At 46.4% G+C, this 72,089-nt stretch overlaps 1 protein-coding gene and 1 long non-coding RNA gene across 18 annotated transcripts; both read right to left on the bottom strand.

Moving 5' to 3' along the window:
- Positions 1-22,851: 22,851 nt before the first annotated feature.
- On the bottom strand, positions 22,852-47,569 carry LOC109785613 (uncharacterized). Of its 17 annotated transcripts, XR_012188824.1 has the most exons (11): positions 47,047-47,479; positions 46,884-46,930; positions 46,691-46,793; positions 46,404-46,490; positions 35,982-36,065; positions 35,748-35,798; positions 34,968-35,048; positions 24,217-24,331; positions 23,238-23,283; positions 23,027-23,168; positions 22,852-22,947 (listed from the first exon to the last, which is right to left on the bottom strand). XR_012188824.1 is itself a non-coding variant. In XM_040397039.3 (10 exons), the coding sequence occupies exons 1-9, from the start codon at positions 47,272-47,274 to the stop codon at positions 23,249-23,251; spliced, it is 831 nt and encodes a 276-aa protein (XP_040252973.1). In that variant the 5' UTR covers positions 47,275-47,479; the 3' UTR covers positions 23,014-23,168; positions 23,238-23,248. The 17 variants fall into 17 exon arrangements, 12 of the variants coding, with proteins under 12 accessions (XP_040252973.1, XP_020199790.1, XP_020199789.1 ...); XR_012188826.1 differs by lacking the exon at positions 24,217-24,331 and having other exon boundaries at positions 47,047-47,569; XR_012188825.1 differs by lacking the exon at positions 24,217-24,331 and having other exon boundaries at positions 34,972-35,048.
- Positions 38,374-46,397, bottom strand: LOC120969776 (uncharacterized). Its single transcript, XR_005764142.2, has 2 exons — positions 46,195-46,397; positions 38,374-46,110 (listed from the first exon to the last, which is right to left on the bottom strand). It is a non-coding gene; the product is annotated as an uncharacterized lncRNA (long non-coding RNA).
- Positions 47,570-72,089: the final 24,520 nt, after the last annotated feature.

The raw sequence follows: 72,089 nt of genomic DNA, 5'->3' as shown, positions 1-72,089 counted from the left end.
CGAGTTGGGAAGCTTGCGGTCATGTGTGACGCCAATAAATTCCTTCTGTTTCCACTAAATCCAGTTTTATTGTTCTTTTGTTCATTTACATTAAAATACGATTCCAATGATTATTACCTTGTTATCCTCTGAATTCAGTTTATTTGTTGACCCATACCATTGTACCATTCCTCTCTTTGAATAGTGAAGTATATGCTTCCTGAGTATGACTTCTCATATTCAGCCTTGCTTCCTCTGTTTTTAGATGCAGTTGTCGATTAACATAAGCACGTCGAGAAGACGACGCCATTTAAAGTAGGCTGGACCAGTGGGTGGGAAGCGACTAGAGAATATGTACTTCGGCTATTTGTAAATGTAGGAATTTGTATAGTCAATATATGAGCTTTTGTGATCCACGACTGGTTAATGTCTTCTCGTTATTTTGATTTAAACATTTGAGTTCCTTATGATTCAGATTTCTCTTTATGTTGCTTGAGGATGATCAAGTTTAACCTTGGGGGAGTTGATGAGTGATATTTTTACACCCACCCACCTTTGTTTAAACCGAGATATTTCATTTAAAAGAGATATTTGCTCTGATATTGCTATTAATGACTAATGAATGCAAAGGATACCACAAATCCTCGCTTTGATGTGTTTCCACGAGAAATGGGCTAAAAGGGAAGAAATCACGTGTGGGAATGTAAAGGAAGGAGAATGGAAGAAGAAGTAGAAGGAATCAATAGGAAACGTCTGCGGGAAATCAGAGCAAAAGAGGGTGTTCCATATAGGCACACACGCTCGTATGAGTGCCCGTTTGGCGTGGATTTCGAGGTAGGCCGTCCACCTGTACAACTTTTCTAAAGGGGACCCCATTGAAATGTCAAGAGAACAACGAGCACGGGAGCAGCCAGAACCTCTTCATCATCTTCTTCATCCACAAACCCTAGCCGCCGTCATTTCCATCTCCATATCCATCACCACCACCATAGTGCTCCATCATCTATTTCATACTTGTAATTGTGCATCGCACAAGGAATCCATTGTAAGACATATTTGCAATCAATCCCCAAGGTGTGTTCTTCAATGTTTTCTTCTCGCGATCTAATCTCCATGTGTGAGTAGTTCGGTAAGGTATGGGTTGAGGCATGAGCCTTGCGACCCGAGGTATTTGTTGAGGGAATCAATGGAAGGGTTTACATAACGTCTCGTATATGTGAAATTAAATTGTCCCATGAAGACGTCTCTTGTCTTTTCCGCGATGTTCATCCCTGCAGGTACCCAGGATCATGAAGTCGAGCACCAGTGAGGCTGGGAGCAAGGAGACTGTGAAGTGTTATACCAAACACCGGTGACAGTAAGGTTCAGTAGGGTAACATGGATCATATCCTTGGGTATAAATGAGGTGTAGTCACTAAATGCCCAAAGCTCTTGTCTGATTTCATTATCTTAATTATCAAGGCAATCTCGCGCGACGGATAGGGCTTGCGGTAGGACATTCTTGATGTAGGACTCATGCCGGTAAAGATGTTATTTAGACACACCCCCACTTTGATTTGTAACAAGCACATCTCAATGGGTGACTTCCAGCGCAAAATTAATATCCTATTTGACCCTAGTGCAAATACAAGGTTGTAAGCATTAAGGCATCATACACGTACCTCTTTTTATTATAATTATTTGAATCACTATTTGCTTGCTTGATCTGGTCAAAAGCTGGATTTGACACTTTGACAAAACCTTGATAAGGAATCTTCCTCTCGTGGGTTCGATAACCCAGGGTCACCTCTGGGAAAATAGGTGCAGGATACACTTTTCTGTTCCATACCAACTCAAGAAAATGAGGTATTATGCGTACATACGGGCGGGATCTCCAAGGCGTACTCATGCATACGTACGGCCATGGCTTGTGTACATGGAGAAGCAATGGACGGTAGCAACGGCCTCCTGTTCATCGGCAGCCAACCGGCTGGGTCGGAATGGAGAAACAACAACATCTTCATCAGGAGTCAACCGACTCGGTCGGAATGCGTCTTGTTCATCAGGAGCCAACCAGCTTGAACGAAACAGCCGAAACGGGGTCATGTTCATCGACCCTCCATCCGCTCGGGTCTGGCGTACCACAAAATGGACGCAATAGAGTTCACGCCAATTGTGTATGGTCGAAACAGAGTGATATTGATCGGGAGGTGTCTAGCGTACCGCAAAACAGACTTCGCGCCAACCGTGTACGGTTGAAACGGGGTCCTATTGACCGGGAGGGGTCTGTTGTACCACAAAACGGAGGAAACAGACTTCTCTCCAACCTCCTACGGTCAATACGGAGTCCTATTCATCGGGAAGGGTGTGGCGTACCGCAAAAAGGGGCTCCATAGGCTACTGTTCATGCACTGTCGACTTCCTCCAGCCCCCACCAGCTACTGTTCATCCATCGTCAACTTCCTCCAACTTCCAAAGGGTCTTGTTCATCCACCCCCAACCGGCTGGGGTGTGGCGTACCGCGGCATGGCTTCCTCGGGGTCCTTTTCATCTAGCGCCAAGTGCGCACCTACACGGCCAGGGTCTTGTTCATCCAACCCCCACTGGCTAAGGTGGGGCGTATGAGTGGGCGGCAGCAACGGGAACTATTCATCCACAGCCAACCGACTGGCTCGATTGATGCATCTCGACTCGTGTCTACGTGTATCGTGCGCGCGGCAGCAACATGCATTGTTCATCGAGAGGCAACACAACCGGCTACGTCTCATGCGGGGCTCAATGCAACTCATCAATCGATCGGCTTTAGTAAGCAGTGGCAGCGGTCGATCGCTCGGGTTCAGTAAGCGGTGAAGGAATCGGTCAGGTTCAGTTAGGAGCGAAGGAATCGCTCGGGTTCAGTTGGCAGCGAAGGAACTGCTCGTGTTAAGTACGTAGCTAGTGCGAGGGATCGATCGATTGCTTGGGTTTAGTAAGAGAACGCCTCGCTCGGGTTCAGTTAGCGAACGCCTCGCACACACGCGTGTACGACAAAAACGCGCAAACCACACTACATCGCTAGGCCCAGACCACCCACCGTAACCGGGTACTCCCCGAAATTTTCCTCGCCCTCACTTCTACCACAATTTTTTAAGTCATGGACGGCCCAAAGAATGTCATGCATGTGCATCTCCAGCCTGCCCTGGATGAAAAGCCCATTTTCTGTCATAATTTTTTGTCATAGAAATAGGAGCACACCACATCTATGATGATACGTGTTTTTGTCACAATTATCGTCATAGAAGTGTCACATCCATGACAGAATGTTTTTGGTTCGGACCATAGTGTAACGGAAGTGTCTTTTTTTGTAGTGCATGTCATTGGAAAAGTGTTATTCATGAATTATTTAGTTGCTCGGGAGTCGTACCATTAATTGTGGGATCTATACTAGAGAGAAAAAGTAGCTATGTGGATGCTATAGTTATGCTGCTAAGAGATTTAGAAAGAAATTTCATTCACATACATCCCTCCTCGCAAAGAATGTTTCTTGAACTACCTAATATACATGATCCTAGAGCTAAGAAGTTGGTAATAATTATCTTAATGAATGAATTTGAATTTATAATGAAATGAGCTAGGGATATATTTGCTCATTATAAAATTTAAAAAAAAGCCCTCCTATAGAGAGGATACTTTATGATCAAGATGCTATGAGAAGGATGAAATCCATACATTATGGGGTTTGGTGAGAATGCTAGGAGAAGAGTTCCATCTTCGGTTTTGGTTAGAAATCTATTTGAGCACACTAATGATAAATTTGAATGGATCGTTGGGGGGGGGGGGTGGAAACTAGTTTCACATATTATAACTTATTCAAGCATATTGCTAGGAATCCCATAGGAGACGAAATAACTATACTTTATGAAGGGTTTCTTGATAATGAACCTCCCCTAGAAGAATTTGGGTTCATGGATGTTTGTCGTAAACGTAATGCTTTGAGATGCATGCTGGATAGCAGTCTTGTGGTGGAGTATTAGTTGTACATGGAGTTGGATAACAGTCTACATATCACGAACGTAATCCTATGCAATATTATGCCATGAATGATCATAGTCACAAATATAAATATTGTAATTTAATCTCTACCCGGCTATAATTTGCTCACCACATTTGCTGCTTGGAGAGATGCCTCTAGTGAACCTATGGCCTATGGGTCTATCTTCTTTTACTGAAAACACCATTAAAAACTTTGCTTTGTTGTCTCGTTTTATTTATTTTATCTATCTATCAAATCCTGCCATACCATAGAATTTACCCTTGTAAGTAGGAGGATAAGAAGTTTGACAACCTTATTGAAACGTTTGGGGCAAAAGTGTCTTGTGTTTTGTGTGCAGATACCAAGGACTTTGTTTATTGCAGAAAATCCTACTGGTTCGATAAACCTTGGTTCTTAATCGAGGAAAATTCTTATTGCTATGTTAGTTCACCCTTACACTTGGGGGTTACCCAACCACTCTTACTAGAGAGCAAGCAAACAGGCATGTGACTAGAAGGGGGAATGGCCCCGTGTGACTCAACGGAGATTTGAGTTGTGCTAGCATTTGAGAACTATGTCATGAACTTGTGGTGTGTGCGGTGAACTTGAGTCCTAATTAATGAACTTGTGGTGTGTGCTATAAATTTGAGGACCATGTCTGTGTGCTATGTATGATAAATTTGTGATGAAATATTGTCTATTGTGTATTTAATTTTCCATTGATAAATTGTCATGAATTTGAGCTTTTCCTCTGTTTTTTGCTTCTCCTATTTTGGAACCCTACCGTCAGGGACCACGACCGTAAACCATGAGACTCTACCGCTAAAGTCCCTAGTGGTAGGCTCCCAAATTTTAGTGAAAATGTGTGTGTATTTTTTAGGAAGAAGAACGTGTAACCCTACCGTCAATAATGTGTGTGTATTTTCTAGGAAGAAGAACGTGTAACCCTACCGCCGAGGTCCATTCTGGTAGGGTGGTAAATTTTAGTGAAAACCTATTGTGATGTGTGTGCATTTGTTTGGGAAGTAGGGCATGTAACCCTACCACCAAGGTCCATGGCAGTAGGGTCTTAAATTTTTTTCCCAAAACCTACACATGTGGTTCACTGGGAAATCCCTAGCAGTCTGATATGGCCACCAATTAACCAACAAACGAGTTGGCTAGGTGTTCCATCGCAATCGGGGAAGTGTCTATAAAATAATGCTACGAAAGACCATACCTAGGTGATATGTGAGATTGCCGATCTCGTTGGTGAAGCTCTTGTACAATACCTTTGACTTACCTCCAAAGGTATTGACTTTGTCCAAGAGTACGCCGCGGTGGGGTGTCGATAATCATCTTCTTCTTTGTTAAATCCTACCCAGGGATTCCTATCCATTTTTTAGGCGTCCCACCGGCAACTACTCCCACATCCACACCGAGAGGTCCCAAGTACCTCCACCCATACCCGGTTTCTTGTTGGTTTGCCTACATGCGTCGTCGAGCTACAAATCCCAATTCATGATTAGCTTCGCACAATTAATAAATAAATCCATACATCCGTAAACGACTATTGCAGTAACTTCTTACCTAACGGTATAAGTACACGAGATCAGCAGACCCCCAACTTTACTTAGTGTCCCAGTCGCTTAGGAAGTCAAGATACATCCATAGTGCAATGTCACCAGAGCAGTTTGAAAAATGTACATGTAATAGGAGATACCACAATTACACCCTCTTGTAGTGCTCCACGATCTCCTTGGCGGCATTTTCCGAGCATCCCTACCTATTCTCAATGAGCTACTTGAAAGGGACACTGGATGTCCTGCTCTTCATCTTTCCATCGACACTAAGAGAGGGGGACCAACCACCGATGAGAGCGGTAACCCTCTGACGCTACCGTTTCTTGTCTAGTCGTCCGGTGGGAGGCTCGCCGTGGATCAGAAGGTGAGTGGTCATTGTGAAGTGCTCTAGAGTGAAGGTCATCTCGCTACAAGGGAGGTGGAAAATGTGTCTCCGGCCGCCAACGATCCAGTAGGGTTGTCAAGTTGCATGGTTGACCGCCGGTGGTACACGCTTGAACTAGAGAACGAATGGTAGGAGCATCCGTCAAAATTGCACAAATTTATCACTACCTTCCTAGTTCAAAGAAAAATAATAACATGAATAGGATGATGCCTTTGCTTATTACATGTCCACTCTCAATAGCACGCCCATGATGCCCCTTGTCGAGAGCACCTTCAAGCTCAAGATACATCGCCCATTGTCCTCATCATTGGACATCCTAACACAATTGACATTTCTAATAAATTATTTGACAACATCCATACTTGACAACCTAATCCGTACATATGAATTGCAATCTTTATATCCATATACATTGCAAACATAGGAAAAATATGTTTACAACCTATATGTCAATTCACAACATATGCATAAATATCCATTCATCACATACCTATATATTCATACATATACAAACAATCATGTTCATCCATACGCATTGCATACACATTCCAATGTATATATATCCATACATATGCGTTCATCCACTAACAATCTATCCATACACATTGAAATTAAACCAACTCCAATATATCCATGCAACTTATCCATCCATGCGTCCATACACATTAGAAAAAAACTACTCCAACATATCCATATAATCTATCCATTCATTCATCCACACATTCTATACCTAATATCCATACTAAACAACTTTAACATGACAAACTTCCAAACAAGAGAAACTAGGGTTCACCTAGTGGTATAAAATGCGTCCAAAATACAAAGATTTGATACAAAATAATTGAAGGAAAGGATGAAGAATACCTTGCTCTACGTTGGGGAGGACAGATCAACCAAAATGATGCCTAAACGAGGGGGATCGAAGGGGGGATTGCAGAGGAGAGAGTCACCTCCTCTCTGTTCGGGGGAAACAGGGGAGAGCCTGCTCGAGAGAATGGGTGGGTGGCTGGGTAGACCCTACACCGCCCCGTCGACCACTTACCTCTCAGGGGCCTACTACCATCGAGCCTAGCAGTAAGGTATAACAGGCTACCGCCGCAATCCCTGGCGGTGGTCGCTTATCCACGTCAACGAGCGCCATGACGGCACCTACTGCCATTGACCATGGCCGTAGGTAGTGTTACCCATACCGCCATAGACAACAATGGTAGAAAAAAGGTCAAATCCAGAAGAAGAAAAATCAAAACAGGGCCAAATCGTTCTAAAGATTGTCACAAATGTCAGAACAGTGATTTTGGCCTCTCGGTGGCAAGTGTGGGATGTTAGAACAGGGGAGTAGGGGCCAAAGGGTTGCGAGAGGTGGAGGCCAGAGCAGGGTACATGAGAGCCGCAGTTGAGTGAGAGCACGTAGCTCTCCCAACTAATGTCAAATTACTGGGCTGATAAGGCTAAAATCCAAATTAAATGACAACGTCCACGGATTTTTCAACTTCTCCAAAAAGTTCCCAAAATAAAATATTGCAACTACTACTATGCCCAATGCTGGCCAATCAAGTCAATTTACATCTTTATTACAACAGCCTTTTTTGTATGCTTTGCATGAAGCATATGATGCTAGATTTGGAACTACATACAAAGCTCAAAAACAAAATTATATATATATATAGGACAACACTATTATGATCATGGTATTAGAATAGTTATTTGGATCACAACCAGACCTATAAGGGCCGGACAGCTCCCTCCCGAACCGCGATAAAACAGGAAGAAAAAAACACCATCTTCCCCTGCACTCCCAACCGCCGAGCCCCTCCTGTCGGTGTCAAAACCGGCGGATCTCGGGTAGGGGGTTCCGAACTGTGCGTCTAAGGTCGATGGTAACAGGAGACAGGGGACACAATGTTTACCCAGGTTCGGGCTCTCTCTATGGAGGTAATACCCTACTTCCTGCTTGATTGATCTTGATGAATATGAGAATTACAAGAGTTGATCTACCTCGAGATCGTAATGGCTAAACCCTAGAAATATAGCAAGTATGACTACGGTAATGAATATCTCCCCTCCGGACTAAGTCCTCCGGTTTATATAGACACCGGGAGGATCTAGGGTTACACAGGGTCGGTTACAAACAAAGGAATCTACATATTTGATCGCCAAGCATGCCTTCCATGCCAAGGAGAGTCCCATCCGGACATGGGTGCAATCTTCGTATCTTCACAGCCCATCAGTCTGGCCCATAGCTAACAGGCCGGACGCCCGAGGACCCCTTAGTCCAGGACTCCCTCAGTAGCCCCCGAACCAGTCTTCAATGACGAGGTGTTCGGCGCATAGATTGTCTTCGGCATTGCAAGGCGGGTTCCTCCACCGATGACTTCCAATTAGTGTGTCTGGCCCTCTATTTAATGTTGTACCCCTCGGCTTATGTGTATCAACAACTTCAGTTTCCACGTGTTGAGCAAATGCAAGCGGTCAGGGTATTTTTGCGCATAACACCCCAGCCACACGAGGGATAACGTCTATTTAACGAGATTGGATTCCAGATCCATTCAACATCTCACGGAGAAAATCCTCAAAGGTTACCAGGAAAGAACACTCCAACATGTCCAGCGTCCCCAGCCCCTCCTCCCGCCCCTGCGGCCCAGAGAGAGGCGAGTGGGAGAAGTGCTCCGTATCCCACAATCAGCTGGTGAAGCTGCAAACGCAGGGGTTTCTCCCGCCTGCGGATCTAGTCCCTGTTCGAGCAGGGTTGGCCTCCTTCAACGGCAAAACCCAGGCGGAGAATTTCCCCAATCCATCCGTGGGGGAACGAGTGTGTTTTGTCCCTTATCTGCTAAGGGGCTTGGGATTTCCAATTCATCCATTCCTCCGAGGGCTTCTGGAATATTATGGCCTCCAGCTACACAACTTTACTCCAACCTCCATCCTGCACATTGCGGGTTATGTCGCTTTAGGCGAACTATTCCTGGGTTGTGAGGCCCATTTTGAACTGTGGAGAAGGTTATTCTGCCTTGTCCCGCGTAACCACGAGGGATCAATATTTGAAGTGGGCAGAGCCGAAATATGGCGCATTGCCGAGACCGGATACCTATCCGGCACACCCAAGAAGGCGTCCGAAGAGTGGCCTTCCGAGTGGTTCTACATCGAGGATGTCATGCTTCCCGACCCAGTCCGGAGAGGTCTCCCTGAGTTCACAAGTGTTCCTTTGAAGAAACACCACAGCTGGCGCCCTCGAAGCCCCGAGGAGGAAGATAGTGCGGAAGTTCGCCAACTCTTGAGCAAGATTAAGATGCTTGCCCAGTCCGGATATAGTCGAAGTAATGGTGACCTCCATAGTGCGGGGGGTCCAGCCACTCCGATACAGAGGACTTCCCATGTGGAACTACAATGGGGAAGACGACGCCTCCCGCTGCGGCAGGAAAGGTCCGGACACCCCTGCCGCCCTGGCCAAAATATTGGCCGAACTGTTCAAGGGGGAGGAAGAGGAGTTCCTGTGCATCAAGCACAAAGAAGGATATTCTATGTACAGTCCTCCTAGCTGGGTAAGCCCCCAACTCTTCTGCTCTACTCATTCCACTCCCTGAGCTACATTAAATGAATATTAACCTGTCCATTTATAACAGCACTAGCGAAAGATTTCTGAGGGGCTTCACAGCCCCGCCCCGCCCCGCAGCCCGAGGGCCACAATCGGGACCTTGACCCTGGATTCAAAGAGGATCCGGATATATTTGTGGTGCTCGAGAATGGGTGTTTTACCAAACGAGCTATGACGGCACAAAGGTAGCCATCATCGCCGATTATCCCTGTCTTCTCCCCGCTTCACACCTAAGTAATCGGGAGATACCTTGTCCAAGAGAGTTTTCTCATTCTTCCTCACCCACCACACTATCCTGTGCTCAAAAGGGGAGGCGTTCAGTGCGTCGTGCTACCCCAGGGGCATCTCCAAAGAGAGCGGCCCCCATGCCGGGCAGGCCTTCGAAGAGGGCAAACAAAGATACGGCCGAGCCTTCATCGAAGAGGTATGGGTTCGCAACTATGTTCTTTAGCAGTCGCGTCCAACTGTGACTCCTATGTTCGTCTTGTATCAGGAAAAAGGTTCGACGGACTGTGTCCGGGGACCCGGCCAGTCGTATTCCCAATAGCCAGGATTCGGTCCCAGCCGAGGAGACGGGGCCCGATATGGGAGTGGTGCCGGACTGTCCTTCTACTGAGGACTCAGAAGATATGCCTGTCACCAACTCGGAAGTGGACAGCGCCATGAATCATCGGCACCGGAGGGCCGTTTTACGAAATCCTCGCTTGTCAAAAGAGGCGTTCGGTGCCTTCAGCTCGGCTGATGCATACATCCGGGCTGCTCGAGATGGGCTTAACAGAGCTACAGAGCAGCATTTAAAAGATGTGCAGGTAAGTTTACCCTGTCCGAATTTGATAACCATGTGCCAGTAGCCCCCGAGACTTGAAGCAGTTGGTACAAATGATTTAAGGACCGTTGTATAACTAGGTTCTTACGGAGAAGAACGACCTGCTAGCCCAAGAGCTGGAAAAGTGTCAGACACAGCTAACTGTTGTTACCGCCGAACTGGATAAGTCCAAGAAGGCGTCCTCTGGTAATATTTCCCTCCATCGAGAAACAATAATTATATACCAGCCGTGCTAATATTGTTGCTTGTCTCATAACAGGGTCGTCGGACCAACTGGAAGAGAAACTGAAAGCCGCTCAAACGGGCGAGAAAGAGGCGAAAAGACTACATGCTGCAGGCGAGCGCGTTTTGACCCGAGTCGGAGAGGAGAAAAACAAACTCCATGATTCCAACACCCGGCTGGGCGATGAACTGAAAGATGTGCGGGCCCAACTGGCCGACTCCGTGAAGAAGAATAAAAGGCTGTGAGGTGGCATATTTAGTATGTGGCCGAACTTACCTTATAATAGTTCGGAGATGAAAGGAACTGATAGAGTTATGTTTGCAGGTGTGTTGACGGGCCGTCCTGAAGAGGAGATGTCCGGATTATCGGGCGATCTGCTGCAAGGGTTGTTGCAAATGCACGAGCAAGCTCGGCAGGCAATGCGGAGTGTTGCCAAGGCCTTATGGCCATCCGCCTCCCCTCTAGGAAGTATGGAGGAGCTTGTAGAGCTATTCAAGGGAGCGTGGCGACGCATCCGATTATGGAAAATATCGGCCTGCCGGGAAGGGGCATGGGAAGCCTGGGCCATGGTGAAGACACGGTACACCAAGCTTGATCCGAATCATATGGCACAGGTCGGACCGCTAGGGTCAGACGGGAAGGAAATTCCCGTTAATTTGGTATATGACCAGGTAAAAGTAGCCGCCAAGTATTCCCAGCAGGATTGTAAGTTAGATAGCCTGCTGGATGGTATAGAGGAGGAAATTTTTGAGTCGAAATGACTGTGTATTTCCGTCTAGCTGAATTGTAAAACGATTATCATGGCAAACCTTTTCGCTTTGACCTCTGGACCCGAAGGTGCGGAGTGTTTCCGAATACCCGAGCGGTAAAATAGACCGGGGCATGCTTGGAAATCAGGCGTAGGGGTCATAATTGCTTGAACAGACAAGTTGTATCCGGCTAGTTATGTTATATTACATTAAGGTTGTAAGAAACATCTTCCAGAGAGAATAGTTCCGTTAAGGGTTCCTTTCCTTGGGTGCACGTGCGTTAGAGTGCATGTCCGAACTGTGACTGGAAAAAATCGCAGTATATATATATCTTCTGGGGGTTCGCAATGGAGAGAATGCAAAAAACATCTCTAATTCACCAACCAAATATTCCCTTAAGAACGCTAGCTTTCGGCTTCACCCAGTCTGAGGTACACATCCGAATGACCCGGCAGTAACAATCGCAGAGGTGCTCCCTTTATGCCCTAGCCGAACTAACGGGAACGTAGGGCATAAGCACAGGAGCCAGGCAGCCCAGCTTGGCCAAAACTTAAGTCATATCGATGCATATAATGGCGAAGAAAAGGTACATATGGGAAAAAACGCATATGTGATGAGCTTGATGCTCGGAAAATAATAATAGCAAGCTTCTATACAAGAAGCCCCCAGGTGGAATGGACGTACATATTTGAAGATGTATGCGTCACAGGTGCACGGTCTAACCGCACGAAAGCTTTAATGCGAAAGAGGAAAACGAAAAAGAAAGAAAAATGATGGAAACGACATGGGGAAGGAGACGAACAAAGAGTTCGACACTAGGCATAGAATCTTCGGAGTCTGACCGCGTTCCAGGGGTTCGGCTCTAGTCGATTGTCTGACGCATCGCGCAGGCGGTACGCTCCTCCGGTGAGAACTTTGTCAATGATGAAGGGACCCTCCCACTTGGGCTTGAGTTTGTCCTTTTTCTTCTCCGGTAGGCGTAGAACGAGTTCGCCAACGTTATAAGTCTTGACCCACACTTCTCTGCTTTGATACCTGCGAGCCTGTTGTTGATAAAATGGGGAACGGGCTTTTGCGACGTCGCGCTCCTCCTCCAGGGCATCTAAGCTGTCCTGCCGATCAAGCTCGGCCTCTCTCTCTTCGTACATGCGCACTCGAGGTGAGTCATGAATAATGTCGCAGGGTAACACTGCCTCTGCGCCGTACACCATGAAGAAAGGTGTGTATCCGGTAGTGCGACTGGGCGTGGTCCGCAGCCCCCAGAGTACGGAGTCGAGCTCCTCAACCCAGTGTTTGTCTGATTCTTTCAAAGACCGCACTAGTCTAGGCTTGATGCCGCTCATAATAAGACCATTGGCTCGTTCGACTTGACCGTTTGTCTACGGATGATAGACAGAGGCATAATCGAGCTTGATGCCCAGATTAGCGCACCAGGTTTTCACTTCGTCGGCTGTGAAGTTGGAGCCGTTATCAGTGATGATGCTGTGTGGAACACCATAACGGTGTACGACGCCGGATATGAATTCTATCACTGGCCCGGACTCGGCCGTTTTAACTGGTTTGGCCTCTATCCACTTAGTGAATTTATCCACCATGACCAGCAGGTATTTTTTCTTATGGCTTCCTCCTTTAAGGGGTCCAACCATATCCAGTCCCTAGACCGCAAAAGGCCAAGTGATGGGGATTGTTTGTAGGGCAGTGGGGGGCATATGACTTTGGTTGGCGAAGAGTTGGCATCCGACGCAACGTTGGACAAGGTCCTGTGCATCTGCTCGGGCCGTCGGCCAATAAAACCATGTACGGAAGGCCTTGCTAACAAGGGCCCGAGCTGCGGCGTGGTGCCCGCCGAGACCGGCATGAATCTCAGCCAGGAGCTGCCGCCCCTCCTCCTCGGAGATACATCTTTGAAGGACTCCGGTAGCGCTTTTCTTACAGAGCTCTCCGTTGTGAACCTTGTAGGCCTTCGAACGCCGGACAATGCGGCGGGCCACATCTGATCCTCAGGAAGTTCCTTCCTATTAAGGTAGGCCAAGAATGGTTCGGTCCATGGGTCAATGACTGCCATAATGAGATGGGTCGACGGTGTTATTTCGGTGGCTGAGCCTCCGATGATATCGTGTGTTCGGAATCTGGGGTTGTGTTCGGATCCGGACTAGTGTTGCCGCTTTCCCCCTGCCACGCCACGGATGGCTTAAAAAGCCTTTCCAGAAAGATGTTAGGTGGGACGGGGTCGCGCTTGGCGCCGATACGAGCAAGAACGTCCGCCACTTGATTACTTTCTCGGGCCACGTGATGGAACTCGAGCCCCTCGAACCGAGCCGACATTTTTAGGACGACATTACGATAAGCCGCCATCTTCGGATCTTTGGCATCGAAGTCTCCATTTATTTGAGATATTGCAAGGTTTGAGTCCCCGCGCACTTCCAGGCGTTGTATGACCATGGAGACAGCCATCCGGAGACCATGCAATAAGGCCTCGTATTCGGCTGCATTATTGGAATCTGTGTATAATATTTGAAGTACGTACTGAACGACGTCTCCGGTGGGGGACGTTAGAATGACGCCCGCTCCTAGCCCTGCCAGCATTTTGGAGCCATCAAAATACATAACCCAATTGGAATATGTGCCGTACTCTTTAGGGAGTTCGGCCTCTGTCCATTCGGCGACGAAGTCAGCCAGTACTTGGAATTTAATAGCTCGACGTGGCTTGTATATAAAAATATCAAATGGAAGGAGCTCAATGGCACATTTGGCAATCCGGCCCGTAGCATCGCGGTTGTTTATTATGTCGTTGAGTGGTACTTCGGAAGCCACCGTGATCGAACACTCCTGGAAGTAATGTCGTAGCTTTCGGGACGCCATGAAGACCGCGTATGCTATCTTTTGATAATGGGGGTACCGGCATTTGCATGGTGTAAGGACAGTGGATACGTAGTATACTGGCTTCTGAAGCGGGAATTTGTGTCCGTCCTGTTCTCGTTCAACGACGAGCACGGCGCTCACCACTTGATGTGTTGCCGATATGTATAATAACATGGGTTCGCCGACGTTCGGCGCGGTCAGGATTGGGTTGCTCGCTAGAAGAGTTGTTATTTCTTCCAGTCCGACTGTTGCTGCGTCCGTCCACTCGAAGTGATCGGTTCGCCGTAGAAGGCGATAGAGTGGCAGTGCCTTTTCTCTCAATCTTGAGATAAAGCAGCTTAGAGCTGCCACGCAACCCGCGAGTTTTTGGACTTGTTTAAGGTCTGTTGGTGTAGCCAATTGTGACAGAGGTCGGATTTTGGCTGGATTTGCTTCAATTCCTCTATTGGAAACGATGAAGCCCAGCAGCTTTCCTGCGGGGACGCCAAAAACACACTTTTCCGGATTGAGCTTAATGGCATATGCGCGGAGGTTGTCGAATGTGAGACGTAGGTCGTCTATTAGTGTTTCGACGTGCCTTGTCTTGATTACGTCGTCGTCCACATAGGCTTCAACTGTCTTTCGATCTGTTTCTCCAGGCATGTTTGGATCATGCGTTGGTAGGTGGCGCCGGCGTTCTTGAGCCCGAAAGGCATGGTGTTGAAGCAGAATCGCCCATATGGGGTGATGAATGCTGTTGCAGCTTGATCGGACTCCTTCATTTTGATTTGATGGTATCCGGAATACGCGTCGAGGAAACACAGTGAGTCGTGTCCTGCGGTAGCATCAGTGATTTGATCAATGCGGGGGAGGGGGAGGGATCCTTAGGGCAAGCCTTATTGAGGTCTTTAAAATCGGCGCACAGGCGCCAGGATTTATGCTTCTTTGGTACCATCACCAGGTTTGCCAGCCAGTCCGGATGTTTTATTTCTCTAATGAATCCGGCCTCGATTAGCTTGGCTAGCTCCTCTCCCATGGCTTCGCGTTTGGGTTCGGAAAAGCGCCGCAGTGTTTGTTTGACCTTGTATCCCTTTAATATGTTGAGGCTGTGTTCGGCCAGCTTGCGCGGGATTCCTGGCATGTCAGAAGGGTGCCAGGCGAATATATCCCAGTTTTCGCGAAGAAAATCCCGTAGCGCGGCGTCGACCGTTGGGTCTAGTTGTGCCCCAATAGATGCTGTCTTCTTGGGGTGCGTTGGATGGACCTGAAATTTGACTATTTCTTCCGCTGGCTTGAAGGAGGTGGATTTAGGGCGTTTGTCTAAGATCACATCGTCCCTGTCCATCGTGGAGCGCAGTGCGGTTAATTCTTCGGTCGCGAGGGCTTTAGATAATACCTCAAGGGCTAGGGATGCGGTTTTATTTTCGGCGCGGAGTGCTATGTCCGGATCACTGGCGAGAGTGATTATGCCGTTGGGCCCGGGCATCTTAAGCTTCATGTACCCGTAATGAGGTACGGCTTGGAAGCGTGTAAATGCCTCTCGCCCCAAGAGGGCATGATATCCGCTGTTGAAAGGGGCCACTTGGAAGGTTATTTCTTCAGACCGATAATTCTCCGGCGTGCCGAATACCACGTCAAGTGTTATTTTTCCCACACACACCGCGCCTCCCGACTGGGAATGATTCCTCGGAAGGTCGTGCTGCTTTGCTCGATGCGGCTCCTGTCTATTTCCATTTTGTGGAGTGTATCTTCATAGATGAGGTTTAGTCCACTGCCGCCGTCCATGAGAACCTTGGTGAGCCGAAAGCCGTCCACGATTGGATTGAGGACCAAGGCGGCTGGTGCTCGGACTGTCCTGTATCTTGGTTCGTCGCCGGCATTAAAAGTTATAGCCGTGTCGTTCCAAGGGTTTATTGCTGCTATTTGACAGACTTCGGTGAGTCTGCGGAGTGCCCTTTTGCGCCTATTGTTTGAGGCGAATGTCTCGAAGACCGTCAGTACTTTGGGGTCGTTGTCTTCTGGGGGGTGTTGTTCTGGGGTATTCTTGGTGAGGATATCCTCGCCGCTCTTGGCCACTTGCCGGAGTATCCAACATGCTCTAAGGCTATGTGTTGGTATGTTAACCGGTGTTGCGTGTATTTTGCATGCCCCATCGAGCCATCCTTCTAGAACGATTCCGCGCCTCATACTGGACTTATATTTCTTTACTATTGGACTGGGCGTGTTACAAGGGTGCGCCCTTTTCGCCTAAATGAGGGGTTGAGTGGGGATCGATGGTTCCCAACGGGCTGCCTGAGTTTTCCAGGTGCTTTCCATTGCGCTGTACTTCTGTACGATAGTTGCTAAGTCAGCGAGTGTAGTATGCGACGGCGGTTGATGGTGTTGAGGATTCCTTCGTCCATGCAATTGTTGCGGAACACTGAGATCACTTCCTCGTCGCGGCAATCTTTAATCTTGTCTTTGACAAGAAGGAATCTGGCCCAGAAGTGGTGGACCGTTTCCTGACACTGCTGTTGTATGCTCATGAGAGCGCTTATATTTGGGTGGGTGGGTGGTTTTAAATCTGAACCTTGACCCAATTTTGGATCCGGAGTCTGAAGGTCTTCCGAACAGATCGGGCTCCGGGATATCCACTGATTTCTTAGGCCCGTCGTCTGATTCTATGTTCGGAGGGCAGGATGCATCTCCTCGCAGGTGGGTGTCCGGCTCTTCGAAGCCGGAGATCCGGACATAGTCTGTCCTTAGTATGGATGAAGAGTTGTCGTCTCGCTCCTCGACTACCGCTATCTGGTGGGTGATTGGTGGAGATTTGATTTCTCTCTGACCGGGTTTAAGCCCAATTCGATCATAGTCTGTAGCGACCCCCAGGGCGGCGATGCGATCTAGGAGCTCGTTTAAAGACAAAAGCTCTGCTAGATCCATCTGCTTGGAGTGTTCGGAGTCGATACGAAGGGGATTTTCGATGACTCGAGAGGTCATCGTCGGCTCAACGACCGAACGGGCAGTCATGGTAAAGCCGCCCAGCCGTAGGGTTTGGCCTGGGGCCAGTGCTCCTCCGGCGGCGATATTGTCCTTGAGAACAAGGCGAGCCATCGATCCTGTCGTCGACGTCATAGTGGAACTCTCAATGAAAGCACCAATGTCGGTGTCAAAACCGGCGGATCTCGGGTAGGGGGTTCCGAACTGTGCGTCTAAGGTCGATGGTAACAGGAGACAGGGGACACAATGTTTACCCAGGTTCGGGCCCTCTCTATGGAGGTAATACCCTACTTCCTGCTTGATTGATCTTGATGAATATGAGTATTACAAGAGTTGATCTACCTCGAGATCGTAATGGCTAAACCCTAGAAGTCTAGCATGTATGACTATGGTAATGAATATCTCCCCTCCGGACTAAGTCCTCGGTTTATATAGACACCGGGAGGATCTAGGGTTACACAGGGTCAGTTACAAAGAAAGGAATCTACATATTTGATCGCCAAGGTTGCCTTCCACGCCAAGGAGAGTCCCATCCGGACACGGGTGCAGTCTTCGGTCTTCGTATCTTCACAACCCATCAGTCCGGCCCATAGCTAACAGGTCGGACGCCCGAGGACCCCTTAGTACAGGACTCCCTCACCTCCCCCGATCCCCTCGCTGCTTTCGCGCCCCCCTCCCCCCCGATCCCCACGCCGCTGCGCCCCTCCCCGGAGACCCCGCCGCCGCGCGCCCTCCCCGGAACCCCCGCGTCCGCCGCCACTGCTCTCCCCGTCCCTCCCCTCTGGTCAACCCCACACTTCTCCCCTCCGGTGAGCCTCCTCCCGCCCTCAACCTTCCTCTTATCCTTCCTCTTCTCATTCACCACGGCTACCCCCCGCGTTCTTCCTCGGAGCTCGCCTGCCCAGGTGCCTCTTCTCCATGCATGCCCTTCTTCCTCATCGGAGCTGATGTGGGCTACCGCATCACCCCGCTGGCCGGGATCCCCCTCTCCCGCCCCCGCGCCGTCCTAGCCAGCCACACTGACCTTCTCACGAGGGCCACCTCGACCTTCCCGGAGGAAGGTTCATCCATGGAGCGGCCGCTCCCGCCCATCCATCTCCGGCGAGGTGCGCCATCCCTCCTTCAGTGCCCCCTTCTGGTGAAGCTCCACGCCACCACCATCGTCACGCCCAGCCACTAGCACGCACATGTAGTTCTCCTCGCGACGGCCACCTTGAACTTCGTGAGGTAGTTTCTCCGCAATGGCAGCTCCCCACCGGAGCGACAAGGCCCACAGTTAACCTGTACAGAGATGTTAGGCATGCTTCATTTGTTCATGTCACTTTAATTTGGTAGCATGTACCATGTATCCTCCTAACTGAATCTGATCAGAAGGGTATTCATTTTTGTTTGCAATTTGAGTGAGTGCCTGGGTGTTCATATCTTGTGCATATATAACTCTTTATGAGATAGACCACTTAAGGATTGATAATCAAAGGCCCGTTGTGTTTTTGCTTTGAAATTCTCTTTGTACTTCATATGGTTTTTTAGTCAACGTTGTATGAATAACAAAATCTTCCTAGTCTCACTATCAGCTTATATTTTCTGAATGTCAGCCTAGAGGATCATATGTGCTTCTATGGGAAAATGTGTGCGTGCGTGCTGGCATTTGTGTGTGCGCTTGGTGTGCTACTTGCGTGCTGTGATGTATGATGTATAGAGTTGTTGAAGTTCATGTTGTGAACCCAACTAAGTTTGAAGACAAAAGTTCAGCTCACTGCTGCTTTGAATTTGCTCCTGTAGCAGAAATCTTGCTTCCCTGCGGTTGTACTATGTCAACTTATGTATTGTTTGTAAATGAATTTTTATCTGAAGTTCAGTAGTGTATATGTGGGTGCAAAAAAGTCGGTATTGTGATACTTTGGTTCAATTTCATGGGTCCTTCAAAAAAATTGGCAAAAAGGAGTTTTCTTCTCCAAAATGCGTCACCGCTGTGGAGTGCAAATTCTTTTTCTGTGCTTCTATCGAGGCTAGTGTTTCATGAGAGAGACGGAGACATTGAGGAAATCGTTCATGTTTCTTTTCTGTCTATTTACTTCATAGACATTTTGTGAGAGAAAAAGGTTACTGGCGCATTCTTTTAATAGATACAGAGTGGTTTGGGTTTCAATGCTTTTCTACACAAAATTATGCATTTGTGTCTCGCCAATGTGGCTCGCAACACATGCTTTGTACAAAAAGAACATGGGTATCAGGTGAGAAGTTCGAATATAAAATAAGGGCAAGTTCACATATCGTAAAATTAGTGCAATTTAAAAAAATGTAGTGAGTCATGTATTATTGGTATTTTTAAAAACCAAAATTAAAATTAAAATAACAGAGATGTTTGATGTTGTAACAAACATATATTTTTCCAAATTCTAAAAAGACCGAAGAAGATTAAAACGAAATAACGGAATAGTTCAAAAAATTTAATAAGAAATTTTTTCCTCGTTTCTAACAAAACCTAAAGTTAAATTTGAATACCAGATCGATTCAATGTTATTACAAAACTATAAGTTTCCCTGTTACTAATGAATAAACCAAGAATTTCAAATTTAAGAAATAGCACATTTAAAAAAAATGGAATTAATGGATTTTTCTCGTTTCTAAAAAACCTAGAGGTTCAAATTTAAATAATGGAGAAGTTCAAAAGTTATTAGAAAGTTCGGAAGGTGAAACTAAAAATATAGTGCAGTTTAAAATGTTTTTAAATATAAAAGTTTCCTGTTTCTAAAAACCTAGAAGTTCAAATTAAAATAACGAAGTGGTTCAGTGTTAGTAAAGAAACTTGGATTTCTTAAGTTCCTAAATAATAAAAACCAAGAAGTCAATGGTTACATACCATGAAGAAAAACGAAGCTTCAGATATAAAGTGTTAACTTGAGAAGTTCAGATTTGATAAAATAGAGAGTTCGAAGAAAATGTTATCGCTGTACTAAAAACATCCCATGGATTTTCCCATTATTGATTTTTTTTGTTTGTATAACTTGACTTTTCCCGTTACTAATGAATAACACCAAAAACTCCTAATTAAAAAATGAAGTTGCTTGATGTTTATAAAAATCTCACATTTTCCCCGATACTAAAGATTAAAATCAAGAAGTTCAATTTTAAAAAACAGAGTAATTCAATGTACATTAAAAACTCGGTTTTTCTCGTTACTGAAGAATAAAACCAAGAAGTTTAATTTAAAAACATGGAGAAGTTTGATATTTAATTAAAAACTCGAATTTTTTTGGTTACTAAAGAATAAAACCAATAAGTTCAATTCAAAATAACAAAGAAGTTTGATGTTTCTAACAAAACTACAATATTCATATTTCTAAAAATACATAAAAGAAATTCAAATAAAAAAGTTAGAGCGGTTCGATATATGTAAAAAAATAAAAAAAATCATAACTAAAGCGAAACAGAGAGAAGTTCAAATTGATAACCGCCGAAAGTTCACGTACTGCATGGTGTGCATTTCGTATGAGAAAAAAAGAATAAAAAGATGAAGTCTAAAAAAGTTGTTGCTAGAAGTCCAAGTGCTATGTCCGGGGAAGTTCAAATATTCTTGAGAGAGAGAGGTTCACAGCGCATTTCCATGTTCGAAGACACAAAAAAGAAATTGTTTTTTTGCGTTTTAAAATAATTCTCTCAGTCCACGAAGAAGTTCAGTTATTATCTGGGAGCAATTTGATTTCAAAAAAGAAAAATAAAAAATTCAAATTATAAAAAATGGAAAAAGTTCATGTACTACATGGTGTGTGTGTTTAATATGAGAAAAATGAATTAAAAGGCAAGGTCCAATTTTGTTGTTGTTATAAGTTCAAGTCCTCGATCGGAGAAAGTTAAAAAAAATTGTGAGAGAGGTTTGTACAAAAGGAATATCATTTGCGTAACACCGACGAATGGATGAGAATATTGCAAACGAAAATACATCACAGAAGTTCAACGTGAAAACAGCAGGAAGTTCAACTACTACACTAAATGAATTTCAGATGAAAAACTTTTAAAATCGTCGCGAGTATGAAAAAATGATCAACACGGGAGTTGCGTGTTTACAGCAGCTTTCCATCGGTATATCACTTCCTCAATTCCAGTGAGTTGATGGGGAGCTACAAGCAAAAAAACACACGTGAAAAACAGAGTGAAGTTCAAGTAGACATGCCGAGAAGTTCATGTTCTTCACGCGGTGCATTTTCGAAGAATCTGTTTCGCGATAAAGGCGGAACACATGATCTCGTCGTTTCCAAAATTACTTGAAAACAGCTAGGAATCAGAGAAAACCATCTACATGAAAAAGTTTTGCATTTTCCGTAGCTTTTCAACGGTATATTATTTGCCACATTCCGATAAAGTTTATAGAAATTACAGCCAGAAAACGTTTTTAGCCATTTTCAAAACTGACTTAAAACCGTAAGGAATTGGGAGAAACAAATATACCAAACAATTTCGCATTTCCTCAAGCTTTCCAACGCCATATCATTTGCTGCATTCAGACGCACGATTTAAAAACTAACTCAAAAATACGAACTCGACGGAACTTGTACCATTTTCTAAATTACTCTTAAACCGTTCAAAATTAGAAAAAAAAAACTTTCAACATGAAAAAGTAGCGCATTTTCATAAGCTTTTCAACGCCATATCATTTGTCTCAATTGGATTAGCCGTTTAGAAATGGCATCGAAAATACGAACTCGGTTGTTTGATTTGTGAAATTTTACGATTTTTCAAATTACTTTTTAACCATAGGGAATTAGAGAAAACTATCAACATGTGGAAGGACTGGTTTTGCAGCATCTATCCAACGCTATATTATTTGCCTCATTCTGATAAACAGTTTAGAAATGCAATCGAAAATACGATTCACCTTTTTTTGTATGAAGAAAAAACGGATTTCAAAACTACTCTTAAACGGCTTACATTTTGTCAAAAATTTAATTTGGATCATGACACTCGTGTCCATAGCTTTCAAACGGTATATCGCAAGCCCCATTTGGGCAATGTTGATGGAAGGTCAACCTAGCACAGAGGGAAGTTCAGGTCGAACAACTCAGGCAGTAAAATTGCAAAAAATGCAAGTTCATCACGACCCGAGAGCAAAATCCGCCAACGAGCAAGATTCCTATTTAAAACGAACATTTAGTTACTAAAAACCGCTTCTAGATTATACTTACATCATATAGAACACGACTAACCAGAATAATTCGCGCGGGGAGACACGGTTGCAAAGATAGCCCGAAGTTCCAGTTTCTACAAAGGGAAGTTCAGGCATATAACTCAGGAAGTTCATGTTGTGATCAGAATAATATTCTAATCCCGTAATCCGAATAGTGTTTATGTGCGTGTGTGTGTGTGTGTGTGTATATATATAACGTGGAGCTTCCGCCTCATACGGCTCCTCTAGGGATGGGGGTAGGCCCAGCCTAGATTGACTATTCGTCACCCTGGGTGAGGAATAGTTATTCTTCACCCCCCTCTATTCTACCATCAATGCATCGTAATTTTACGTTTCGTAAGTTTTATCTTATTTCTGACGTAAAAAAAGACCGTAAGAAAATATATAATCATCGTAAAAAATATTTTATGTTATGTAAAATAACAAACGTAAAAACATAGTGTAAAATACACATAAACTGCAAATTTTCTTGTCTTATACCCTATATTTTTATTTTTTTTATGCCAAATTTTACGTAGTGAATCAATAAGAATTAACTATTTGAATTCCAAACGTAATTTAATTATGAAATGATCGTAAGATTACCTCGGGTGAAGAATAATTTATTCTGCACCATGGGTGATGAATAGTAACACTATATATATATATATATATATATATATATATATATATATATATATATATATATATATATATATATATTACAATAATAACATTATATATGCAAATTGGTGGGGAAAAGAAATAAATATCATTTTGTTGTATATTAGCAGATAATAGGATTGCAAACGCTGTCACTCTTCCTCTGTGGTCTCCGAGATAAGACGCACTTCATATAGATCGTCACCACCTTTTCCTGGGTCATCAGAACAATGGTAAGATAGTGATTGATATAGGGTATTAGACAATAACGAGCACAACTCACCAATTTCAGCCTTAATTCCAGGACCGAAAAAGGAGGTGAATTTTGCCTGCGTAAGAAAAAAGTTTGCAAGGCTCAGTACTCATATAGGAGTATCTGCATATATACTACTACTTATAAAAGCACGAGTGATGAATCCAAATGATATGTGCCATCCAACCACCTATGTCCACTGTATCACATTGCTTCAATGATGTATACATCACATCATCAATAATTTGAAAACATGATAATTGCATTGATCATGATTTGAAACAAAATTAGTTGCATTAAACACAATAAATCTTGGAATTAATATTAATTGTGATCAATCTTGAAAATAATATTACTGTCAAGTTGTATGTGCATGCATGTATACACGGTTACTAATTTAATTTTGGACACAACTACAAAACGAACCGTCAGATTTTTTTACCATGGCAACAACTTAGGCTGTGTTTGATAGCGAAGTACCGCAGAAACTATAGTATTGGAAAACTGCAGTATTTTTGTCTATAGGTACTAGATATCACAGTTTTGACATATCAAAGTATTTCATAGTATTCCCAAGTATTGGGAATACTCCGATAGTGTTTGGCTGGTGCATGTTTACAACGATGTAAAGTGGCTAGCTAGCCGTTCATGGCAGTTGCAAACATGCACGAATTTAGCTGACCGCAAATTGAACAGCCTAATCAGACCCGGCGGCATGCTATGCATCAGCGGCGGTCGGAGCACAGCGGCGCGGCACGAAGCGCGCGGTGTCGCTCTGGCTCGGCTGCAGCTTGGCCGGCAGCGGCGAGCGCGGCGCACTTAGGCATGGGGCAGCGTTCGGGAGCAGCGCATGCATGGCAAGCCGCGGCGAGCAAGGACGCGACATGATAGAGCCGCACACGTACGGTATGGCTATGATCGCACACAACGGCATGAGTTGCCCGGGGGGCAACCTGATGCACAGCGCATACGAGGAGAGGAGGAGCGCAAGTGAGAGCAGGAAGGACACCATTTTTCTTTCCATTCCCTTCTGTTGGCTTGTCCAATGGCCAACGATCTTCCGGGCGGCGGTAGCTTGAGAGCGAGGAAGGCCATAACGAAGAGTCTTGTTTTCTTCGCGTGCTCTGTTTTAAAAAAAGAGGTCTGGGTCTTTTTTTTTAATGCAGAGAAAATACCACAGTTTTGACAATACTACAGTTTGAATACTACAGTTTTTTATCGGTGCCAAACAGCTCACGGTAATTAAAATCATGGTATTTTAAAAAACTGCAGTATTTTCATAATACTTAGAAAAAGTTGAGCTATCAAACGGGGCCTTAGAATGTTTTTCATGGCAACTATAGTTGTGGTGAGGATGGCATCAGTTTTTGCCATGATTTGTCATATTTGCTAAAGGAAATTGGCATCATCGCAACAATTAGAATTGCTAAAAAAATCTGATGTAAGATTTTTGTCAATTTTTTGGGTGTGTTTTTTTAGAGAAAATGCACGAAAGCCCGACTTCAAATTAATGAAGCCAACAACCGGCTAGGATACAATAGTGTTGAATTACAAAGGCATCGCCGAAGATCTCGTGTAGCCAGAACAGCAGAACCATAGTATCCAGACAACAGCAATTGCCGTGGACATGAAAAAACAGACTGCTTGAAGAACGACGACTCCGCCGCCCGCCGCCTCAGGCAACTGCCGTATCTCCCCTTCATCCAGACCGTGCCACACACGTGGGCGCCCACCACCGGTCGGCAACCCACAAGCAAACAAGGCAAGGAGCCGCTGAAAGATGCGGAAGGACAAACTTGCCACCACCAACGCCGGTAACCAGGAGAGCCGAGCACCGCCACCGCCACCAATCACCACGCACGAGGACCACATCCCCCGACCATCCCTTGAACGGCGCCTCCAAGGAGGACCAAGACACCAGGACGCCTCCGCCATCCGGCCAAAGGCCAAGACTTTCGTCGGGAAGAAGGGAGGAGGGGCGGACCTGGTAGTTTGACCCACTCTCAAGAGGAAGAACGGCACCGGAGCGCCGCCGGCATCGAGGTTGACGTGAAATCGACCAGGTGTTTCCCCCATTCCAAGACTTCCACGACCCCATCCTCGACAGCCCGATCTGACAAGCCGACGAGCAGATCGGCGAGAGGAGACCGCCACGAGGGGAAGGGGCCGGGAGGAAGAAGAAGCCACCTGCCGCTGCAACGAGACCTCACCGCCCAAGCAGGCGGAAGGGAAGGCCATCTCCACCCAAGGCCGTCACCCTGGCTTCCAAAGCCACTCACACCGGTGCGAGGCAGCAGATCCTTGCCGCCACCTTCACCGGAAGACGCGCAGTAGCCGGCAGACTCCTTGGGTGGCGGCGAGGAGGGGGGAGAAAGGAGAGGTGGTGGATGCTAGGGTTTGGGTCGCTCCTGTGTCGTCCGAGAAGGGCAACGCGTGAGCCACGACGTATTTTAGTACACCCCCTTTAGAAAAGTCGTCTGTAGATCCGCGGTGGAGACTGAAGGTAGTCTTTGAAGTTTTAAAGGGTGATTTAACTTATTGATGTTATGGATCGAGATACTCACCTTTAATCTCCTAGATTCACGACGTGATCTCGTAAATTTCGGTGTGCTTTTGTTAACCGTACGAGGGCCATTACCTTGTAAGAAAAATGGGCATTTACATTTATGCCCCTAATTTGCGCCCACTCAGATTTATCCCTAACTTTTCTATGTGCTCAAATTTGCCCCTAGAATGCATTTTAGGTTGCCAGAATGCCCTTCTATCTAGTCAAAGTTGTTTGATCGAAACTTTGAAAATTTAAAGCAAATTCATATGAACTCGGAAGAATGCAAATAAGATGTCAAAATGTTTATGAAAATATCATCTATACGCGCATGTCATTTATGTTTATCGCCTAGACGTGCATTTATTTGCATTCATCCTAAATAGTTTTATAATGTTATAAACCCTAAAAAGCTTTAAAGAGTGCTTTTGTCATGAACGTAAATGACATGCGCATATAGGTGATGTTTTTATAAACATTCTAATATCTTATTTTGCATTCATTTGAGTTCATATCAATTTGTTATGAATTTTCAAAGTTTCGGTCAAACAAATTTGACCAGATGGAATGGCATTCTAGCGACCTAAAATGCTTTTTAGGGGCAAATTTGAGCACATCAAAAAGTTAGGGGTAAATTTGAGTAGTGAGTTCGAGTTAGGGGCACAAATGTAAATGCCCCATGAAAATACACACATCCAAATGTAGGTACATACGAGAGTACAATCTAAAAGTATTTTTTTCTTACACCAGGGACGTATCATTTCATTCATAGGTAGGACAGAGCACAAAGAAGGGGATGGCAGCTCGTAGTCTTGCGCACACGGCAAGACAGAGATAAGCCAGAGCCTTGGTGGCGGGTTGCTCAGCCCGTGTACAAAGCAAAGCAACTACTCAAGCATCAATCTTAAACCATGGGCGCCCGCTCCAGCCCAGTACGCGGCCTCGTCTTGGGGAAGCAGATCGTCTGACGTAAGGTAGAAGTACTGCAGAGGGACGTCGATCGTTTCCTGCCGTCCCTCGCGCATCCTACGGTGGCAGGTGGAACTGACCAAGACAGCGCTCGACGTTCAAAGGCCTTGCAGCCCACGAGCGAAATCCTTCCATGAACAGCCAATTCACCTTAGGAGAAAAAACTGCGTATATACTCCACTGCCGCCGCCAACACGTTGACTAGGAAACTTTCGTATATATGATCAAAAGAAAAAAAAAGACTAGGAAACTTAGAGCAACCCTAACGTGGTGACCCAAATGAACCGTGCGTTTTTGTTCACTTTTTGTTCATTTGGATCAGCCAAGCAGAGGAGTGCGTCTATTTTTCGGTTTGGATCAGCTAGTGCGATAAACGGGTGGCAAATCAATTTTTCCGGCATCAAGAAAATATATTTAAAAAACACGCGGCCGAAATGAACATAATTAAACATTAAATGGTCAGTCCACCGCCAGCCAAAGTTCACTTAAATATTAATAAAACTTAAAAAAACTTGCGCGGTCAGCATGCCACCCTAGGCGGCAGTGGTGTCCTTCCCGTGGCCGGTGAGGTCGATGACCGCCGGCGCCGGCCCAGGCCAGGGAAAGCGCTCTTCCACGCCGCACGCGTCGCCTGCTTCGCCAATTGTCCCGCCGGCGGCTGCACTGCTGCTGCGCGGGCGCGCTCCTCCTCCTCCCGTGCCAAGCGGCGCTCCAGCTTCATCTGCTGCTCGCTGTCGGCGCGCTTCTCCGCCAGCCCGGGCACCATCCATTGTTGGGCTCCGTGGATGGCGGCTCGAACTTGGCCTCAAGAAGGAGCACCAACGGCGGGGGGCTGGACAGTTGGCGGAGGAGGCGGCGCGTGCGGCATGGAAGAGCACTTTCCCTTGGCCTGAGCTGGCGCCGGCGGTCGTCGACCTCACCGGCCTCGGCGAGAACGCCGTCGCCGCCTAGGTCAGAGTGCTGGCCGCGCAAGTTTTTTTCAAGTTTTATTAATATTTAAGTAGACTTTGGCCCATGGTTGACCGACCATTTAATGTTTAATTATGTTTATTTCAGCCGCGTGTTTTTTAAATATATTTTTTTCACGGGAAAAATTGGTCTGCGACCCGTTCGGCGCACTGGTCGACCTAAATCAAAAAACAGACGCACTCGTCCGCTCGGCTGATCCAAATGAACAAAAAGTGAATAAAACACGCGTGGCGTTGCTCTAAGTTCTCTAGTCTTTTTTCTTTTCTTTTGATATATATATACTAAAGTTCCCTAGTCAACGTGTTGGCAGCGGCAGCGGCAGTATATTTACGCTGTTGTTTTTTCCTGAGGTGAATGGGCTGTTCATGGGAGGATTTCGCTCGTGGGCTGCAAGGCCTTCGAACGTCGAGCGTTGTCTTGGTCAATTCCACCGGCCACCGTAGGATGCGTGAGGGACGGTAGGAAACGATCGACGTCCCTCTGCATTACTTCTAACTTACGACGATCTGGTTCCCGTCTTGGATGGATGCAATGAGCCGCGAGATGGAGGGGCTCTCATTGTCGAATACGCACCGGTTGCGCTGACGCCAAATGGATCAAGCGGTGAGGATTGCCAACGTGGCCAGCCCCATTCGATGGCCAGAGGGAAAAGCGGCAATGTCCGTCGCGCACCAAGGAAGGAACTCGCAAAGGGCGCAGCGGTCGTTGTGCAGCAAGCAATGACGGGCCAACCTCATAAAGGTTCAGCAGCGGTCAACATCGGCAGGCCAAATGAAGAACTTGACTCAAAGAGGAGCCCAGGAACGCCAAGTCAAACACCAAAAAGGGGTGGCAGTAGAGCCAGCGAAGAGAGCACGGTAGTATGACTTGGCAAAATAACAGACATCGGTGGACGACCGCCAAGAGAGGCGATCAGCGGCGGTAGAAAGGGATACGGGCCGAAGAAGCCTCCAAAGCTGCACATACTGGATCATAGCACCTGGCGTGAGCGCGCGCACGAATGTCGGCCACCCAGCTGCGGCCCTGAAGCCCATCGGTCACCGAACAAGACTTGCATCGACGCCGGGCAACAAGCGGTAGAACAGAGGGTGCCAAATCAGAGATGGCCTTGTCATCGATCCATGGATCCGTCCAGAAATGACAAGTGTGTCCGTTGCCAACAGTCCAGGTGATGGATGCTTGGAAAACGGATGAGGCGTCCGGGTCGCTTGGTAGGTGAAGATGAACCCAAGGTCTACAAGGGTCGATCCGCTGAGACCATAGCCAGCGCACGCGCAGGGCAACGCCGGAACGTTGGAGGTCCGGGATCCCTAAGGCCACCCAGCTCGAGAGGGTGACAAACACGTTGCCAGTGCACGGGACCGTGGCCATTGACGGAATGGTCTCTTTCCAACCGTGCCAAAGGAACTCACGGATACTTCGGTTGATCTGCTTAAGAATCGGCGAGCAAAGAGCCAGAACCACCAAGATGTGGGTGGGTATGGCACATAGCACGTGACGCACCAGGGCAAGACGCTCTCCGTGGGAGAGGAGCGTGGCGTGCCAAGTTGACAGCTGCTTGATGATGATGGGTTGCAGCGATGCTACAGAAGGCTTCCGGACCAAGAGGGGGAGCCTGAGGTAGGTAATGGGGAAGATGACAATTGCACATGAGCTCATTGCCAATGGTGAGCTGCTCGGGGTCAGCGCACTGAATAGGTGTAGCCGAGCATTTTGCAAAGTTAGTGCATAGACCAGAAGCCTCACCGAACACGCGAAGCAGCTCGCGGATGGCACGCGGATCTTGCGAGGATGGGTGACAGAAGATGACGACGTCGTCGGCATAAAGAGATATGCTGGAGGCGGCATGGCGTGTCGTGAGATGCTGCAGCATGCCGAAGCGGTGAGCATGCATGAGAAGGTAATTTAGAGCATCGATGGCAATAGTGAAGAGCATAGGGGATAAAGGATCAACCCGCCGAAGCCCACAGGCATGGGAGATCGAAGGCCTAGGCGATCCATTGATGAGAATGCGTGTGTTGGAGGTGCAAAGGAGCATGGAGATCCAATCGTGCTAATGGATGTGTGGCCACACGAGGAAGGACCGAGTCCGGAATGATGATATACGAGATACAGTTGGGGTAGCACCAATTGAAGAGAAGCTTGTCCAACATCGTTTGAGATGGTTTGGGCATATTCAGCGCAGGCCTCCAGAAGCTCCAATGCATAGCAGACGGCTAAAGCGTGTGGAGAATGTCAAGAGAGGTCGGGGTAGACCAAATTTGACATGGGAGGAATCTTTAAGAGAGACCTGAAGGATTAAAGTATCACCAAAGAATTAGCTATGGACAGGGGTGCGTGGAAGCTTGATATCCATGTGCGAGAGCCATGAGTTGGTCGCGAGATCTTATGGGTTTCACCTCTAGCCTACTTCAACTTATTTGGGACTAAAGGCTTTGTTGTTGTTGTTAATCATGTTCAAAAAGGGTAAAGAAATGTTGTTGCGGATGCTCTTTCTAACAAATGAATGTTGTCCACTAAACTTTAACTCAATGTTTTTGGTTTTTTTATATATAAAAGAATTGCAAGTGTATGATGCTTTCTTTGCGACTCCCTTTGCTAATTGTCAAGATGTCACTTGTTGGGAACAATACAACATTAATGATGGCTATCTCATGCGTGCTAACGAGTTTTTTGTGTTTGCTACTTTTGCAAGAATCACATGGAAGCAGACTCATGGGCCGTTTTGGACACGAAAAGACTTATGATATGCTCGCGAACAAGTTCTTTTGGCCAAGGATGTTCCGAGGCGTTGGACGCATTGTTTGCCGATGCACTACATGTGGCAAAATTAAGTTCAAAGCTCAATCACACGGTCTCGCATCTACATGGGGAGGTGCTCAATCGAGACACGGCTCCCTCGGTGCTCTACATCGAAAATCAAGTCAGCAATCTCGCCTTGCAAGAACCCAATTCTCCATGATCACAACAAGCATATAGATTTGTGTTGTCACCTTGTCAGGGATTGTGTTGACAACGGTATTGTGGTCGGGGAGTTCATCGGCACGATCAAGCAGAAGTTTGATATCCTGAGAAGAGTCACTTTGGGCATGTGCGCTTCCAAGAGCTTCGCCTCTTGATCGGCATCATCGACTTCACTCTCTCGCAGCAGGGTTGAAGGGGGAGACTGTTGCCTGTCGAACTACATCGCTCAGGAAAATAAGCATGCCATGGCGGCATTTTTGGCTGCCATGGCAATCCATTTTAGCTGCCACAGCAGCGCTTCTTAGGTAGCATTTCCGTTAGCGATTTCTTTGCTTGTTTGTTAGAATTTGTTATGAGTATTACTGGGAGGCCAAAGCCACCATATATACACATACATGAGGATGCCAAAAGGCAACAATAGGAATCCTCGCACTGCATGGGAGATATACTCACCAGCCAAATCTGCACGAAAAGCACGAAAAGGAGTGGAAAACTGGGTATGAACCATACTTTTTGTATGTTGATAAGACCTCACTATGAGAGACATGAAACAGATCCAAGTGTACCGGGAAAAATCATCTATAAAGATAATATAGTAGCGATGGCCCCCATTCGAAGTGAAGGGAGCCGGACCCCAAACATTAGAGTGAACGAGATCAAAATGGCGCTCGGACACTGACTCAAGGTAGCTGAATCTGCTTACCAAGCCTACAACCCAAACTATCCAACAAAGCATTACCGTAGACAGACCCCAGAACACCACGATGAACCAAAAATGAGAGATGAGAACCACATAATGGCCAAGACGATGATGCCACTGCCAAAAGGAGCTGGTAGATGCATCAATGGGGGTTGTGAGACTAAAGGCGCTAGCAGCGGAGGGAAGACGAAGCCAGTCATGCTCCCAGAGACCATCAGGGCGTCAAGGCCAGCACCAAGTAGAGCACCCGTGCGGCGACCCTGAACAGAACACGAATCAAAGTCGAGAATGCCCTACAACTAGAGTCAACAATTTGACCCCCAGATATGAGATGCATGGTAAGTCGAGGAACATGAGCGACGGAGGAGAGTGCCATCAGCCGTAAGAACATGAACAGGAGACTCGACAGGTCGAACAGAGGTCAAAGTGGAAGAATCATAAGTCATATGAAAAGACGCTCCAGTATCAAGAATCCATGGGGATGTACCTGAATGAGTAAAAGGTGGTTTCTCAATGTCAGAAGAGTCGGTCACGGAAACTGCAGAACCTGTCGGTGAAGAATCCCAAGCGGCAAGCAGGCATCGCAGTTGCGCAATCTCACGCGCACGGCGGAAGCGGTCCAGGTAGAAACACCTGCCGACAATGAGCAACCACCACCATCTGTGAAAGCCGCGTGTAGAGTCGACCGAGAGTAGCGAGTCAACGTGCAGCCGCATGTGGAAGCCACTAGAGGAGTCGACATAGAACGGTCATAGCCGTGCGCGGAAGCCGCGAGAGGAGTCGAAGTAAAGCAGTCACCGCCGCGCGCGGAAGCCGAGAGGAGTCGACATAGGGCGACGGTCATCGTCGCGCACGGAAGCCACGAGAGGAGTCGCAGAAGAACGACCAACACCGCAGAGAAGCAGCTAAGGGAGGCAGTGCAGCCGTTGAAGGAGTTGATGTAGAGCGGCCAACAACACCGGTGGAAGTCGGAAGGTGTCGAAGTAGAGTGACAACCACCACCTTCAAGCGGGCGAGCATCAAGCACCGAGGAAAGGCGCATGTGCAACATGGGATCAGTGAAGGGAACACCGTAGAAAAACACCGGGCAGCGAGGGAGTGACGTACCTGACGAAAGCATTGTGCCTCTTTTTTTTACACTCTTTTTTCTTTTTTTTTAACCACCGGAAGAGCCTAATACAGACAACAGAACACCCGATGAGCCTGGACATGAGCGGTCAGGAGCAGCGGCAGATCAATCGAGGAAAAAAAAGATCAAGAGAATCGATCGGGGACCAATCAATCGAGAAGCAATGAAACGCACGCTCTCATGCGTTTTCTCGAAAAATCAATCGAGAAGCGGACAACTCGATCCAGTGGAGCGCTGGACAACTTGATCCAGAGGGCGGCCAAAACGGGAGCACGTGAGGCGGCGGGGCGTCCCGGCCTGGGATGCAGCGGGGGCAAGGAGCAACGCGTGTGCAAAGGACCCGCGGGAGGGCGCCGGCGACAGGTGGGAATCGGAGCCGGCAGCCGCATGTCGGCTCGCAGTGATGTAGGCGGCGGCGTCGAATGAACGGGAGGAGCCAGCGGCAGAGCGGCGGCCAGAGAGCGACGGGCTCGGCGGCAACCTTGGAGGAAGACGTGCGGCACGATCCAGCAGGAGAATACGAACCGTACAGACGGCGACCTTGGAGGATACGAACTGTACAGATGGCGGACGGAGGCTTGATCTGGAGCAGCAGATCAGCAAGCGTCACACGCGTACAGCAGCAGATCCAAACCGATCGAAGACCGAAAACAGCAGTAGGGCAGCTGCGAGCGATCAGGAGAAACGACCAAGAAATCGATGTAGAGATCGAAGGAAGACCGGGAAAAAAAACTCAATTCGAGCAGGACGAGTTGCAACGTGCAGTGGAGACCCAAAAACCTGGGCTCTGTTACCATGTTATCAAAGCAACTTGTATTATTGGAATACCAAAACCAGCGTATGTACACATACATGAGGATGTCAAAAGGCAACAAAAGGATACCAAGATTAGCTCAAAAAAAAGGATGCCAAGAGACTAGAATGCAAAAGACCAAAAGACATCACTAATATAACTCTAACATAATTGAGCAGAAGGACATGGTCTGTGCGATCCTCGGCAAGATTGTAGGATGGCATGGTGCAAGCCCGGGTCATGGGATGGCATGACTGGTCGTTGGGTGAGCTACATGGCACGTTTACTGTTTCTTTCGGAATAAAAGGAGAAAGCTAGAAAAACTGCAAAGAATTATGCAGCAGAAAACTCGTGTGTCTTCGTCTTCCTCTCTCGCTCACTCTCGTATCTCAATTCATAGGTAACATGAGCAAGGGGCGCACTAGCGGTTACACGCCAGCTTCTAGCACTAGGACAGCGGCTCCAACAATATGGTGGATACTGCATTGTAACTCACGCCAGCGTGGAGTGGCAGTAGCCAATTCCTTGCTGAGACATGGGCGTCCACCTGACGGTCGGTGCAGTGTGAAGACATCGCACCAATTAGCTAGCGCCTTTTGGCCTTTGCGTGGAGTACCGGCGGAGGCGACTATCGAACGATCCATCATTTAGATGCTGACAGGAGCACTGTTCCTTGTCCAGTGTGAAAACTCTTGTCCTTGCCTTTATTGGTCAGTATCAGCAGCAACAAACTTGCGTCGTTACATTGTTGAAGTCGTTGTCTACTTGTTGTTGTGCTGGTCTCCATTGGCTGGTCTCGGTAACCATGACGAAAATCCTTGTCCGGGCCGTTTCTGGCCAGACCTGGCGAGACGATAGCATGAGGACGTTTATCCCTTCTTGAAGGTGTTGCTGCGGAAGAAGTCTGATCTAGTTATAGGTATTAAACTATTAATGTCATAGCTTGTAATGGTTCGGCCGTGGTTCCCTTTGTTATATACTAGGCTTAATAATTAAATAGAATGGTTGTGTGCATCGCAATGATGCAAAGGCCGGAGATTCTAATCTCCCTTTCAGAAAAAAATTGGCCTTGTACGCATGCTGAATAATTGTTTTCATCAGTGGATCATAACGTAGACTGGAAGCATTGCAAGAAATTCATCAGCTGATCTGGAGTTCTGAAATTTGCAATAGCTTGCATGGAGATGTCATGTGTGTAGCCTTCAGAGATTTGTTCACTGTTTAGTGCAGCACTGCTTATCAGCACCAGTCCATGCTTGTACCAACGATTGAAGTTGTTCACAGTTTGTATGGGTGGTTCGCTGGAGCTAACTGAACAGGTTCCACTGACAGGGATTAGAAGTGAAGGGAATTGTGGGGGTTAGGTGAGGGGGTGGAGATGACCCAACCCCTGGGTGGAATTAATCCCCTACAGGAAGAAGGCCGTAGTGTGTAGGTACATCTACTCCCCAACCAAGTGAGTTAGGCTCACTTCTTTAACTTGTCCTTTTCACATACTGAAACTAATACTATAAGATTAGTATAAAAATAGTTTTTGAGACTACTAAGGTAACTAGCTCACTCTGCATGCATTTATTTTTGACAACATTTATTTAACTCCACAGTGGTGATCTTTTTATATTTAGAAACCCAGAACAAATAAAGGAGGGGGTATATTTAGAAACCATGAACAAATAAAGGAGGGGGCTAACCTGCCTCTTCTCAAAATCTGATAGCTCCAACGATTTGGCTTCGAATTCCAGTACTAAACAGTATTTCCCATCATCAGTTACCTACATGGAAAATATACTATGAATCCCAGAACCGAGAATTACGCCAGTGAACTGAAATGTCCTTTTGTTAAATCATGTGATGATTTGATGGAGTAAAGAATTTTGGTGTAAATAAACCAAAGATAAAGACCAGTCAACTTTACTAAAAACATGAAAACAATCAATAAAGACAAGCCACTGAAATTTCCGTAAAGCATATGGGAAGTTGAAAGAGTGGCTAAACTTTATGCAATTTCTACATCGTGAATTTATTAACAAGCCATAACAATACTCATGAAGGGCCAAATTTCTTGCTAAAATTTCTACATCATGTAATCAGTAACAACCCATAACAATACTCCGTCATGAAGGCTAATTTTTTTTCTGAGATTTGTACATCATGTATTCGGATGAAATACCACTGTTCCTGAATACATCTCACTCTGCCTTTCAAACTAGTCCTACTTAAGCTATAGCTATAGTCCTCGCATTGTCCATCTTAGTCAACACCATCTAGTATGTTGCCTAGAGATCTGTGGTAATGCTGACCAATGACAAGGCGATAAAATACGGGGCCACTGATGAGACAAAAATAGGATCTAATGGCACTTGATGTAACTATCTAAATATAAATTGTCGAAATTAAACGTGTGCTTTGCAGTAAGTATAACCATCTGTAGAAAAGACTACTCCAAGGAACAAACTAAATGAAATTTTTACTTCTTGAATCTTTTGTAATATAGGTGCACTACGTCTTGGAATGCCGCCACCCTGCCAGTTCGATAGAAGGAAAGAAGATAAGTAGGATAAAGTAGCAGAATCCTTCCAATGTAAAGAAAGAGATTAGCTAGAAAATATTCAGGAGCTGAGGTGAACTTGAATATATATAGGTATAATACGAATAAAAGGAGAGATAATGTCAGATTATGGCAAAGCACCAAAACAAGGAATTACCAAACCATATTGAAAGATCCGCTTTAGCGCTTCATCGAGATGCTGCTCATCACCATATCTATAACGTGTAACATCACTCCTGACCTAGAGGTAGGAGCAAGATTAACATGTGGCATGGTAGATGTTTGCATTGACTTAAAGAAATTATTGAAAATTAAGCAATTAATCTGTGATACTTTGCAAAACAAGCAGTCTTTCCACAAACACCAGAACTAGAACCGACGCACTTGCATTGGTTAAATGCTTGGCATGTCTAGTCTGTAGGTAGAAAAGAACTGCAGAGATATTTGGTTTAAGAATAGTAATGCAGACACAATTGTAATGAGGTCACACCGGCACCATAAACGGAATGGGCAAAGTTTTAAACATGTTTGGTTAGCTCACGATAATCAATTACAGTGCATGGTCTCTGTCCAATTGTAGAGTCCGGCGTCATCACTGGCACATCCACCAACAGCGTCAAGGGATGGTTCCCACACCTCGTGTTCCGATTTGCTTCCGCGGTGGGTTGGACGACCCGGAGGCGATGGTGTGGTGGTGTACATGGCGGAGGACACACCGATCGGCCTGCCTCTGTTCGTTCTTGCTGCTGCTGGAGTTGCAGCAGCGGCTCGGGCCACCTCAATGAGAATGCGACACGGGAGTTTGTCTGCCGGTGGGTGGATGACAACCGGATCCTGTACATCGAGCGCATGGTCGACGTCCTGATGAATGGGGGCTGTGATTGAGCGTGGCATTAAACCTGTTGGTGATCGGCCAGCAAGCGGAGAGCTTAAGTCGCTGCTGATGGCCAGAAGAGAGTGACGGTGTCCCGTCTAAGGGACCTCTCACCACATCGACTCCCGGCCTGGTGAGCCGGACTGAGGACCCCTAGATCGGTTTCGTCTTGGGGCACTTCGCTTGGCCCATGGCGACCTACCAGGAGAATCAAGAAGCCTTGCAGTTCAAGACAAGGACTCCATATCCGTGGAGGATTCCTCTCCACCGACGTAGCCGACTAGGACTCCTGTAAACCTAGGGCTCCGGTGTCTTATATAAGCCGAGGCTGGGCTAGTCGATAGACAACATTACACATTACAATCTCTTGGTAGATACATGTACCCTGTGCTACACTCCAACGCAATAAACACAAATAGGATGTAGGTTATTATCTCCTCAGAGAGCCCGACCCTAGGTAAAATCATGTGTCCTTGCTACCATCGCTCCTAGAGGCCTAGCTTAGGATCCCTACCTCGAGATCTGTCGGTTTAGGTTCCGTCAGTGGTGGCCCATATAGGTCCTACTAGGGGATGGGCAAGTTCATCTACATCGGTTCTGGTAATCCAATCAGCCCGACGGTAGTTTGGATACATTCGTCCTTTGTGTCATTATTTAACAATATTTTTTTGTTAGCGACCAACCCGACTCTCGTCATGGACTTGACCATTGGGTGCGCCTATTGGGCCTGGGCTGTTGCAAAGCAACGGAAGGCAGCGACTACAAATACAAGTGAACGAGCTACGAACAACTTGGCTCGGAACAGGACGGCTTCGGCCTCCTCTGCTTCTGTCTTCCTCTTCCTCTAGTGTTCATCTTCTTCCCTGTATTGGTAGAGATTGAGGAATCCATGGCTGTAATCTCCATTGGTGAGGAATAGAGAGTGTGTAGCTAACATTTGGTAATCAGAGCCAATCGTTCCTCCATGCAAAATCCACACAAATTCTAGCCATTTTAGGCCGATCAGCTTGGGCTGCCCGCCGTGATCGAGCGTTCGCACCGGTGGAGGAGCCGCCGCACCGATGCCTCGCCGAGCAGACAGGCCAGGGTTTCAGGGCATGGCGTCGCGCCGAGTTACAGCCATCGCGGCGCAGGTGGCTTCGGAGGTGTCGGCTGTCGTTGCAGCATCGTTACAAGCTGCGCGCGGGGGGCACCATGAGTATCTCGACCTTGCACCGACAACCACATCAACCCCAACTTCGTCTGTGGCAGACGATGCCGCCTCCTCATACGTGCAGCCATCCACCACGGTTCACGCACGTGACTTGGATCGGCAGCCGGCTGCGTGCCTCATGCTCTCCTCCGACCTTGCTTCTGTTCTTGATGCATCCATGATGGTCGCCACTCAAAGATCAGCATCAGCCTTAGCGCAGCAGCAGCACGAGGAAGATGCGGCATGTCACGTCCCCACCAGTGTTGGTGTCGACGGACAACAGACAAGTGGCCCCGGGTCCCACTGTGCAGAGTCAAAGGGTGTAAGCGTGGTGGTGTGCCTGAACTATGGGTCCGGCTGGTAGCGTGTACTGTGGTGTGGTTATATATTGTAGCTACAGACTGTAGAGAGGGGATTATTGATTAATGAATAGTAATTGAACCTCCTCTCTTCCGTGCTTCTTCTCCTCCTCTGGTTTTCCCCTTTTTCTCATCCTGTTCTTCCCGATCCCCTCTCAAATCCTACCTGTTGATCCGTGAGACTAGCCAGGGCCTCACAACTGGTATCTAGAGCCTCGAATCCGCGTTCATCTGCGCCCAAATCCTCCTGATTCGGCGGTAAAATTCCTCCGCGAAGGGTGCGAAATTTGCTTCCGCAAAATTCGCTCGAAATCCCGAGCGGGGTTCGCTGGGTTCGGAGCGGGCCGCAACGGCGCCGTCGAAGCCGCCACTTCCGTCCGCCCAGACCAAGTTGGTCATCGCCGCCATGGGAGAGAATTCCGAGAGTATTCAGGCGTCGCTGGCCGCCCTTCTCACCAAGATTGAAGCCATGGATATGAGGATTTCCAATTTTGGCAAACAGCTCGAGGCAACACAGGAGAATGTGGACGCGATTCGTCACCGGCAGGCGGAGGCGGGGGCTACACCGGCAGGGTCGGGAGTCACGGAGCAGGGCCCGTTATCGGCCACCCGCCCCGCTCCACGGCTTGCGAATCTGCAGCCGCCCCTCCTCAAGGAGCCGGATGGACAGCCGGCGGGTCAGGTTTTCACCACGGCGCCCCCATCACCTGTGGAGCCTATGCTTGGGCGGGCACCACCACCGGAACCACGCCACGATCCCAGGCCGGCGCGTGAACACGTTCCAAACCACCGTCGTGTGTTGGCACAGGATAGAGACCGTGTCCAGTTCATCAAGCCACCCAAGCACCATTTTCCACGGTTCACAGGTGAGAATCCACGACTTTGGATTGACATGGCTCTCACCTACTTTGACATGTACCAAGTGCCTGTGCATCAATGGGTTTTCGGGCTCGTTTTCCGGCGGCTTCACTCTGGGAGGAGTCTGCATCTCAAGGGGGGGAAAGTGTCACGTCCCCACCAGTGTTGGTGTTGACGGACAACAGACAAGTGGCCCCGGGTCCCACTGTGCAGAGTCAAAGGGTGTAAGCGTGGTGGTGTGCCTGACTATGGGTTCGGCTGGTAGCGTGTACTGTGGTGTGGTTATATATTGTAGCTACAGACTGTAGAGAGGGGATTATTGATTAATGAATAGTAATTGAACCTCCTCTCTTCCGTGTTCTTCTTCTCCTCCTCTGGTTTTCCCCTTTTTCTCATCCTGTTCTTCCCGATCCCCTCTCAAATACTACCTGTTGATTCGTGAGACTAGCCAGGGCCTCACACGGCACCGCGCCAAGCCATTGAGAACACAGTCGACGGCGTCCTCGCTGCCTGGACGCCCACCACCTGTTCAATGCAATGCCAAAGCCACGATGTCACCATATCAGTGTCAGCACCCACTCCCGCCGCACCAACAACTTCGTCCAAGGTCACCGTCGATGTCGTCCCCGAGCGCTGCTGCTTCGACCTCAAGTCAGCGGCCGTGACCTTGACTCCGACCTCCGCACTGGACATCTCGGGCGACAGCTCAACCGCGGCGAACTTCCTCACGCACAACGCCGTTTCCACCACCGGTTCGGCCATGGCCTTTGTGCGCGCGTCGACACCCACAAACGGTCCCACTATTGTGCTGATGGACACTACACCGGCCAGTGTCCCAACGAAGGTTGCAGCGCACGAGACGTGTCTCGATTCCGTGACACTCGCCATCTGCACGAGGAAATGCCTGGGAGACGACACGTCTACGGCATCGACATCATCCTCCCAAACGGTGGTGCCTGCTTCATCATCGTCAACACCAGCATTACTAGCTACTTTCTGGGCTGCGTTCATGGGTCCAGCTGCGGGAGAACTGCTCGAAGGCAGCGACGATGTCACCTCGCCGTCGCCAACTTCTGTCGATGTGGTGGTCCCTGTAATTACCAACAAGGTTAAAATTGCAGCCCTCATCCCAGCTAAACCATTCACCGAGCACAAGCTAATTGGCGTGGTCCACCGTGGTGCGTAACATTCTGGAACAACAACAGGCACAAGGATATGTCACAGTCGTTTCTGGTGGATGACCTTGCTGTCCAGAGTACGCAGCTGATGTTCTGGGCTGCGAAGAATCCGTGGCTACCTTCTCTCTCAAACAGGAGCACAACTTCTGGAATTTTCAACATGCAAGTTCAAACAACACAGCTGAAGCCAACCGTATTCAAGTGGTCAGATCTTTTTTGTTTTGACACCAGTTTGACACACACTTTCTTGAGAGAATTCCTTATTTAACACTGTCCAAAAAAATTATTCCCTATTTGACACTGAAAAAAAAAATTCTTCCCTATCCAACACAACCTTTAAACTTTATTCCCAATATAACACTTCCGTCCATTTTTTGTGCAAACACTGTTAAATGGCATGTGAAATGACAATTCTGCCCTTGAACATCTATTCAATCATTTTCTTTATATTAGGCTTAGGTTTCCTAGTTCTAATCAAGTCTCTGGTCGTGCATAGACGTGTATATAAGCACCGTCAAGACTGCTTTGTACGATGAGTGTTGCTATACAAACGACGGAACATGCAGCCGATGCTTGAACTTTTCTTACGTGGCAGCGTGAACAGCGACCATGCAAGGAGGCTCACTGTTGGGGTGGAAGTGTCGTTCGCAGGTCGTGCATAAACCGTCGTCCGTGAAGCAATTTCGTTGTACGATAGAAAAAAGATTGAGAAGTATAACAAAAATGCAAGAGCGACATGACCAGCAAATTTCTCTGACATATTTGTTCTATTCACCAAACTAGCACAAGCAAGACTCAAGGCACAAGTACGTCCGTACATACGCGCCTAGAGATGAGCTTCTAGGAAAAAATTAATCAAGCTGCATGTGTTTTTGAGCTAGCATTGCACGATACGTGCTCTGCTTGGGTGAATTGATCTGGCATTCTAAAACCAACACTCCACCACGGGCTCGCGCAACACTCGTCCGCTCCCATCCACCTTTCGACGACGTTGACGAACGACAACTAAGCGAAGCAAAGTTGGTTGTTTTGGTTCCTTTCCCGAATCGGCTCAACCCGACAGAGATACTTTACGTCGAGACGCGCCTTACGAAGTCCAATGCACCGCAGTGCAAAGCTGGCCTCAGCTTGCTAATCTAGTGATCTCCAAGCCTAAACACGTACCGACATACGTACAACCCGCAAAAAGTAAAAAATAAACACGTATGTACACAACAAACTTTGGCTGGATACTCAAACGCACGCACGCATAGGAGACTTCGGCTGATTGCCACACGTACGTATCGTGTGTGGTGATTTTACTTTATTGCTTCAATCCACGGTTTTACAAAGTAGGAGTATATGTATATATAGCCGCAGCTAGGACACGAACCACCTACGTACAACTACAACTTGGTGATTGAACGTGTACAAACAGGACATGAACCAGAACCAGGGGTAAACTTGTCCTTTCACGTTTCATTTAACACCGTTAGGTCAAAAAATGGACGAAAGTGTTATATTGGGAACCAAATTTAAAATTGGTGTTAGATAGGGAAGAAACATTTTTCCAGTGTTAAATAAGGAAACGAAATTTAAAAGTGTTAAATAAGGAATTCTTTCCACTTTCTTAGTGGAAGCACTCTTGACTTATTACTGGCGAGGCGAGCTGCACATACTGTGGGGAATGGGTGCTGTCTAGATAATCTTCATTGTACTCTTGGAAATAATAATTTGGCTATCACACATTGGGGTATGCATATTCCTGCTCGAGAGATATGGGTGCTCATGTACTGTCATTATGCAAGGATGTATTTTTCATGGAAAATCACAGTGCCAAAGGATGCCAGCTCCGGTGGATTCCTCGCCATCCTCAATGGGAGAGCTGAAGTACAGTAGCATTATTCTCGCACAAGGATCCTAACTGATGTTGTTCGCAGATGTCAGATTTCACGTCACATTCTGCGAGGTAATACTGAAAATTCAGAGCTGATGCAAAGGTTGATCAACCACTCACTATTATTGTCTGAATTTGAGTTACACAATACTGGAAATAATATCTTTATTTGTTGTGAGTTGGTGCAATGGGAATTTCCCTGGACAATTATACTTGTGTCAAGGAAGTCTTGGTTCCAGTATTGCATTGCTAGATGTGAGTGCTTATATGGTTGTCAGAATTTTCAGTGGAAAGTTGAATGGTCTTGCAGTTCTCAAATCTCTCTATCAAGTCTTCAGACTCGACTGCATTGTGTGACTCTATGGGTGCAGCACAACTATCCTGCCGTATACAGTGGGGTCATCTGGTGCTGGATCAGCCTGTTTATGCAGTGGGATTGTTACCATCACGTTCTGGACACACTTCAAACTGGGCATGCTTCCGCCATTGCATTACAAGGATTTGAGCTTCTGGAGATATTTAAGTGTGGACAAGATGATGTTGAAAACTGGGCATGTTATTCAGTGTGGTCTCAAGCATATCCAATGGAAGATTGCATGGTCGCTTAACTTGAAAAACTTGGATGTCGTCAACCAGTCAGAGCAAAAAATTCTTGCCACAACATACCCTGAGTTGCATTTTCCGTGGAACCCAGGTGATGTCCTGGTACAATATATCCTCTTGGTGGAGTTCAGTTGCCTAAACTGCAAAAGGCTCATTGTGGAAGCTGCCACACAATATCATTCTGAATGTTTTGCTTGGGAATTTACATGGTCACTTCACTCAGCATGTTGTGCTGGCATGGCAAATACCGTACCATTTCAGTTCTTTGTTTCCATTGCCATGAGGAGCTTCCGGAGCCTCGAGTTTTATCAAGCTCCAACTTACTACTACCACCACTGCCTTGACCATGCTTTCTACTCTGACAATGTCTGTGTCAACCAACCCGACTACCTCGACGCTTTCTGTGACCAAGTGAACATCAGCGACGACTACTTCCTTGAGCAAGTCGGTGTCGTCTGCTCCCTCAACCTCGCCAAATTCCGCCTCAACTACGGCACTCACCACGACCTCAGTGAAGTCAGGAAGCATCAAGTACCATGGGATCCAGGAGGTTCGACATGGCATCGGCTTGAGGTCAAGCCGGATTTTAAGGAAGGGGGAATGTTAGCGACCAACCCGACTCTCGTCATGGACTGGACCATTGGGTGCACCTGTTTGGCCTGGGCTGCTGGAAAGCAACGGAAGGCGGCGACTACAAATCATACATTCTTAAGAAGTTGATCCCCACTACTAGCAATTCTCTCGACATGCACACTATCCACATCAGCATGATGTCACGTAAGCATTCAATTTGCAAGCACCAACCAATCAGTCTGAATCCCCGGCCTAACCTACAGGCTACAGCCACGCTGGAAAAAGGCTAAATTATTTCTTCCCGCACGGCCGCCCCGCTCCAAGTCGAAGCAATGCGGTCTGATCGTCTCCTCAATTACTACTTCCCCCACCGAAATCCATGCCTCTCTTCATCTTCTGCGCTAGAGTAACTGACAGAGATTTTCGCCCCTTTAACCTATGGATCTGCCCTTTCCGTAGCCTCCGCCACAAATACGACAGATGGAGACAGAGCGTCCCATTATCGCTTTGCTTCTTCGTTCTATCATCAATCCGCAGCAGTATCATCTTCTCCTAGCCCAGGCCATGGAACACCCAAACCACCTCTCCTTCTATGTTTCCATCCACATCTACCACTAGGGTACCAAATCGAAGAAGGAAAAGCAAGATTCAGGTTCTGATGCTACAAACAGGAACATGAAGCCTTTTTTTTAATGAGTCAATTCAGCTCACGGATTTGGAATATCTGGTTGTACAGACTTCAGATCTTGGGAGAACAAAAAACATGGCAGAAGTAGAGGTGTTGGCTTCCCGATCTGAGGCATCCGGACGGATCGCCGGTTGCCTAGGGCGTCGCCCTCATCTTCCTCTTACAATCTCCCTGCCTTCCCCGAGCTGTTGTGCCATTATGTTCCAAGCGCCTGCAGATACTGTTGCCTTAGCTGAAGGGGACGAATTTGAACACTCCTGTCGTGGACCGCATGTCGCCTACTGCCACCCAAGACATTCGTTGAACGGCCGGTGTAGTGGCATCATCTCCAGCATCTGCACTATAAAGAACCATACCTCTGTTGCCTGCTGCTGCGTCATGGTCCCATGGACAAGTCCCACAAGAAGGTAACTACTCCTAGCACATTGTGTTAATCCCCTATTAGTCTCCTAAATTAACCTCGCCCTGCCGTTAACTTTGCTTTATGGATATATATGTTAACGCTTCATGCATCTCTATCTCCGTCACTTGCTGCTCCTCCCTCACGGCATTTGTATCACGTTGGAGGTAGTTCCTGATTGCTCCATGGCTGGCCATTCCTAATCTTCCTCTACTATCTTGCTACCGCGGGGTGAGCCGTGAAGTAATCCCACATGATTTTCTTATTATTTATTGCCATGCCATGGACAAATGTTTGTATTATTTGTCATCCAAGGATGCATGTTTATTTGATCATTTGAGGCAGCGGTGCTCAGTTACATTTAGGCGGAAACCGAACTCTTTTCTTTTCTTTTCTTTGCACTTTACTTCATTTTAGGCACTGGGATGTTGGCTCTATTGTTCTATTATTTCTTGATAGTAGAATCATATCCTTTCCAGATCGTACGGACAATTAATGTTTATTGGTTCATTTTCTGAATTGTTGTTAAATCTTGCTATCTGATTTCCTATATAGAATAACAGAAAAGAGATTGTTACGGTACATGGAGGGTTGGAGTTTCATAATTTTAATTTTGACTGAAACTGTAGGAAATTTTCATTACAGAATTAACTGCAGATTGTGTTTCCTAACTCTGTGCGAAAATATCATATATATTTCATGTTTAAAAGTTCCCTTCAAATTGTCTAAGCACATGCCGCCTCACCATTAGGCCTCAGTTTGACCAGGAGATCTTGCGGCCTCCGCTCATCGATCCACGGATCTTCATGGAGTGGTTATGAACCATATACGAAGAGTCCATTCTCTAAGAAGTGTTTCAAGTTGTTTCAAAGTTTCAGTGTCTTTAAACACTGCCAAGGATAACCCGTGTAAGTAACAAATAGATGTACACTGTAACTAAGCCTGAAATATTAACGGCATGTTGTCATGAAATTATAAATTAACTAGCTCCAATAGTTCATGTAATTGTCAACATATGTATATATATCGCTTGCTGATATTTCTAATTGTTGTTTTGTTTGGAGTAGAAAGGATGTTCAGAACATAGGAGTACATATTAGCTGGCTGCTCAAAGGCTGCTTCATAACATGATGACTAGCTTTCAGGTGCACATTACATCTCTCAAATGCCCATATTTTCTTCTTATGCCCATCTTATATTCTGTCCACGTATATTTTGTTTTCCTGTGATTAACAATTGGTGAAACACCTTTTGGAAAAAAGACTTGGCTCAACAAATTTGAGCATTTTCATAGAGATGAATAAGGGAATATTTTGAAGTCACTACCAGTCAATTGAGTGTATTAATTATTTTGATGCTCATACAAGCCAAGTTGACTACTGAGGGAAAGAATGCCTGCATGTTTGAGCTAAATCTTTGTATGTTTGTAGAAAAGTGTATTTGTTCAATATTTAAAATGTAAATATTAATATTTCACTGGATATTTAATAGATGTCATACTTCATTTTCATTCATCCAAATGCGCTTTACTTTGAAGCCACATATAGAAGGTAGAAAGTCCCGCCGCAACGCGCGGGGTATTATCTAGTACAAGTGAACGGGCTACGAACAACTTGGCTCGGAACAGGACGGCTTCGGCCTCCTCTGCTGCTGTCTTCCTCTTCCTCTAGTGTTCATCTTCTTCCCTGTATTGGTAGAGATTGAGGAATCCATGGCTGTAATCTCCATTGGTGAGGAATAGAGAGTGTGTTGCTAACATTTTCACTTACTATTTTTCAACATTTAACGCGTTGCACTCCTATTTAGAACTCACTATCAGCGAACTTACCAACTACACGGCCTGGTTTTCATCCAAACAAGAAAACACGACATAGACAGTTTGATCACATATTCACATCATTGATAAATGGTGACATTTGATCGAGTGCAGCGGTGGAAGAAGAGATTGTGTGTCCAAGAGCTCATAAATAATTATTACCTGCTTGAGGATAGGGGTAGCACACTTCTCTCTTAGAGCGAAAGCATCAGAGTAGGTTATGCAGGGCACTGGTTTCAGTTCAGCATACTGCATATATAATTCAAGAATCAACACATACCTCGACAAATAAATCAATAAACAATCCAACCTAAACTCCCAAGGACCTTAAGCATGGCCAATCATCTCAAAACATATTTTCAACTATAAATCCACAAGACGCATAACTTTTGGTACTAAAAGACAAATAACTGACAGAAGCACTAATATTAATCGAAGAGAGTTCTTGCCTTTAAGGCCATGCCTATGATTGTGAGAGGAAATCCGTAGGTTAGCATCAGAGCAGACCACTCCGAACCAGGCAGAAGATTGAAATACGCCCCAAATCCATACCTGGGATGCAAAAAACGCATGAGCCACCGATAGAAAAGCATTCTCGATCTCTCTGATTTGCACAATAGGATCTGCAACATTTGAACTTACGACAAGAGGGAGCCACCTATCCCTAGTCCAATCACGCCAAAAGACACCTGCAGATGGAGGGGTATTCAGCACCAAACGCACGCCAAATTCTAAGAAAAACAGCGCTACCGCTTGCTTGTTGCTCCTGGCTCTCAAGAACCAAGAAAACGACCAAGCCACTCACCTTGGCGAGGGTGAACTCATCGTCGGGGATGACGGCCTTGTCATCGGCTGCTCCGGACGATGACGCGGGTGCGGCAGGAGGCGAAGAATCCGCAGCTCGGACCAACGCACCGGTGCGACTCGGGCGGCATGGCATAAGGCATTCATTTCTCGCCAGGCGGCGGGAGGGGGATGGCGCCGGGAGGGCAGCAAGAGCCCGGAGTGAGTTTGCGGTGCACTGCACAGACATGTCTCTCGCCGCACGTCGCGGCACAGCCACTAGCGTGTAAATCAACCTTGAGGATTTATCCTTGGGAAGTGAGTGTTTGTTCCCCGGGAATTTCAGTGGAACAGAGAGATGAGAACCAGATGGTGGCTGGGGTTTCGGCTCGTGGACAGGGGAAACTGGGAGAGTGGATCACGCACCCGTCTAGGTCAGGCCCAGCCTATCGCGGAAGATAAAGGGTCAGTTTGGATGGTGTCCTGACCATTGTGCGTGAAAAAGTTGATGCCTCATAGCCTGTCTGATACGTGAGTGTCTTCATGCCTGGTCAGGCTAGCCTGGACTAGAGGTGTTTTGAGCTAGGTTATGCAATCTCATACACTGCTTCTATTCATCCATCAGGGGTGCATTTATACAGGTTACATGAGAGAGAGCAGTGAGATCGTGGGAGAGTACAAGGCATTAGCCGGTTAGCGCTACCATGCATGAGAAGATAAGCACGAAGTGTATGCGTCTGTTGGAGACGCGGACGACGCGGGCTGCATGGCTAGCCACCTGACGAGCGGGACGTGGGCACGTTCCAACACCACCCCCCCCCCCCCCCCCCCCGCGCGCAGTCGACACGTGGGGTTCGTCGACGTTGAGGCTGGACCGGAAGTCGAGGAAGACGCCTGTCGGGAGCCCCTTGGTGAAGATGTCGGTGAACTGCAAGCTCGTAGGTACGTGTAGAACCCGGATCTCACCCAGTGCCACACGCTCGCGCACGAAGTGAAGGTCGATCTCGATGTGCTTCGTGCGCTGGTGTTGCACCGGGTTACTCGACATGTACACTGCACTGATGTTGTCGCAGTAGACGACCGTGGAGCGGGACGGCGGTTGGTGAAGCTCGCCAAGTAGCTGTCGGAGCCACACCGACTCGGCGACGGCGTTGGCAACCGCCCTGTACTCGGCCTCAGCGCTCGAACGAGAAACGGTGCTCTGCCGTTTAGAGGACCACGTGAGGAGATTGGAGCCGAGGAAGACACAATAGCCCGAGGTGGACTTGCGCGTGTCGGGGCAGCCGGCCCAGTCGGCGTCGAAGTAAGCCACAAGCTCAGTGCCGGCGTCGCGGTGGATCCGAAGACCGAGGTGAGTCGTGCCACGCAGATACCGAAGGATGCATTTCACGAGCTGGAAGTGGCAGTCGCAGGGGGCATGCATAAACATACAACACTGTTGAATGGCATAAGAAAGATCGGGTCGTGTCAACGTGATGTACTGCAGCGCCCCAGCCAGGCTGCGGTAGAGCGACGGGTGTGGAAGAGCGGACCAGTGTCGGTGGAGAGCTTGGCCAGCGTGTCGACCGGAGTGGAGATGGGCTTGCAGTTCAGCATGCCGGCACGGTCGAGGATCTCCAGGGCGTACTGTTCCTGGGAAAGGAACAAGCCACGCGCAGTGGTGGTGACGTTGATGGCGAGGAAGTGGTGGAGCGCCCCGAGGTCGGTCATAGAGAACTCGCGGTGAAGAGCCTGGATGACGGAGTCGAGCACCGCGCCTGTGCTGGCGGTGAGGATGATGTCGTCGACGTAGAGGAGCAGGTAGGCGAGGTGAGCACCCCGCCGAAGGACGAAGAGCGACGAGTCCGCTCATGACGCGACGAAGCCAAGGGTCCGCAGGTACGTCGTGAACCTGGTGAACCACGCCCGAGGCGCCTGCTTGAGACCGTAGAGAGAACGGTTCAGCCGGCACACATGCGAGGGCGAGGCGGTGTCGACGAAGCCGGAAGGTTGGTGACTGTAGACCGTCTCCGCAAGGTGGCCGTGGAGGAAGGCGTTCCTGACGTCCAGCTGATGTATGGGCCACGACTTGCCGGCGGCGAGGCTCAGGACAGTCCGAATGGTGGCCGGTTTGACCACGGGACTGAACGTCTCGGCGTAGTCGACGCCGACCTGTTGCGTGAAGCCGCGAAGCACCCACCGCGCCTTGTACCGGGCGAGCGTGCCGTCCGGATGAAATTTGTGCCGGAAAATCCACTTGCCTGTGACAACGTTGGCACCTGCAGAACGAGACACTAAACACCAAGTATTATTCCGCATCAGTGCGTTATATTCCTCAAGCATCGCAGTGTACTAGTTTGGGTCTCGAAGAGCAACACGATACGAGGAGGGAATGGGGCTGATGTTTGAAGTGCTGGCGTGAAGAACCTTCGGTTGGGCGAAACCAGATTTGCCTCGGGTGTGCATGCTGTGGTGATTTGTGGGAGGGGCGACGGGAACGGCTCGCGCCGGAAGGGCGGGAAGAGGTGGCGCGCATGTAGTGGGTGCATGGGAGGTGTCAACGGGCCCTGGCGCATGCAGTGGTGCATGCGGTGGAGAGACGGGCGGCGTGGGCGGGGTTGCATGGCTGTCAGCGACAGGCGGGGCTGACGCGGTGGTCGGCTGGGGAGGCGACCTAGGGGAGCGTGGCGCGGAGGGAGTGGGAGGCGCGGTGCATGTGGTGGTGGGGTCAGCCTGGCCAGGTGGGGAGCTGGGTGCCGATTGGTTGAGCGCGTCCGGAGAGGAGGGAGCAGGCGAGGATCCCGGAGGGGATTGGGGCAGCGATGGTTGCGAGATTTGTGGCGCGCGGAGACCGGGGTGGATCACGGCGCCAGGATTTTCTGCGGCGGAGGGAACGGGTGAGGATGGTGTGGCCTCGGCAGAAGAATAGGGAAAAGTCCATTCATCGAACGTGACGTGCCGTGAGATGATAACTTTGCGAGTAGTCAAGTCTAGGCAGCGATATCCTTTATGCTCCAGAGGATAGCCGAGGAACACACAGCGAGATGACCGTGGTGCGAGTTTGTGTGGACTTGTGGCGATGGTGTTAGGGAAACAAAGACAACCAAACGCGCGCATATGGTCGTACGTGGGGTGATGGCCGAGGAGAAGGAAGTAGGGCGTCACAAAGTTGATGGCCGAGGAGGGACGCCGGTTTAGGATGTAGGTGGCGGTATGGAGAGCTTCTACCCAAAATGGGGGTGGTAAGTTCGCATGGATTAGGAGAACGCGAAGAATGTCGTTGGTGGTACGGATTAGTCGCTCGGCTTTGCCATTTTGTGGTGATGTGTGAGGACATGATAGGCGGAAGGAGGAGCCATGGCGAGAGAAGAGGTCGCGCAAGGAGGAAGTGAGGAACTCGCCGCCGTTGTCACATTGCATGCACTGTATAGGGACGTGGAATTGTGTGAGAACGTACATAAAGAAACGTGAGACGGTAGCGGCGGTGTCAGACTTGTTGCGCAACGGAAAAGTCCACGAGTAGTGTGAGAAATCGTTCAGTATCACAAGATAATATTGAAAACCAGAAAAACTATAGACGGGTGACGTCCACAGGTCACAATGTATTAATTGAAATGGTGCACTGGTTTTGGAAACTGAATGAGGAAAAGGCAGTCTTGGCTGCTTGCCTAGTTTACATGAAGGGCATACAGTGTTGCTAGGCATGTCGTTATTACAACTTGGAAGGAAATTACGAGCTAGAAGGGAAACAGTTTTATTGCTAGCGTGGCCTAGTCGAAGATGCCATAGGTCGGTGGTGACGACGGAGAGAGCTTGCTACACGCCGGAGTTGGTGAAGAAGGGGTAGAGGTCCCCGTGGCTATTGGACCTCATGATGAGTTTCCCCATTGCTAGGTCCTCCACAGAAAAACCGAACGGGTCAAAGTGTATCGAGCAAAAATTATCTTGAGTGAAGCGGCGTACGGAAATTAAGTTCTTGATGATTGTAGGAGAAATAAGGACATCATGCAAGGAAAAATTAGAGATGGAGGTAGAGCCTACGGCTGTAACAGGAAGACGAGACCCGTCACCAACTAGGATGCCAAAGGAATGACGCAAAGAGGGGGAACCGTACGAAGTGAGTATGTCTGTCGTACCTGCGACGTGCGACGTAGCGCCCGTGTTGAGGAACCAGTCCGGCGCGCCGCCGGCCTGATGCTGCTGCACGGAGAGGCTATGGAGGGCCGCATAGAGCTGGTTATACTGCTCCCAAGTCGGCCCGCCGGAGGAGGGAGCGGCAGCAACTGGGTAGGCCTGGTGCGGCGGTGGCGGGCACGGGCTGAGGACACCCGCGGTGTTGGGGGTGGCCCAGGGCGCGCGAGGCTGGGGCAGGCCAGGAAGAAGGGCCCCGTAGGGAGCGAAGTAGCCGGTGGAGAGAGGCGCTAGCGCACCAGGTGCAGGCGGAGCAGCGCCGCGTCCAGTCGGGGCGCCACCAGGGGACTGGGCGCCGCGCCCGCGCCCGCGCCCACCGCGGTCACCAGGGGACGCGGCCGGGCCCTTGCCGCGGTCGTTGTGGGAGCCGCTGGAGCCACCGCAGTCGACAAAGGAGCCCCGGAGGAACCGCCGGAGCCACCGGAACCGCCACCCGAGCCCTGGCCGATGTGGAGCGCCGTGGCCGTTGCTTCGAGGCGCCCGTCCAGGCGATCCCGCTCGTTGGCCGAGATCTCCTCCATGAGTAGCCTTGAGCGGGCCTGCACAAATGAAGGAAACGACGACTGCATCGGCAAGAGGGTGGCCATGATGTGGTACTTACGGTTGAGGCCGCGGATGAGCTGGAGAGTGAGGGACCGGTCGGTGACGCGTTCGCCCACGTCCTCGAGGGCGTCAGCGAGGGACTTGAGTCGCCTGTTGTATTCGGCGATGGAGAGATCGCCCTGGACGAGGTTGCGGAACTCGACGCCGAGGATGACGGTGCGGCCCGGCTGGTTGTCCATGAAGAGGAGGTGGAGCTGCGACCAGATGTCGTAGGCGGTGCTGGCCGGAGTGGAGACGATGTCGAGGAGCTCTTCATCGACCACGCCGTGCATCCAGAGCACGACGGTCAGGTCGTCGTTGCGCCAAACGGCGCTCTGGCCGAGCGGCTCGGCGGCGAGGTCGAGGTGGTGCTGGACCTCGTACTTGCAGCAGATGGTGTAGAAGAGCTGGCGCCAACGGGAATAGTTCCCCGACTCAAGCTGGAGTTTGGCAGAGAAGAAGTGGGCGATGGAGGGCAGGAGACCCGCGGCCGCGGAAGATGGGCCGGCGTCGGAGCCGCAAAGGCCGCCGAGCGCAAGGTGAGGGACGATGGCGCGGCCTGGCCTGCCCGGCGCAGGGACAGGGGTGCTGCCAGCCGTGCAGAGGACACCGGCCGCAGGCGGGGAAGCGAGGCACACCGCTCGTGGTGCAGAGGAAGAAGAGGCGCCGTCGGGCGCTGCAGCGGGAGCGGGCATCGCGGGGACGTTGGCCTTGTCACGATCGGCGAGGGCCGCGCGGTGTGGCGCAGGCGCGGCGGCGGGCGTCGTCGGGAAGACAGCGGGAATCGGGGCGAAGGGGTTGGACGCCGGCTTGTCGAGGTCAGCCGAGCGGGTGCAACAGAGAAGGCGGTTCATGGCGGAAGCGAGGGAGGATCGAGGGTCGGAGAGGCTCGGCGTCTAATACCAAGCTAGGTTATGCAATCTCACACACTGCTTCTATTCATCCATCAGGGGTAAATTTATACATGTTACATGAGAGAGAGCAGTGAGATCGTGGGAGAGTACAACGGCATTAGCCGGTTAGCGCTACCATGCAGGAGAAGATAAGCACGAAGTGTATGCGTCTGTTGGAGACGCGGACGACGCGGGCTGCATGGCTAGCCACCTGACGAGCGAGACGTGGGCACTTTCCAACATTTTGATCATAGCCTGGCCTAGCATATTGTTAAATGGACCAAAAGTCAACAAATCTCCTATGCAACAGTAGATTGTTCTTGGAATGGGTGCCAGGCCGCTGCGCTTATGCGCTAGGCTACCCAACTCGGACGCCTGGCCGAGGCAGTAAGGTGCCAGGATTTACAACTCAGGCTAAGCAAGATCCACAGCAATCGATCCAGGCCAGCAGACATATTTTCAGGACAACCAAACACAGTCCGGACCAACATTTGAGATGCTGCCTCTCCTCCTGAGCGCTTCCCCCCTCTCCCCCTGAGCGTCGGCCGCCACCCCGGCCCCGTCGGCCACCACTCCGGCGCCGGCGTCCACCCTCCGCTCTGTCATCGTCGTCCCCGAGGTGCTTGGGACGGCGTTTGGCCCCATCGTTTAGGGTGAGGCTGGCGTGAGCTCTCTCCCCCCCTCCCCCGCGGCCAGATGGGCGAGCATGGCAGACCAAGACCAACCGGCGCCCCCGAAGCCCCACCACCACATGTTGTTCGGCGGTAGCTGTCACCAACCCTCCCCACCACACGCCCGCCGTGGACCCCCATCCCAACCACCCTCCACAGCTGATGCTACAACTGCAGAGACGACCGCCACATCTCAAGGGACTGCACCAACGAGACTCTATGTGTTCGATGCAATGGTTGGGGGCACATCGCCCGGGACTGCAAGGCGCGGCGGAGTTCCTCACCGGTGGATGGCCAGGGGCGTGAGCCGCCGGCGCCACGTGCTCACCCCCTGAGCCCATGTTGCAGACGTCCATCCCCCAGCCGCTCCTGATGTCTACTATGCAATCTTCTTCTGGTAGACTCGTGTTGGGCCTCCAAACGCAGAGTTTTGTAAGATAGTAGCAAATTTCCCTCAAGTGGATGACCTAAGGTTTATCAATCCGTGGGAGGCGTAGGATGAAGATGGTCTCTCTCAAACAACCCCGCAACCAAATAACAAAGGGTCTCTTGTATCCCCAACACACCCAATACAATGATAATTGTATAGGTGCACTAGTTCGGCGAAGAGATGGTGATACAAGTGTAATATGGATGGTAGATATAGGTTTTTGTAATCAAAAAATATAAAAACAGCAAGGTAACTAGTAACAAAAGTGAGCAAAAACGATATTGCAATGCTTGAAACAAGGCATAGGGTTCATACTTTCTTTAGTGCAAGTTCTCTCAACAATGATAACATAATTAGATCATATGGCAATCCCTCAACGTGCGACAAAAGTCACCCCAAAGTTCCTATCGCGAAGAACATAAGATGAAATTGCTTGTAGGGTACGAAACCACCTCAAAGTTATTCTTTCCGATCAATCTATTGAGCTATTCCTATAAGTGTCACGAACAGCCCTAGAGTTTGTAGTAAAATAACACCATATGACACACATCAATCAACCATAATGTCACCTAGATATTCCAATGTCACCACAAGTATCCGTGGGTCAATTATACGATATGCATCAAACAACTTCAGATTCATAATATTCAATCCAACATAAAGAACCTCAAAGAGTGCCCCAAGATTCCTACCGGAGAAACAAGGACAAAAACGTGCATCAACCCCTATGCATAGATTACTCCAATGTCACCTCAGGAATCTGCGAGTTGAGTGCCAAAACATACAACAAGTGAATCAATAGAACACCCCATTGTCACCACGGGTATCCCACGCAAGACATACATCAAGTGTTTTCAAATCCATAATAGTATTCAATCCGATAATAGTGAAACTTCAAAGGTAAAACTCAATTCAAGAAGGGAGAGGGGGAGAAACACCATATGATTCAACTATAGTAACAAAGCTCATGGTACATCAAGATCGTGCCAAATCATGAACACGAGAGAGAGAGATGTCAAACACATAGCTACTAGTACATACCCTCTGTCCCAAGGGTGAACTACTCCCTCCTCATCATGGAGACCGTCGGGATGATGAAGATGGTCACCGGTGATGGTTTCCCTCTCCGGCAGAGTGCCGGAACGGGCACCCGATTGGTTTTTCGTGGCTATAGAGGTTTGCGGCGGTGGAACTCCCGATCTAGGTTTCTTTCTGGAGGTTTCGGGATTTATAGGAATTTTTGGCGTCGGTTTCACGTCAGGGGGGTCCACGAGGCAGCGACAAGCCAAGGGGCGCGTCCTCCACCCTTGTAGTTGCCTCGGGGCTCCTCTGGCCCAACTCCGATGCTCCGTGGGCTTCTTCTGGTCCATAAAAAATCACCGTAATTTTTCAGCTCATTTGGATTCCGTTTGATATTCCTTTTCTGTAAAACTCAAAAACAAGGAAAAAATAGAAACTGGCACTAGGTTGTGGGTTAGTAAGTTAGTCCAAAAAATAATATAAAATAGCATATTAATGCATATAAAACATCCAAAACAGATAATATAATAGCATGGAACAATAAAAAATTATAGATGCGTCGGAGACGTATCAAGCATCCCCAAGCTTAATTCCTGCTCGTCTTCGAGTAGGTAAATGATAAAAACAAAATTTTCGATGTGGAATGCTACCTAACATATTTATCAATGCAATCTTCTTTATGGTGGCAAGAATATTCAGATCCATAAGATTCAAAACAAAAGTTTAATATTGACATAAAAATAATACTTCAAGCATACTAATAAGGCAATCATGTCTTCTCAAAATAACATGGCCAAAGAAAGTTATCCCTACAAAATCATATAGTCTGGCTATGCTCCATCTTCATCACACAAAGTATTAAATCATGCACAACCCCGATGACAAGCCAAGCAATTGTTTCATACTTTTGATGTTCTCAAACTTTTTTAACTTTCACGCAATACATGAGCGTGAGCCATGGATATAACACTATAGGTGGAATAGAATATGGTGGTTGTGGAGAAGACAAAAAGAAGGAGATAGTCTCACATCAACTAGGCGTATCGACGGGCTATGGAGATGCCCATCAATAGATATCAATGTGAGTGAGTAGGGATTGCCATGCAACGGGTGCACTAGATATGAAATCTCAAAAACAAACTAAGTAGGTGTGCATCCAACTCGCTTGCTCACGAAGACCTAGGGCAATTTGAGGAAGCCGATCATTGGAATATACAAGCCAAGTTCTACAATGAAAAGTTCCCACTAGTATATGAAAGTGATAAAATAGGAGACTCTCTATCATGAAGATCATGGTGCTACTTTGAAGCACAAGTGTGGAAAAAGGATAGTAGCATTGCCCCTTCTCTCTTTTCTCTCATTTTTTATTTTGGGCTCTTTGCCTCGTTTTTCTCTTTCTTTTCACTCCCCTTTTTTTTTCCTTTTTTTATTTTTGTCTGGAGTCTCATCCCGACTTGTGGGGGAATCATAGTCTCCATCATCCTTTCCTCACATGGGACAATGCTCTAATAATGATGACCATCACACTTTTATTTACTTTACAACTCAAGAATTATAACTCGATACTAGAACAAATATATGACTCTATATGAATGCCTCTGGCAGTGTACCGGGATGTGCAATGACTCAAGAGTGACATGTATAAAAATATGAATGGTGGCTTTGCCACAAATACGATGTCAACTACATGATCATGCAAAGCAATATGACAATAATGAAGTGATAGAGGCGAGGGTGTCCCGTCTTTCGATGAGATGGTGGCTGTCATTTTTGGTGGAGTAGACTTTGATGATCCGAGTACGAATGTGCGAAGACGTCGCGCATTAGCAATCGCTAAACCAACTCCGAGAGGTTATTGACCACGCCGGAGCACGATCAACCTGGCCATGAAGGTATATTTCCTGCAAGCAAACGAAGAACAAGCAAGAAACTGAAATTGCAATCTGGATATTGCGAATATAAGTGGAAAGCTTTATTAATGAAGGTGGGGTTCTGTGACGTCTTGGTCTGGTCGATGAACACAAACGAAGTATGCGAAGTTGCAGCTATGGCGAACTTTTAATCTAAACAAAACCCAAAGTCTAAACGACGCCCTAAGGGCTATATATATGGAGGAGTAGGGGCAATTTCGTGGCCCCTTGTAGGAGGGGTCCGAAACCAATCCTAACTTTGTTTCCCCACACATACGGACTCTTAAAACATCATATACTTATGTAGTTCGAAATTACATGGGCTTGGCCCAATAATAAGGTGACGCAGCACCTATAATAGCCTCTAGACGGAATTTGTGAAGTGGCATCTTATATATTTTGTCCAAGCCTTCATGCACTCATTACGGTGGCTTCAAAGTCCTGAAATCATCACTTGAAACTCCGTTCTTATTTCCCTTGCGCATGCCATCATCTCCATGCTTGTTCTTGCTCCAATGTTCATCCTTCTCCAAGCTAGGCCCTTCATTTGTAAGCAAAACAAACGTATCCAATTTAGTCAGCATCATATTCTCATGAACATTAGAATCATTACCAAGAAATGAAAGTACCTGGTAATTTAATTGGCATGCGCGAGCTCTATTAATTGGTCCATTATGTATAGTAGCAGGGGTTGTGGGTGTAACAATGGTATTGATGTCCTCATCATCCTCCCCTTCTTGAAATGAAGTCGTCCTCGACGGACGCTCATCTTCCTCACCCAAACAAGGCTTCAAATCTGCAGTGTTAAAAGTGGGACTAACCCCAAAATCTGCAGGCAGCTCAAGTTTATATGCATTATCATTTATTTTGTCTAACACCTTAAAAGGACCATTAGCACGTGGCATTAGCTTTGATTTGCGCAAATCAGGAAATCTATACTTACGTAAATGTAACCAAACAAGATCTCCAAGTGCAAACACAATATGTTTTCTACCCTTATCTCCAGCAAGTTTATATTTAGCATTCATACGCTCAATGTTTTCCTTAGTTAACTCATGCATTTTTAAGATCAATTCAGCATGTTGTTTAGCATCAAAATTAACATTCTCCGATGATCGAAGAGGCAACAAATCAATAGGTGCATGAGGTAGGAAACCATACACAATTTCAAAAGGGCACATCTTAGTAGTAGAATGCAATGAACGACTATAAGAAAATTCAATATGAGGCAAGCATTCTTCCCACATTTTCTTATTATTCTTCAAAACAACCCTAAGCATAGTAGACAATGTTTTATTGACTACTTCAGTTTGTCCATCAGTTTGGGGGTGACAAGTAGTACTAAAAAGCAGTTTAGTCCCCAACTTAGCCCATAAACATCTCCAAAAGTGGCTAAGAAATTTAGTATCACGATCTGAAACAATAGTATTTGGCACACCATGCAAGCGAATAATTTCACGAAAGAACAAATCAGCAACATTAATAACATCATCGCTTTTATGACATGGTATAAAGTGTGCCATTTTCGAGAACCTATCCACGACAACAAATATGCTATCCCTCCCCTTCTTTGTTCGAGGTAAACCTAAAACAAAGTCCATAGATATATCCTCCCAAGGAACACTACGTACAGGCAAAGGCATATATAAACCATGAGGATTGAGTCGTGACTTAGCTTTTTGACATGTAGTGCAGCGAGCAACAAAACGCTCAACATCCCGTCTCATCTTTGGCCAAAAGAAATGTGTAGCAAGTATATCCTCCATCTTCTTCACGCCAAAGTGTCCTACTAATCCTCCTCCATGCGCCTCCTGCAACAACAAAAGACGAATGGAGCTGGCTGGAATGCATAGCTTGTTAGCACGAAACACAAATCCATCGTTAACGACGAACTTGTTCCATGTTCTCCCTTCTTTACAAATATGCAATACATCTTTAAATTCAGCACCATGCACATATTGATCTTTGATGGTCTCCAAAGAAAATATTTTAAAGTTAAGTTGTGAAAGCATAGTATAACGACGAGACAATGCATCAGCAATAACATTTTCTTTACCCTTCTTGTGTTTAATGACATAAGGAAAAGTCTTTATGAATTCAAACCATTTAGCATGTCTACCATTTAGTTTGGCTTGACTTTTAATATGTTTCAAAGATTCATGATCAGAATGTATAACAAATTCCTTAGGCCATAAATAATGTTGGCATGTTTCTAAAGTCCGAACAAGAGCATATAATTCTTTATCATAAGTAGAATAGTTCAGACTAGGCCCACTCAATTCTTCAGAAAAGTATGCAACAGGTTTGCCATCTTGTAATAACACACCTCCTAATCCAATTCCACTAGCATCACATTCAAGCTCAAAAGTCTTATTAAAATCAGGAAGTTGGAGTAAAGGAGCATGTGTCAACTTATCTTTCAATACCGTGAAGGCTTCTTCCTTTGCGGTACCCCAAACAAAAGGCACATCCTTCTTAGTAATATTATTAATGCCTCTACAATCAACACACATACGCGACGTACCAGACCTTGAAAGCAGCTTTTTCAAGTGTCAGTAGCGGGACGTTCTGTCAATAGGGGAAGGTTTTTGGTGACAAGACATGGAGATATCAGAAGTGAGAATGCTGACATGGGTAACGAGAAATCCTGTGAAAAACACGATCGCCTGCCAGTGGAAGGCTTTCTGCGTTCAGTCAATCTACGCATGGCACTAGTATAATAGGAACGGCACAAGGACTAAGAGATTCCCGTATATAACCTTTGTCGAGCAGCTCCTGTACTTGACGCATAATCTCCTTCGTCTCCTCTGGATTGGTACGGTATGGTGCACGGTTGGGTAGTGATGCACCGGGAATTAAGTCAATCTGATGCTCAATCCCTCGAATAGGTGGTAATCCCGGTGGCACGTCTTGTGGAAAGACGTCAGCAAACTCCTGCAAAATGTTAGTGACAACAGGAGGCAAAGAGGAAGGCACATCCTCGAATGAAAATAATGCCTCTTTGCACACAAAAACATAGCAAACAGATTTGCTGCAATCTAGATCATCAATATCAGATTTGGTGGCAAGTAAACATCCACTTTTCAATTTAATTTCAGAAGCAACACTAGATGGTTTATTAGTAGGTTTCATTTTTTGCTCAAATTATTTTGCCTCTATCTATTTTGACTCTTATTTTGCTCCTATTTTGCTTTACTAGCTCGATTAATATCATCTTTCAAAATGGAATGAGGAGTCACAGGAAGCAAAGTAATATGTTTATCCTTATGAACAAGATTATAGTGATTGTTTCTACCATGGTGTACATAATTTTTATCGAATTGCCATGTTCTACCAAGTAATAAGGAACATGCTTGCATGGGTACCACATCACAATCAACTAATTAAGCATATGTAGCGATACTAAAATGCACATGAACAGTGTGTGTTACCTTAACCTTGTCGTTGTTGTTGAACCATTGGATGTAGTAAGGATGCGCATGTGGTCTTGTGGTGAGAGAGAGATTCTCCACCATCTCCATGCTAGCCAAGTTGTTGCAGCTCCCTCCATCTATGATGACGCGGACAGAACGTTCCTTCACAACTCCCTTTGTATGGAACAAATCATGCCTCTGATTTTGCTCAGCTTGTGTGACCTGCACACTCAAAACACGTTGAGCAACTAAACTCTCATACCTGTCAGCATCTTCAGCAGCCATGTATTGCGTCTCATGATCAGAATCATCTCCACCGTGTTCTTCACTTGTAATAAGAGCCAAAGTCTCCTCATCATAGTCACTAGCGGACTCATACCCACCATCCTTAGTAGAAATCATCACATGCTTAGATGGGCATTCTCTCGCATAATGACCTCCAGCCTTGCAATGACGAAAAATAATATCATGTGTTTGCCCTATTGATGCCATGGATGAAGAAGAGCTTTGTGCGGAACCGGAAGGTGTACTCCTGGCAAATGGTGGTGGTGGTGCATGTTTTCTTGTATCTCGGTTGGAATTGGCGGCTGAAGTCAGTGGTGCTGCAGTAGGACGTGTGGTAGTAGAGGATGTATGTGGTCTCCATGATGAAGATCGACCTGCAGAAAATTAGTTCGCGCCAACGCCTGTCGATCCTGCACTTCACGTTCAGCTTTACAAGCAAGATGGAATAAACGAGTGATATTGTTATACTCCTTATACTCTAGAATGGTCTAAATCTCTTTATTTAATCCACCCATAAAACGTGCAAGCATAGCTTCATTATCCTCAACAATACCACATCTGATCATGCCAGTTTGTAATTTCTGATAATACTCCTCTACAGAATTTTTCCCTTGTCTCAAACGCTGCGGTTTTTGAAGTAATTCACGTTGATAATATGGTGGAACCCAACGAGTACGCATTGCAGTTTTCAAAGCAGCCCAAATAGTAGGGATATTATCATGATATAATCTACTCCCTCTGTAAACTAATATAAGAGCATTTAGAACACTACTTTAGTATTCTAAACACTATTATATTAGTTTACAGAGGGATTACAATGTTCAGACCACCAAACAGAAGCAAAACTAGTGAATTCACAAATAGCAGCAGCAACACGTCTATCCTCAGGATACTGTAAGCATGTGAAAAGTTGTTCAGTTTCTAAATCCCAAGTAAGATATACATCAGGAATGTATCTACCCTCAAATGGTGGGATATTCAATTTTAGTTTAGGAATATGGTCATAATCTCGTGCCTGAGATGGTGCTGGAGCCCTACCGTTGTGATTATATGCATGAGGTCGACCTGGTGGTGGTGGTGCTGGTGGTTGCACGTAGTTCTGATTTTGATCAACCTCATCCTTGTAATAGTCCACCACCTCTGCAGTAGCAGCAGGAGCTACAGAAGCATCAACAACAGTAGCAGCGGCACCAGAATTTTGTCCTGGCTCAAGAGGAACACGGCCCGCTCGGCGGAGGGCTGTTTCGCGACGTGGAAGACACGCGAGTACTTCATCGAACTTGGCGTCCAACTTGGTGTCAATTGTCTTCTCAACGCCATCAATCCTCTCCAGTGCCTTTCGAAAGCTGGCCATGACGTCTTCCACCTGTTGACTCAACATTTGCTGAAATTTATCACGAAGCTCCTTCTTCGTCATGTTCTCCCAGTCAATCTCATCGGCTTGTGGTCCTGCCATGGTTAGCAGCAATAGAAACACACAAGAATATGATCCTACAGACTACTAGAAAGTGGCAATGTGTCACAAATCCATCAAGCAAATATCAAATTCTTACCAGTTCTTACCCAGCAGCAGGTGGTGATCGGCAACCGTTGTAGTCAAGAACTCTCAAAGCTTGGATAGAGCGATTACCAGGGAGAGTCAAATGCACGGCGTAGATGTGTGTGGAGCTGGGAAGGCTTATAATATGGTAGCAAAAAGGGCCAGCAATAATCAATTCAGAGATGCAAAGTTGAATACACGCTCAACGACGGTACTGTGCTGGTCCTAGGCTAGACCGTGCTAAAGACGCGAGCCTAGAACACTAACAAAATCACAAAGCTACACGTAAACAAGGGGGGAGCACACTCTGAATTTTTTTCTTCTTTTTTTCACTTTTTTTGCACTTTTTTTCCTCTTTTTTTTGCTCCACAACAAAAAGAATTCTACTGCGGGTAGCACTAAAGTTGGGGAGTCCGACTTGGTCATGACTCGGAGTATGGCGTGATCTGGAAATCAAAAACAAAGGAACAAATACTGGACTCGGACTGGTGGCGGAGATGAATCGGGTGGAAACTCGGACTGGTGACAGATATATGTAGGGCGGTGGAACACGGACTGGTGGCGAATCTGTGATGGAGGTGGACTCGGATTATCGTGATGGCGGTGAATATGTGGTATATAGCAGCGGTGATGACGATGGTGGTATATTGCAGCGGTGATGACGATGATGGTATATGGCAGTGGTGACGACGATGGTGGTATATGGCGTCGGTGACGACGATGGTGGTATATGGCGATGGTGGTATATAGCAGCGGTGATGACGATGGTGCGGTGGCGGCGTGACAACTTGTGAACAAAACTCGAAACTCTAAAGGACTAGACACTAAGACCAGCAACTAGATACGACGATGCAACCGCAAATTCAACAATGCAAAACCCTAAATAGATTATGCAAAGGCTCAGATTGGTTCAGATATGATGAACTAACCCTAATTTTTTGTTTGGCTTTTCGTGGAGTGTAGGTATGAAGAACAGACTCGATCTAAACTGCGAAAAACTGCAAAATCTCACCGAGCTACTTGGAAATCTGATACCACTTGATAGAGGCGAGGGTGTTCCATCTTTCGATGAGATGGTGGCTATCGTTTTTGGTGTAGTAGACTTTGACGATCCGACTACGAACGTGCGAAGACGTCGCGCCTTAGCAATCGCTAAACCAACTCCGAGAGGTTATTGACCACGCCGGAGCACGATCAACCTGACCACGAAGGTCTATTTTCTGCAAGAAAATGAAGAACAAGCAAGAAACTGAAATTTCAATATGGATATTGCGAATATAAGAGTAAAGCTTTATTAATGAAGGTGGGGTTCTGTGACGTCTTGGTCTGGTCGTTGAACACAAATGAAGTACGCGAAGTTGCAGCTATGGTGAACTTTTAATCTAAACAAAACCCAAAGTCTAAACGACACCTGAGGGCTGTATATATGGAGGGGTAGGGGGAATTTCATGACCCCTTGTAGGAGGGGTCCGAAACCAACCCTAACTTTGTTTCCCCACACATACGGACTCTAAAAATAGCCTATACTTATGTAGTTCGAAATTACATGGGCCTGCCCCAATAATAAGGTCACGCAACACCTATAATAGCCTCTGGATGAAATTTGTGAAGTGGCATCTTGTATATTTCGTCCAAGCCTTCATGCACTCATTACGGTGGCTTCAAAGTCCTGAAATCATCACTTGAAACTCCGTTCTTGTTTCCCTTGCTCATGCCATCATCTCCATGCTTGTTCTTGCTCCAATGTTCATCCTTCTCCAAGCTAGGCCCTTCATTTGTAAGCAAAACAAATGTATCCAATTTAGGTAGCATCATATTCTCATGAACATTAGAATCATTACCAAAAAACGAAAGTACCTGGTAATTTAATTGGCGTGCGCGAGCTCTAGTAATTGGTCCATTATGTATAGTAGCAGGGGATGTGGGTGTAACAATGGTATTGATGTCCTCATCATGAAGCATGTCATAATAAACTGAACGGTGGAAGTTGCATGGCAATATATCTCGGAATGGCTATGGAAATGCTATAATAGGTAGGTATGGTGGTTGTTTTGAGGAAGGTATATGGTGGGTGTAATGTACCGGCGAAAGTTGCGCGGTACTATAGAGGCTAGCAATGGTGGAAGGGTGAGAGTGTGTATAATCCATGAACTCAACATTAATCATAAAGAACTCACATACTTATTGCAAAAGTCTATTAGCTATCAAAACAAAGTACTACATGCATGCTCCTAGGGGAATAGATTTGTAGGAAAAGACCATCGCTCGTCCTCGACCGCCACTCACAAGGAAGACAATCAATAAATAAATGATGCTCCGACTTCGTCACATAACTGTTCACCATACGTGCATGCCACGGGAATCACAAACTTTAACACAAGTATTTCTACCAATCGACAATTACTCACTAGCAGGACTCTGATATCACCATCTTTATATCTCAAAACAATCATAAGGAATCAAACTTCTCATAGTATTAAATGCACTTTATATGAAAGTTTTTATTATATCCCTCTTGGATGCCCATCATATTAGGACTAAATTCATAACCTAAGCAAATTACCATGATGTTTAAATACTCTCAAAATAATATAAGTGAAGCACGAGAGTTCATCAATTTCTTCAAAATAAAACCACCGCCGCGCTCTAAAAAGATAGGGACAATTGCACTTTTACCCCTAGTTGGTTCCTACCCACGGGTTTTGCCCTTACTTTTTGAGCTTGCTCAGTTTTGCCCTTACTTTTTCCGTCGAGGTCCCTCGAATGCCCTTTGACTGTTTGACTAAAACTTTGAAAATTCATATCTAATTCATATGAACTCAGAAAAATGCAAATAAGATATCAAAATGTTCAGATAAACATTACCTTTATGTGCATATCATTTGCATTCAGGACAAAAACACCCTTTAAACTACCTGGGGTAATTAATGTTATTAACATTATTAAAAATAAAAAGGTAAAAATATATTTTTCATGAATAAAAATTACATGCAAATGTAGGTGATGTTTTCTGAACATCCAGATATATTATTTGCATTTTTCTGAGTTCATATCAACTTGTTATGAAGTTTCCAAATAACGGTCAAAGTCGTTAGAACATTCTTAACAAGATGATACGAACTCAGAAAAATGCAAATATGATATCTGGATGTTCAGAAAACATCACCTACATTTGCATGTAATTTTTATTCATGAAAAATATATTATTTATACCTTTTTATTTTTAATAAGTTAATAACATTAATTACCTCAGGTAGTTTAAACGGTGCTTTTTGTCCTGAATGCAAATGATATGCACATAAAGGTAATGTTTATCTGAACATTTTGATATCTTATTTTCATTTTTCTGAGTTCATATGAATTAGTTATGAATTTTCAAAGTTTTGGTCAAACGGTCAAAGGGCATTCGAGGGCCACGACGGAAAAAGTAAGGGCAAAACTAAGCAAGCTCGAAAAGTAAGGGCAAAACCCGTGGCTAGGAACCAACTAGGGGTAAAAATGCAATTTTCCCAAAAAGATATAAGTGAAGCACTAGAGCAAATGACAAACTACTCCAAAAGATATAAGTGAAGATCAATGAGTAGTCGAATCATTATGTAACTATGTGAAGACTCTCTAACATTTAAGAATTTCAGATATAGGGATATTATTCAAATAGCAAGCTAAACAAAATAAAATGGCACTGCAAGGATAATACATATCATGTGAAGAAGCAAAAACTTAGGCTCAACCAAAACTAACCGATAGTTGTTGAAGTAGAAAGGTGGGATGCCAACCGGGGCATCCCCAAGCTTAGATGCTCGAGACTTCTTGAAATATTAACTTGGGGTGCCTTGGGCATCCCCAAGCTTAAGCTTTTGTGTCTACTTAATTCCTTTGATACCGCGGTTCCCTTCTTGAAGTTCCCTTTCTTTCCCTTGGCCCTTTTACTTGAAACTAGTGGTCTTGTTAACCATGAACATTTGATGTTTTTCTTGATTTCTACCTTTGCCGATTTTAGCATCACGAAGAGCTCGGGAATCGTTTTCGTCATCCCTTGCATATTATAGTTCATCACAAAGTTCCAGTAACTTGGTGATAGTGACTAGAGAACTCTGTCAATCACTATCTTATCTGGAAGATTAACTCCCACTTGATTCAAGCGATAGTAGTACTTAGACATTCTGAGCACATGCTCACTAGTTGAGCTATTCTCCTCCATCTTGTAGGCAAAATACGTGTCAGAGGTCTCATACCTCTCGACTCGGGCATGAGTCTGAAATACCAATTTCAGCTCTTGGAACATCTTATATGCTCCGTGGCGTTCAAACCATTTTTGAAGTCCCGGTTCTAAGCCGTAAAGTATGGTGCACTAAAGTATCAAGTAGTCATCATACCGAGCTTGCCAAACGTTCATAACGTCTGCATCTGATCCTGCAATAGGTCCATCACCTAGCGGTGCATCAAGGACATAATTCTTCTGTGCAGCAATGAGGATAGTCCTCAGATCACGGAGCTAGTCCGCATCATTGCTACTAACATCTTTCAACTTATTTTTCTCTAGGAACATATCAAAAAATAAAGGGGGAGCTACATCGCAAGCTATTGATCTACAACATATATATGCAAATACTATCAGGACTAAGTTCATGATAAATTAAAGTTCAATTAATCATATTACTTAAGAACTCCCACTTAGATAGACATCACTGTAGTCATCTAAATGATCACGTGATCCAAATCAACTAAACCATGTCCGATCATCACGTGAGATGGAGTAGTTTTCAGTGGTGGACATCACTATGTTGATCATATCTACTATATGATTCACGTTCGACCTTTCGGTCTTAGTGTTTCGAGGCCATATCTGCATATGCTAGGCTCATCAAGTTTAACCCGAGTATTCTGCACGTGCAAAACTGGCTTGAACCCGTTGTATGTGAACGTAGAGCTTATCACACCCGATCATCACGTGGTGTCTCGGCACGATGAACTGTAGCAACGGTGCATACTTAGGGAGAACACTTATACCTTGAAATTTAGTGAGGGATCATCTTAGAATGCTACCGTCATACTAAGCAAAATAATATGCATAAAAGATAAACATCACATGCAATCAAAATATGTGACATGATATGGCCATCATCATCTTGTGCCTTTGATCTCCATCTCCAAAGCACCATCATGATCTCCATCGTCACCGGCTTGACACCTTGATCTCCATTGTAGCATCATTGTCGTCTCGCCAACTATTGCTTCTACGACTATCGCTACCGCTTAGTGATAAAGTAAAGCAATTACATGGCGATTGCATTTCATACAATAAAGCGACAACCATAAGGCTCCTGCCAGTTGCCAATAACTTTTACAAAACATGATCATCTCATACAACAATTTATATCTCATCACGTCTTGACCATATCACATCACAACATGCCCTGCAAAAACAAGTTAGACGTCTTCTACTTTGTTGTTGCAAGTTTTACGTGGCTGCTACGGGCTTCTAGCCAGAACCGTTCTTACCTACGCATCAAAACCACAACGATTTTTCGTCAAGTGTGCTGTTTTAACCTTCAACAAGGACTGGCCGTAGTCAAACTCGATTCAATTAAAGTTGGAGAAATAGACACCCGCCAGCCACTTGTGTGCGAAGCACGTCGGTAGAACCAGTCTCATGAACGCGGTTATATAATGTCGGTCCGGGCCGCTTCATCCAACAATACCGCCGAATCAAAGTAAGACGTTGGTGGTAAGTATGACTATTATCGCCCACAACTCTTTGTGTTCTACTCGTGCATATAACATCTACGCATAGACCTGGCTCTAATGCCACTGTTGGGGAATGCAGTATTTCAAAAAATTTCCTACGATCACGCAAGATCTATCTAGGAGATGCACAGCAACGAGATGGGAGAATGTGTCCACGTACCCTAGTAGACCGAAAGCGGAAGCGTTTAGTAACGCGGTTGATGTAGTCGAACGTCTTCACGATCCAACCGATCCAAGTAGCGAACGTATGGCACCTCTGTGTTCAGCACACATTCAGCTCGATGACGTCCCTCGAGCTCTTGATCCAGTTGAGGATGAGGGAGAGTTCCGTCAGCACGATGGCGTGGCGACGGGGATGATGAAGTTACCGGCGCAGGGCTTCGCCTAAGCACTACGACGATATGACCGATGTGTAACTCTGGAGGGGGGCACCGCACACGGCTAAGAAAAATCTTGGAGTTCCTTTGGGGTGCCCCCTTCCCACTTATATAAAGGAGGGAGGGAGAGAGGCCGGCCCACCTAGGGGCGCGCCAAGTGTAGGGAGTCCTACTAGGACTCCCAAGTCCTAGTAGGATTCCCTTTCCTTTTCGGAGTGGGAAAGAAGGAAAGGAGGGAGAGGGAGAAGGAAAGGGGGGCACCCCCACCCCTTGTCCAATTCGGTTTGGGCAGGGGAGAGGCGCGCTCCACCTTGTGGCCCTTCTTCCCTCTCTCCACTAAAGCCCAATAAAGCCCATTAACTTCCCCCGGCGAATTCTCGTAACTCTCCGGTACTCCGAAAAATATCCGAATCACTCGGAACCATTCCGATGTCCGAATATAGCCTTCCAATATATGAATCTTTACCTCTCGACCATTTCGAGACTCCTAGTCATGTCCATGATCTCATCCGGGACTCCGAACAAACTTCGGTCATCAAATCACATAACTCATAAGACAAATCGTCATCGAACGTTAAGCGTGCGGACCCTACAGGTTCGAGGACTATGTAGACATGACCGAGACACATCTCTGGTCAATAACCAATAGCGGAACCTAAATGCTCATATTGGGTCCTACATATTCCACGAAGATCTTTATCGGTCAAACCACATAACAACATACGTTATTCCCTTTGTCGTCGGTATGTTACTTGCCCGAGATTCGATCGTCGGTATCATCATACCTAGTTCAATCCTATTATCGGCAAGTCTCTTTACTAGTTTCATAATGCATCATCCCGCAACTAACTCATTAGTCACATTGCTTGCAAGGCTTATAGTGATGTGCATTACCGAGAGGGCCCAGAGATACCTCTCCGATACATGGAGTGACAAATTCTAATATCGATCTATGCCAACCCAACAAACACCATCGGAGACACCTGTAGAGCATCTTTATAATCACCCAGTTACGTTGTGACGTTTGATAGCATACAAAGTGTTCCTCCGGTATTTGGGAGTTGCATAATCTCATAGTTAGAGGAATATGTATAAGTCATGAAGAAAGCAATAGCAATAAACTTAACGATCATAATGCTAAGCTAATGGATGGGTCTTGTCCATCACATCATTCTCTAATGATGTGATCCCATTGATCAAATGACAATACATGTATATGGTCAGGAAACTTAACCATCTTTGATTAACGAGCTAGTCTAGTAGAGGCATACTAGGGACACTCTGTTTTTCTATGTATTCACACATGTACTAAGTTTCCGGTTAATACAATTCTAGCATGAATAATAAATATTTATCATGATATAAGGAAATGTAAATAATAACTTTATTATTGCCTCTAGGGCATATTTCCTTCAACCCCGGGGCCGTAGGTTTCACTAGTGGCTTCTCTCGAGAAAAATAGCAAACGGTGGGTAAACAAATTACAGTTGGGCAATTGATAGAACTTCAAATAATCTTGATGATATCCAGGCAATGATCATTACATGGGCATCACGTCCAAGATTAGTAGACCGACTCCTCCCTGCATCTACTACTATTACTCCTCACATCGACCGCTATCCAGCATGCATCTAGTGTATTAAGTTCATGGAGAAACTGAGTAATGCAATAAGAACGATGACATAATGCAGACAAGATCTATCTATGTACAGATAGACCCCATTGTTTTATCCTTAGTAGCAATGATACATATGTGTTGGTTCCCCTTCTGTCACTAGGATCAAGCATCGTAAGATCGAACCCACTACAAAGCACCTTTTCCCATTGCAATATAAATAGATCAAGTTGGCCAAACAAAACCCAAATAGCGGAGAAGAAATACGAGGCTATAAGAAATCATGCATATAAGAGATCAAAGAAACTCAAATAACTTTCATGGATATAAAAAGATATACCTGATCATAAACTCAAAGTTCATCCGATCCCAACAAACACACCGCAAAAAGAGTTACATCATATGGATCTCCAAGAGACCATTGTATTGAGAATTCATCGAGAGAGAGGAAGCCATCTAGCTACTAACTACGGACCCGAAGGTCTACAAAGAACTACTCACACATCATCGGAGAGGCACCAATGGAGGTGGTGAACCCCTCCGTGATGGTGTCTAGATTGGATCTGGTGGTTCTAGACTCTGCAGCGGCTGGAATATATTTTCGTCGACTCCCCTAGGGTTTCTGGAATATTGGGGTATTTATAGAGCAAAGAGGCGGTCCGGAAGGCACCCGAGGTGGGCACAACTGGCGCGCCCTGGTGGGTTGTGCTCCCCTCGGAGCACCCCCAGGCGCAGCCTTGGCCCATTGGGTGTCTTCTGGTCCATAAAAAATCTTCGTAAAGTTTCGTTGCATTTGGACTCCGTTTGGTATTGATTTCCTGCGATGTAAAAAACATGCAGAAAACAACTGGCACTTGGCACTATGTCAATAGGTTAGTACCAAAAAATGATATAAAATGATTATAAAACATCCAAGATTGATAATATAACAACATGGAATAATCAGAAATTATAGATACGTTGGAGACGTATCAGCATCGCCAAGCTTAACTCCTACTCGTCCTCGAGTAGGTAAGTGATAAAAACAGAATTTTTGATGTGGAATGCTGCCTAACATGTCATATCATATTCTTTTCTTTATAGCATGGACATTTGGACTTTTATATTGTTCAAAGCAATAGTCTAGTTTTGACATGACAACTTAAATACTCAAGCATATCAACAAGCAACCATGTCTTTCAAAATATCAATGCTAAAATAAGCTATCCCTAGCTCACCATGCTCAATCATTGATCCATTCACGAAACACACTCGAATATTAACTACACCCAATGCTCAAGTACGATCATAGTGCCTCCTAGTTGGTGCTTTATAAGAGAAGGTGGAGACTCAAATTCAAAATGAAAAATTGCATAAAGTAAAAGAAAGGGCCTTCGCAGAGGGAAGTAGGGATTTGTAGAGGTGCCAGAGCTCAAAGCGAAAATTGAGAGATAAAAACATTTTGGGAGGTGTGCCTTTCCCACCAACGAAAACGACTTAGAGTTCCCAACACTTTCCATGCTAGATATATCATAGGTGGTTCCCAAACAGAAAATAAAGTTTATTCCTTTTTCCACCATACTTTCACTTTCCATGGCTAACCGTATCCACGGGTGCCCTCCATACCAACACTTTCCAAGGAATTTATTATTTGACAACATAAAGTAAACTCATTTTTTCATTTTGGGACTGGGCATCCCTAATACCTTTGCCTTACTCTCGTGCAATGACAAGTGAATAAACACTCATCGTGAGAATAACACATCTAGCATGGAAAATATTAGCCACCCTTCACCGCTCCGCGGGCGGTACGAACACACAAAAGATAATTTTATTTTGAAAATTAGAGATGGCACATACAAATTTGCTTAGAACGGCAAAAGAATACCGCATATAGGTAGATATAGTGGACTCATGTCGCAAAACTGGTTTAAAGGTTTTTGGATGCACAAGTAGTGATCATACTTAGTGCAAAATGAAGGCTAGCAAAAGATTGAGAAGTGACCAACCAAGAAACGAATAATCTCATAAGCGAGAATTAAGCATAGTTAACACCGAATAGTGCACCACAAGTAGGATATAATTTCATTGCATAATTGCTTGCATAGGGAATCACAAACCTTAACACCAATATTCTTACTAAAGCATAATTACTCATCAACATGACTCACATATCACATCATCATATCTCAAAACTATTACTAAGAATCAAGTTTATTTTGTCCAATGATCCTCATGAAAGTTTTTATTATATCCTTCTTGGATATCTATCACTTTGGAACTAATTTTCATATGTTGCTTTTGATAAGCTCAAACAAATATAAGTGAAGATCATGAGCATAATATTTCTTTCTCTCAAATTAATTTAAGTGAAGCAAGAGAGAATTTCTTGAAAATTTTACTAACTCTCAAATAAATCTAAGTGAAGCAAG

This window comes from Aegilops tauschii, chromosome 7 (assembly GCF_002575655.3).
Source record: "Aegilops tauschii subsp. strangulata cultivar AL8/78 chromosome 7, Aet v6.0, whole genome shotgun sequence".
Taxonomy (NCBI): domain Eukaryota; kingdom Viridiplantae; phylum Streptophyta; class Magnoliopsida; order Poales; family Poaceae; genus Aegilops; species Aegilops tauschii.
The sequence above is the reverse complement of the archived record's forward strand: the minus strand, read 5'-3'. Positions and strand labels throughout refer to the sequence as shown.

Bases quoted from the DNA above. Each gene is read 5' to 3' on its own strand.
- LOC109785613 (XM_045231969.1), bottom strand. From the start codon at position 29,580: ATGCTCACCGCTTCGGCATGCTGCAGCATCTCACGACACGCCATGCCG.